This window comes from Chenopodium quinoa, unplaced genomic scaffold (assembly GCF_001683475.1).
Source record: "Chenopodium quinoa cultivar QQ74 unplaced genomic scaffold, ASM168347v1, whole genome shotgun sequence".
NCBI classification, from domain to species: domain Eukaryota; kingdom Viridiplantae; phylum Streptophyta; class Magnoliopsida; order Caryophyllales; family Amaranthaceae; genus Chenopodium; species Chenopodium quinoa.
This window is the reverse complement of record NW_018744304.1, coordinates 5,324,033-5,396,121: the sequence shown is the minus strand read 5'-3', so window position 1 is coordinate 5,396,121 and position 72,089 is coordinate 5,324,033. Positions and strand designations below refer to the sequence as shown.

At 35.4% G+C, this 72,089-nt stretch overlaps 6 protein-coding genes and 1 pseudogene across 6 annotated transcripts in view; 3 read left to right on the top strand and 4 right to left on the bottom strand.

Moving 5' to 3' along the window:
- Positions 1–649, bottom strand: part of LOC110695842 — a 3,249-nt gene extending 2,600 nt beyond the window's left edge. Inside the window, exon 1 of the mRNA XM_021873068.1 lies at positions 1–649. This exon is cut by the window's left edge and continues 2,600 nt beyond it. Within this exon, the coding sequence (XP_021728760.1) occupies positions 1–649 (649 nt within the window).
- Positions 1–3,368, bottom strand: part of LOC110695702 — an 8,521-nt gene extending 5,153 nt beyond the window's left edge. The window contains exon 1 of the mRNA XM_021872930.1: positions 2,884–3,368. The gene's annotated coding sequence lies outside the window, so the exon portion shown is untranslated. The remainder of the gene's footprint in view (positions 1–2,883) is intronic.
- A 34,072-nt stretch (positions 3,369–37,440) lies between these two features.
- On the top strand, positions 37,441–39,106 carry LOC110695841. Its single transcript, XM_021873067.1, has 3 exons — positions 37,441–38,461; positions 38,712–38,932; positions 39,026–39,106. The coding sequence occupies exons 1-3, from the start codon at positions 37,441–37,443 to the stop codon at positions 39,104–39,106; spliced, it is 1,323 nt and encodes a 440-aa protein (XP_021728759.1).
- A 580-nt stretch (positions 39,107–39,686) lies between these two features.
- LOC110695840 (zinc finger MYM-type protein 1-like) lies at positions 39,687–40,769 on the bottom strand. Its single transcript, XM_021873066.1, has one exon. It carries the CDS (start codon positions 40,767–40,769, stop codon positions 39,687–39,689), a length of 1,083 nt encoding a protein of 360 aa, XP_021728758.1.
- Positions 40,770–46,328: 5,559 nt separating this feature from the next.
- On the top strand, positions 46,329–52,018 carry LOC110695701 (annotated as a pseudogene).
- Positions 52,019–53,751: 1,733 nt separating this feature from the next.
- Positions 53,752–58,329, top strand: LOC110695699 (IAA-amino acid hydrolase ILR1-like). The gene is made up of 5 exons (XM_021872929.1): positions 53,752–54,285; positions 56,260–56,385; positions 56,466–56,780; positions 57,571–57,699; positions 57,781–58,329. The coding sequence occupies exons 1-5, from the start codon at positions 53,785–53,787 to the stop codon at positions 58,162–58,164; spliced, it is 1,455 nt and encodes a 484-aa protein (XP_021728621.1). The 5' UTR covers positions 53,752–53,784; the 3' UTR covers positions 58,165–58,329.
- Positions 58,330–60,696: 2,367 nt separating this feature from the next.
- Positions 60,697–64,554, bottom strand: LOC110695698. The gene is made up of 3 exons (XM_021872928.1): positions 63,444–64,554; positions 62,770–62,877; positions 60,697–62,339 (listed from the first exon to the last, which is right to left on the bottom strand). Exons 1-3 carry the CDS (start codon positions 63,963–63,965, stop codon positions 60,984–60,986), a joined length of 1,986 nt encoding a protein of 661 aa, XP_021728620.1. The 5' UTR covers positions 63,966–64,554; the 3' UTR covers positions 60,697–60,983.
- Positions 64,555–72,089: the final 7,535 nt, after the last annotated feature.

Below are 72,089 nucleotides of genomic sequence, written 5' to 3'. Positions count from 1 at the left end.
TTCGATATAAAATGCAATCATTAGGGCAGGCATGAATTTTTTCATACCCCATGCCCATAGAGCACAACATCTTCTTTGCCTCGTAAATACGACACGGAAGCACATTATCAATAGGAAGCATCTCTTTCACTAATTCAAGTAAGCTCGAAAAACTTGTATCAGTCCATCCACTACGAGCTTTGAGATGGTATAATTTCAGCACAGCAGATAGTTTGCTAAATGTAGAACAACCAGGGTACAAAGGGGTCTTTGCACCACTACATAATGTGTCAAACATTTCAGAACTATCTTCAATGTTTTCCTCTAAAATACGCGTCATTTCTTCTAGATGATCATTGCCTAGATGGAAATTATCTTCTATTTCATCATCATTCATTTCATCATACATCTCAGTATCTACATAAGAAGGTATGTCCCCTAATGTCTCACCGTGTTTTATCCAACACTTGTACTGTTGGATAATTCCATTAACCACCAAATGGATTCTTACATCCTCGACATTGTGTCGGATCATGTTGTTACAATTGACACATGGACACAAAATGCGAGATGGATCTTCAGCATGCTCGATAGAAAATGCAATAAACTCATCTACCCCTTGTTCATATTCGTCACTAGTACGCCTTGCAAGCATCCATTTCCGATCCATTTTTATATTGCTACACCATAAAAGTAAAACTACGATAACTAACAAAAGGATCGGAATAATTAATGATAATTATACTAATTTAGGTTAATATAGTTTGTGTATATATACAAGATAACCTTTTCCATGAAATTTCTTAAAGAATTTTAAAAAAGTCATTGATGGACTTTTTAACCTTATAAAATTAGATAATAGAGTGAGGTACTAATCACAATTAACAACAAATAAATAATAATGAAATCAATTAATTTCATACATATATGTAATATTCAAATTTAATCCGATACAAGTAATTTGTAGCATATCTTAACAATTCCCTCCTTGTGGTCGCCTCTTTAACACACTACTAATTTTTTTAAACTATTTTTTTCCCTCTCACGTCCTTTACTTTTCAATAAATACTACCCCAGCTAAATTTTCTTACAATAATACCCCACTAACCCACTTATAACCTTTTATATTAAAGTCAATTGATTTTCATGAAACTATGTGTTGGTTAGGTTGTAACACTTAAAAATTGTAGGAGTATAGAAGCGCTTTTATATTCCACTATACAATAAAGTATGATTTAATAATTATTAATAATTGAGGTATAGCAAGCTATTCAAGATAGTAGTACATGGAGTAGATTTCAATTAGACTAAAAGAGTTCCAAGTTCAATTCGTGCATTAGTGTATTATGTGGCCATACTTTTCACTTGTTTTGCCCTGCTAATTCTAAATGCACTTACCTTTAAGATTATAATGAAAACCAAGTTAGTGTAAGGCATATGTGTTGGTCCTTTTTACAATAACTAAGCCTCTTTTCTTTTCAAGTTTATTTGTATATACTCAATTAATACTACTTTTCTTTATTAAACTATATGGATTAGAAATAATTCAAGTAGGGACACAAAACATTATCTATGATAACTCCTAAATTAGCTGGCAGTTGTAGCAAAGTGACTATAATACAAGTGATTTTTATCAGGTCACTAAAGATACTATGATACAAGAACCATAGATGTTCATTAAAGGTTGGTATTTCCATGAGTTAAATCATTAATAAGTGATTGTGCCTAACACTTAGACGTGTACTTTAAGACTAACTATGCTAGAGAGTATCCAAATGTTCTTCTTTGCTTACATTGACTAAATCGTTTGTTAATTTCACAAGTAATTGTGGACCATGCCTATCTTTAGTGTTTATTAGGAAACTATTTAACAAAAATACTCCTCTACTAAGCAAACAATGAATTTGATATCTTGATGATTGATTACAACATCTGTGGGTCCGGGTTTCTCTTCCCCTTATTTTACTCAGTTTTTCAGAGCAAGCTAGAAAATTAGAAAGTGTACAAAGTAGAAACTTCATGTTTGTGATGTATCTTGTTATTGTTTTAGTAGTTGTGCAAGTATTTTTGGTGCCCAATTAAATTAGTTATTGCAAATGATCATAGATACTTTGGTCCAATCCTACACTTAGTACTCTTTTAGTCAATCCATGGTATAGACATGACCAGATAAATTCATGAAAAAAATTGTACTCTTTTCTTTATTAAACAGACTCATGATTTTTGACTCAATAAGTATGCATGTTGGCTGTTGTATTTTTCTCCATTTATTGCAATTAATTTGATTATTAACCATATCTACCTACATGCATACTTTCTACTTACATAGATATGTATGATCCACAGCTAATGATTGTTGAACGACCCAAATGACTAAACTTGTCTATTGAATGACTATGTATCATAATATACAACAGAGACACGCACCCTAAACATCTAAACTAAGATTTTTTTTTTTTGAAACATCTAAACTAAGATTCTGTTGTATTCACTTATGATTATGTGAAAGTTTGAATTTTTAATCCTACCTAATTTTTTCAGTTACTGCAGCAAATCTACTCTGCTCAAACGAACGGAACCTTGTGTGATTCAGATCCTCTCCATTTTAAGAACAAAATATAACACTAGAACACATGTTAGCCTTCTACCTTAATTAAATAGGCAATGGGGGTCATACAAGCCTAATGAAATATCAAACAACCAGAATAAAATGGAACAAAACACAATTTATTAACATGCAAATTAGCAAATTCAGATTAAACCTCAAAAAACCTTAATCAAAATTGCAAATTTCATAACTAAAAGTCCTATAAACAGCATAACCCAAAAACATTGAATATTGACCCATGAAGAACAGCAAATTCAAACTTAAAAAATGCAATTACATAAGAAAAAAATACTCACAATTGATAATTTCAATCAACGAAGCCCGCAAACACCATTTGAGAGGACAATGAAGTGCTCAATTTGCAGAAATAGAAGAATTGCTCAACTGCCCACAATTTGCCGGAGAAGAGGAATTGCTCAACAATTTATTGGACTGAAGGGAACTCTTTAATTAATTTAGGGAAACTGGGATTTGGATTTGGATTGAAGGGAACTCAATTTGGGGAAATTGGGATTGAGGGCTGTAGTTTCTAGCGGCAAAACAAAAAATAAAATAAAAAAAATTGTGAAGTGGAAGGAGCAGTGAAGTCGTGGGTAATTGTGAGTAGTAGACTAGTATTCTAATACTAGTAGTTTGGTGGGAAATTAGGCTAAGAAATAGGAATACTTTTTTTATTATTTATTTATTATATATAACCACTTTAATTGATAGCACTTAATTAACAGCGTTTAGGAATAAACGCTATATAAAACTATGATGAAAACTAAGGTGATTTTAATAGCATCTTTCTAACAGCACATAAAAATAATGTGCTATCATTTGATAACAATAATAACATTTTATCATTAGTGCTATTAATTTGGTGCTACTAATTAACCCTTTTGTTGTAGTGTATGTTTGTGCTATATGGAGCATCTTATCTATGGCTTTGATATTATTATGCTTTGGTTGGTTTGCTTGTTGGTTGGTATATGTAGGGAATAAATTCAAGCCTTAATCCCACTAGCTTGAACCCCACTGTGATCATACACTAAAGTACGGTGGCGTCCAAAAGGGAAGAAGATAAAGCAAAAGAGTCGCCAACAAGTTTTAGGAACTTGTAAACCGTTCACGAGGTGAAGGTTACACCCCTTAACGATCCATGAGATCGTCAACTCCATAAGGTCTAGAACCAAATAAGGGTTCGGGGATGAAGGTACAAATCCAACCTAAAAGAGATTGAACCTGTCCTAATAATAGGCCTCTACTTTATTCTGATCGTATCATGTGCGCTTTCTGATTAACATGCAATCAATAGGATTAACCCTAAACCTGTTTATCTATGTTGGTTGAATATAATGCACAAATAAATCTATTATTGGCGATCACTAGAATTATAATCACAATTAACCCTAAACAAGATTATTAAATATCTTATTAAGCGTGATTACAAGTACAATTTCCCTTTCACATGCAATAAAGGATGTGATCAAGCAATAAAATAATCAAGCAACATAATAAATAATCAATATCATGACAATAAAATTATAATCATCAAAATAATAATAAATAATAATAACAATAATCATAATAATAACAATCATAATCATAATCATGTTCATGTTAATATTAAAGCATAATAAAAATAGAAAGATCCTAGGCATGATACCAACAAGATTAATAACAAACCCTAGCATGTCACTAAGCAATAAGAATCAAATCTTTAACCCTAACATGATACTAAAAATCATAAATATTAGGAAGAACGTAGGAAGCATCGCAAGAATCATATTTAATATTAAAGTTACCCTAGACATGATACTAGGAGTATCATAACAACAATATAAACATGATGTCTACATCATAACATCAATTAATCAATTAAAGTACTTAATTTGATGCCTCGTACCTCTTTCTAATAGCAAAATACACACGTTAGTAACTTCAAGGAAAATAATGAATCAAACAATTAAATTAAATAATTGAAAGAGAGATTTGGGACCAAATCCTCAGAAATTAAAACCTTTCACGTTTAGGGCGAAGGCAACTTCGAATATGGCTAGGTGTTTCTAGATCTTGTGAATGCGAAATTTTGTATGAGAAAACAAAGTAAGAAAGAATTGAATGTTTGTTTTAAGAGAGATGAATGATTATTGGTGAGAATTGGTGAATGATTAAGAGAGAATTAGAGAATGATTGCGAATGAAAACTGATTGTAGGTGAGAATTCGTGAATATTCGTCTATGAAAACGGAGTTTTAATACGTTATTTATAGAGAAATCAGCCAAAAAGATAAAATATCAAAACAGAGCACTTGGCGCACGCAAAACGAGATTGGCGCCAGCAAAACAGAGCTTGTTCCAGCACCAGCTCATTGGCGCCAGGCGCTAGTGGCTAGCACCAGGCGCCAGACCTGATTCCAGGCGCCAATGCCTGGAGTCAGGCGCCAAGCCTGTTTTTAACGCGTTTTCGAAAATCAGATAAGTTTGCCGTACTGGAGGATAAAATCGTATCTTTTCCTCGAAAATGCTATTTGATTTTAATTAAAACTCTGAAAAGTCAACAAAAGTCAATTTACCAATGCTAATTGCATTAGGAATGATAAATCATATTAGGCCCTCCCCTAGATCATTGGGCCGTATATAAAGCTCAAACCGGGCCCAGTTTAGTAAATTGGCCATAACTTCCTCAGTATTCATCGGAATTGGGCTTATAATATATCGTTGGAAAGGTCTTTGCAAGCCCCATCCAACTATACTACTATTGGACCCATATCATGGACCAACCAAACTGGATTGGCTGTTTTCTTAAAATAAGTTTTCAAAAACAGAGAGAAGAGAAAAGAAAATAAAACTTTTCGCAACACTAGACTTTCCACACTTTCGTTTCATTCGATTATGATTCGACATGAAAGGTACTCATCACTGGGTTTGGTTTTGGGGAGACACAAATGGGTGTCTACAGAAGCCCCCACTTTGACTGAGTTTGGAGAAACGCAAGTTTCGAAAACAAAAGTCAAAGTAGCGATAGGGACGGAGAATAATTCAGAACGTTCTGCGATCCTAAATCAATCTTGTCACGCCGATACTTGCAAAACTAGATTAGTTAAACAGATAAAAGAGTTAAGAAACGCGTATCTTGCACCGTCGAGCACACATCTCTGAAAGTAACCGATTGTTTTGATGACCTTCTACAAGCTAGAGAATGTCATCCCGCTTGAAAACCGCTACGCCTGTAACTGATTCCAAATTAGAAGATTGCTTCGCCTGCAACTATCCTCTCCGCAATGATAATATTCCACATCCTAGGGAATACCATCGAAGATTATTTCTCTTGAAACAATCCTCATCCGCATTGATAATATTCCACATCCTAGGGAACACTATCGAAGATTATTTCTCTTGAAATAATCTCCATCCGCATTGCTAATATTCCACATCCTAGGGAACACTATCGAAGATTATTTCTCTTGAAACAATCTCCAGTTGTTCGTGACAACTCTCCGCAAGCTAGGGAATGCCACCTTGCTGCTTTGACGTTCTGAACAAAGAGCTTCTTTTTCCTGCTGTGATAGTCTTCGAAAAGATCACTGCTTTTTAATATTTGCTATGCCAGTACGTCGGCGTTTTGCTGCTTGTGAACTAGTATGTCGGTGCTTTTGCTGTGATGACAATCCTCTTTTCTTTGGGAATAGTTGCCAACACAACTCTTGTATGACGTATGGCAATCCGATTTAGGGAAAGTTGTCAATGCTTCGTAACAATCCATCCTTGGAAATATTGCCACGATGAAGCGACAATCCGTATCTCGGAAAATTTGCCAAAATCCAATCTTTGGAAAAGTTTCCAATGCTTCGTAACAATCTTTTATAAGAACTTTGCTACGATCGACAATCCACATCTTGGAATATAACTCTTGAAAGCAATCCACCTTGGAAATTTGCCAACGCTATGCGAAAATCCTGTTAGGAAAATATTTCCACACTTGACAATCCGCGTCTTGGAACATTTGCAAAAAAGAGTCGACCGACAATCTACTTCGGGAAAATTTTCCACTTACTGAAATGAATGACAATCCACATTGAGGAACCTTTGCCAAAATTTATGATGAATAGAGACCTACAACAATCCTTTGGGAAATTTTGCCATAGGGAACTGGGTGTATGACAATCCAATCTCGGAAAACTTGCCAAATATCTATGAATGTATGACAATCCGAACTTGGAAAAACTTGCCAAACAAAGAAGGAGCACGACAATCCACGCTTGGAAACTTTGCCAGAGATGACAATCCAATCTTGGAAAAATTATCGTTGAAGAAGATGCACGATAATCCATTTTTGGAAATATTGTCAGTTGGGGATGACAATCCAATTTTTGGAAAAATTTTCATTTAATAAGAATGCGCGACAATCCATATTTGGAAATATTGTCGTTTGAGTGCTTGCTTTTGAACCGATGCTTTGGTGCTTGTAATGAGCCAATACTTAGGCGCTTAAGCTAAGTGAGACGATCTTTCATCAGGTCAATCACTTATTGCGATTGTAATCAAACTGACTACTTAATCATGTCAAATTGCTTATAGGGGCTAACTGGCGTACCAAGGAACCCGAAATCGCTGTATGAGGTCGAAATCACCTTTCTGAGAGGCTTCGAGCTCTGTCGTTGCTGAAATATCTCTGGAGTCGAGAATTGGAGTAGGGTCTTCCCTATTCTGCTGCACCTGTATTTATTTTTGACTATAGAACTTTGCCAATCTTTTTAATTATCTTAGGGTTGACCTAAGGTTTAGCATTGCTTGACTCGTCGACTTGACACGACTCAAGGTATAAACTTGACTCTCTGTGATTGACTGACTCGAGGTTGACTCGACTCAAAGTGAAATGACACGTGTGACTCATGACCCATGTGTGCATAGTGTTGATTATGTGACTCAAAAATGCAAAAAAAAAGCAAAAAATTTCCGTCATTTTTGTGGAGGGTACCGACTTTCTCCCGAAAAAGAAAGACGCGAAAAAAGAATCGAAGTTTTCGAATTCATGTTGAATGAGCTTAGACAAATGTTGTTTGATACTATCTCTCAAGGTGCAAGGATTAATCCATCCTAGGCTATCTCAATGGTTGACTCCATGATGAAAGTATTTGGGTAACTTAGGCACGGAGGCTAAGCACTTCATACTTCGTGATGCAATGATGAGTGATGAGCGATGTTGATATGTCAAGGCATGCTTCAGCGTTGTGTTAAGATTCCATGACAAAGGGTTCCTAAGGGAAGTATATTTGGTCATGTACTTGTGCAACGTGTGAAAGTGACACTAAAGTTAGGCCGCAAGAGCTAAGTGTGTGGGAAAATATTATTTTTAGAAGAGTCAAATGATGGTGACTCTTAGGCTAGGTAAGCTAATGATATAGGGATCAAGCCCCCAAGTCTAGATCTAAATGAATAGGGATGAGCATAGGGAATCCCTTGATATGATCATGGTGTGAGTGTGTGAATGTGAATATGAATGCATGTTTATTACGGCCGCACCTCGATGTGAGGTTGCCTACGTATCCGTTAGGAATCAGGCCGAATGTAGCTCTAGCCGAACCTCGCACAAGTGTGTATACCTCAAAAAGGTCTTTTTTAAGGGTTGTAACGTGGTTAGGCTAAAGGTTTGAAGAAGAAGGGGATAAAGGCTCAAGACCCTAGATAAGCCCCAAAGGTGTGCAACCTTGCTTTTGAATCTTTATATTTTTATGCTTGAGTTTCTACTCTTTTTTAGCTCACTTTTATCTTTTGCTTTAGCATCTATTTTATTTTTATAAGCGTGGGAAATCTCGATCATGCGGTCTATCACTCACTTGGCATTCATGTTTCTCAGGCACGGTACTGAGCACTCGATAAGAGACGCAATCTGAGACGTGTTCTTAACGAAGATATTTTCATATCAAAGACATTGGAACACTTTCCCTTTTGTACACTTTTATTTATTTTTTGCTTTTGCTTATTTTTGCTATTTTAATCTTCTGAATTCACGCAAGCTCTTTTTTTAGAATTGCATAAGTTACACACCATCCCATCCCAAGGTTAGGTAGATGTAGGTTGAAAAAAATAAGGGTCTATCGTTAGACGAGGTTCAAAGTAGTTTATGAAGAAAAGATTGTAAATTTGGAAGGTGAAAGGAGATATGATGTGGCTACAAGGGGTGCCTCAAATCATTGGTATACCTTGTGCTTAATTCGACATTGGATTTTTTTTTTATGCAATATAATGAAATGATCATATATAAGGAAATAAATGCTCATTTTATTAAAAAGGGGAAAAGGAAAAAACTATAAAATTAATCTAAAGGAAAAGAAAAAGGTGCCTATGCTAGACTTAAGAAATAAAAAAAGAGGCCATGAAATCTTGTCGTTGCAGCTCGCCTCTTGTCTTGTGTCATTCGCTTCATCATCACCCAGTCTTCTCGCTAGCTAGAGGCATTGGGACCTTGTTTGCTTCTATGAGGTCTTGAATGAGATTTTGAAACCTTTAGCATTCATCAGTGGTATGATCGTTTCCTCAATGGTACTTGCAATAGGAGTTTGGATTCCATCTCGAAGATCTATTTTCTGGTGTTGGATCCTCGGTAGGGCCAATAGGTTTGATTAATCCTCGATCATAGAGACGATCGAAGGTAGCATCGTAGGTCATTCCAATGGGTGTGAACTCTCGCCTGGGTTTCCTTTTAGATTCTTGATTGTCCATGGCTAAGATACCATTATAGTCGAAGGTACTAACATTATTACTGGAGTGGGAATTTTTGGAAGAAGAAGGATTGTCGCTCTTCTTTCCTTTCCAGCCACCGTGGTTGCTGTTGTTAGTAGCCTTTTGCTTTGCGAGGTCGTCTTCGATCTCAATACCTATGTCATAGAAGGCCTTGAAAGTATTCAAGTTGTGTTGATATTTTAAGTGCTTTGAATACTTTTCTTGGAGATTCTTGATAAACATCCTCACAGACTCCTTTTCGGTGGGGACCTCAATCATCTTGGCGGAATTTTCCCTCCATTTATTAAAGAAAGAAGTAAAACCTTCATTCTCTTTTTGTCTTAGCATCTCAAGTTGTCTATGGTCGGTTTCAACTTGGATATTGCACTTGTACCTATCAATGAAAGCGTTTACTATCGATTCCCAGGTAGAGGTTTTCTCTTTGTCGAGGGAGAAGTACCATTGTTGGCAAACGGTTTCAAGAGATAGTGAGAACAGAGAAGGGAAGACCTTCTTATCGATGCCCTTAATGTTCATTATAGTTTCGAAAGCTCTTAGATGAAAATAAGGATTATCTGTTGCCTTGAATTTAGGGATGTCAGTGGCGTTGAACTTATGTGGAAGAAGTTTCTTGTCTAGCGAGACCCCTTGTGAACTCATGCCCTGAAATTTATAGTCATTAGATAGCTTCCTCAAACTTTCTTGCATGAGGTTCATTTGTTGTTGCTTCACGGGATCATCAACCTTTAGTGCGAGAAGCTTCAGTGTTTCAGTCACGGTAGCCAGTTGGTTCTTAAGATCATTGACTTCTTCTTGAGTTGCCATTATCTTCTTAGCCTTCCTCTTTTGACGAATCGGTTTATCAAAAAGCGAGACCTGAATAAAGAGGTTGTCCTTGATTAATCGCCCTTCTCTCCTTGACCAAGTACTGTGGAAAAGGAATTTGGGGATACTTATTGTTAATTATTTGACTCAAACTTTATTCAACATGCAATGGATGGAGAAAGTGGAGAAAGATTGGAATAGAATGTGAAGAAGATTTAGATGGAGGGATATGAAGAATTAGGAGTAGAATGTACCCCCAACTCAAATGACGGAAAGACCAACTCATGCATGAACCTAAGACATGGTCAAGGTGACATATACTCAAAGTGTATGCTAAGACTAGTGAGTGTAGGTGACATGTTTAGACTCGTGTCATGACCATGTGGCTAGACTATGTGACTAAGACTCGATTAATGACTCGACAAGGTGTTATTGACAGCGAAAATTAACTGAATTAATTAGCAAACTGGTTAATTGGACACTAGGTGATGACTCGATCAATAATCTGAACTGTCGGCCAAACGACAGGACTGGCATCACACCATGGAGCTTGGCGCCAGACGTCAGAGCTGTCGTCAGGTGCTACACTTCATAGTGTGGCGCTACAGCTCAGACCTTGGCGCCAATATTGGAGCATCGGTCTGAGACTGTTTTCGGTATTATTAGTCAATTGGGGTATGCCTAAAGTCGTGCTAGGTCAATTCTAATGACTCAAATTAATTAATTAATTAATTAGTTAGGCAAAGTTCTTTAAGCCATTAATTTATTTAGTCTCAACACAAGTCAAACAAACGGTTAAGAGAAACATAGAATATATATGCACAACAAATAATGCACACTTAGTCAAGTAGGCACAATATGATGCAATGCGTTTGCAACCTAACCATGGCTCTAGTTCTCTAAAGTTCGGGATATGGTTTAGTCAAAGAGGGTCCATGGTTAATTGTCCAGATGCACCGCGCGGAAGCCTAACCGTGAAGGGTTGGCGCGAGTGGATGGGACACCGCGAGTTTAGAAAAAACTCGCTTCCATGGTTTGGTGAATTCAACATCTCGGATGTACCCTTTGTTGCACGGAGCGTTCAATCAGGTAGATGGAGCATGAATTCCCAGAGGGTTATGTCCATATGTAGAACACATATGGGTTTCAGAAAAGTGAGAAAAAATTCAATCAGGAAGTAGGATCGAGCAAACAATACAAAAAACTGGTCAAAATTAGAACGCATATTTCTGGCTCAGTATTGGGGAAAATTGGCGCCAGCAATCAGAGACTGGCGCCAGATTTTAACTGTAGCGCCTGGCGCCAATACTGGCGTCTGGCGCTACAACTAAAACACTGGCGCCAAGCTCTGGCCCATGACGCTACTTCCCACATGCCTCAGCAGCTTTTTGTGCTCAATAAAATTTTCCAATTTCGCGCGGTGTTATTTCAGTCCTAGTTGTGAAAGATATTTCTCAAATTTCCTACGTGTAAAATCCTGTGTTTTTAACTCATTACGGATGGTCTTTCCAATGAGATCTTTTTTATGCATATGACAATAATGTTAATCAAAATTACGCACATGAAATACTTAGAACGTTTCGAGTCTCATCCACTCATTCTAAATCATTGCCGAAAAAAATTCAAGAATTAAAATAGAAATCCTCCCCAGTGGAGTCGCCAAAAACTGTAGGGAATAAATTCAAGCCTTAATCCCACTAGCTTGAACCCCACTGTGATCATACACTAAAGTACAGTGGCGTCCAAAAGGGAAGAAGATAGAGCAAAAGAGTCACCAACAAGTTTTAGGAACTTGTAAACCGTTCACGAGGTGAAGGTTACACCCCTTAACGACCCATGAGATCGTCAACTCCATAAGGTCTAGAACCAAATAAAGGTTCAGGGATGAAGGTACAAATCCAACCTAAAAGAGATTGAACCTGTCCTAATAATAGGCCTCTACTTTATTCTGATCGTATTCATGTGCGCTTTCTGATTAACATGCAATCAATAGGATTAACCCTAAACCTGTTTATCTATGTTGGTTGAATATAATGCACAAACAAATCTATTATTGGCGATCACTAGAATTATAATCACAATTAACCCTAAACAAGATTATTAAATATCTTATTAAGCGTGATTACAAGTACAATTTCCCTTTCACATGCAATAAAGGATGTGATCAAGCAATAAAATAATCAAGCAACATAATAAATAATCAATATCATGACAATAAAATTATAATCATCAAAATAATAATAAATAATAATAACAATAATCATAATAATAACAATCATAATCATAATCATGTTCATGTTAATATTAAAGCATAATAAAAATAGAAAGATCCTAGGCATGATACCAACAAGATTAATAACAAACCCTAGCATGTCACTAAGCAATAAGAATCAAATCTTTAACCCTAACATGATACTAAAAATCATAAATATTAGGAAGAACGTAGGAAGCATCGCAAGAATCATATTTAATATTAAAGTTACCCTAGACATGATACTAGGAGTATCATAACAACAATATAAACATGATGTCTACATCATAACATCAATTAATCAATTAAAGTACTTAATTTGATGCCTCGTACCTCTTTCTAATAGCAAAATACACACGTTAGTAACTTCAAGGAAAATAATGAATCAAACAATTAAATTAAATAATTGAAAGAGAGATTTGGGACCAAATCCTCAGAAATTAAAACCTTTCACGTTTAGGGCGAAGGCAACTTCGAATATGGCTAGGTGTTTCTAGATCTTGTGAATGCGAAATTTTGTATGAGAAAACAAAGTAAGAAAGAATTGAATGTTTGTTTTAAGAGAGATGAATGATTATTGGTGAGAATTGGTGAATGATTAAGAGAGAATTAGAGAATGATTGCGAATGAAAACTGATTGTAGGTGAGAATTCGTGAATATTCGTCTATGAAAACGGAGTTTTAATACGTTATTTATAGAGAAATCAGCCAAAAAGATAAAATATCAAAACAGAGCACTTGGCGCACGCAAAACGAGATTGGCGCCAGCAAAACAGAGCTTGTTCCAGCACCAGCTCATTGGCGCCAGGCGCTAGTGGCTAGCACCAGGCGCCAGACCTGATTCCAGGCGCCAATGCCTGGAGTCAGGCGCCAAGCCTGTTTTTAACGCGTTTTCGAAAATCAGATAAGTTTGCCGTACTGGAGGATAAAATCGTATCTTTTCCTCGAAAATGCTATTTGATTTTAATTAAAACTCTGAAAAGTCAACAAAAGTCAATTTACCAATGCTAATTGCATTAGGAATGATAAATCATATTAGGCCCTCCCCTAGATCATTGGGCCGTATATAAAGCTCAAACCGGGCCCAGTTTAGTAAATTGGCCATAACTTCCTCAGTATTCATCGGAATTGGGCTTATAATATATCGTTGGAAAGGTCTTTGCAAGCCCCATCCAACTATACTACTATTGGACCCATATCATGGACCAACCAAACTGGATTGGCTGTTTTCTTAAAATAAGTTTTCAAAAACAGAGAGAAGAGAAAAGAAAATAAAACTTTTCGCAACACTAGACTTTCCACACTTTCGTTTCATTCGATTATGATTCGACATGAAAGGTACTCATCACTGGGTTTGGTTTTGGGGAGACACAAATGGGTGTCTACAGAAGCCCCCACTTTGACTGAGTTTGGAGAAACGCAAGTTTCGAAAACAAAAGTCAAAGTAGCGATAGGGACGGAGAATAATTCAGAACGTTCTGCGATCCTAAATCAATCTTGTCACGCCGATACTTGCAAAACTAGATTAGTTAAACAGATAAAAGAGTTAAGAAACGCGTATCTTGCACCGTCGAGCACACATCTCTGAAAGTAACCGATTGTTTTGATGACCTTCTACAAGCTAGAGAATGTCATCCCGCTTGAAAACCGCTACGCCTGTAACTGATTCCAAATTAGAAGATTGCTTCGCCTGCAACTATCCTCTCCGCAATGATAATATTCCACATCCTAGGGAATACCATCGAAGATTATTTCTCTTGAAACAATCCTCATCCGCATTGATAATATTCCACATCCTAGGGAACACTATCGAAGATTATTTCTCTTGAAATAATCTCCATCCGCATTGCTAATATTCCACATCCTAGGGAACACTATCGAAGATTATTTCTCTTGAAACAATCTCCAGTTGTTCGTGACAACTCTCCGCAAGCTAGGGAATGCCACCTTGCTGCTTTGACGTTCTGAACAAAGAGCTTCTTTTTCCTGCTGTGATAGTCTTCGAAAAGATCACTGCTTTTTAATATTTGCTATGCCAGTACGTCGGCGTTTTGCTGCTTGTGAACTAGTATGTCGGTGCTTTTGCTGTGATGACAATCCTCTTTTCTTTGGGAATAGTTGCCAACACAACTCTTGTATGACGTATGGCAATCCGATTTAGGGAAAGTTGTCAATGCTTCGTAACAATCCATCCTTGGAAATATTGCCACGATGAAGCGACAATCCGTATCTCGGAAAATTTGCCAAAATCCAATCTTTGGAAAAGTTTCCAATGCTTCGTAACAATCTTTTATAAGAACTTTGCTACGATCGACAATCCACATCTTGGAATATAACTCTTGAAAGCAATCCACCTTGGAAATTTGCCAACGCTATGCGAAAATCCTGTTAGGAAAATATTTCCACACTTGACAATCCGCGTCTTGGAACATTTGCAAAAAAGAGTCGACCGACAATCTACTTCGGGAAAATTTTCCACTTACTGAAATGAATGACAATCCACATTGAGGAACCTTTGCCAAAATTTATGATGAATAGAGACCTACAACAATCCTTTGGGAAATTTTGCCATAGGGAACTGGGTGTATGACAATCCAATCTCGGAAAACTTGCCAAATATCTATGAATGTATGACAATCCGAACTTGGAAAAACTTGCCAAACAAAGAAGGAGCACGACAATCCACGCTTGGAAACTTTGCCAGAGATGACAATCCAATCTTGGAAAAATTATCGTTGAAGAAGATGCACGATAATCCATTTTTGGAAATATTGTCAGTTGGGGATGACAATCCAATTTTTGGAAAAATTTTCATTTAATAAGAATGCGCGACAATCCATATTTGGAAATATTGTCGTTTGAGTGCTTGCTTTTGAACCGATGCTTTGGTGCTTGTAATGAGCCAATACTTAGGCGCTTAAGCTAAGTGAGACGATCTTTCATCAGGTCAATCACTTATTGCGATTGTAATCAAACTGACTACTTAATCATGTCAAATTGCTTATAGGGGCTAACTGGCGTACCAAGGAACCCGAAATCGCTGTATGAGGTCGAAATCACCTTTCTGAGAGGCTTCGAGCTCTGTCGTTGCTGAAATATCTCTGGAGTCGAGAATTGGAGTAGGGTCTTCCCTATTCTGCTGCACCTGTATTTATTTTTGACTATAGAACTTTGCCAATCTTTTTAATTATCTTAGGGTTGACCTAAGGTTTAGCATTGCTTGACTCGTCGACTTGACACGACTCAAGGTATAAACTTGACTCTCTGTGATTGACTGACTCGAGGTTGACTCGACTCAAAGTGAAATGACACGTGTGACTCATGACCCATGTGTGCATAGTGTTGATTATGTGACTCAAAAATGCAAAAAAAAAGCAAAAAATTTCCGTCATTTTTGTGGAGGGTACCGACTTTCTCCCGAAAAAGAAAGACGCGAAAAAAGAATCGAAGTTTTCGAATTCATGTTGAATGAGCTTAGACAAATGTTGTTTGATACTATCTCTCAAGGTGCAAGGATTAATCCATCCTAGGCTATCTCAATGGTTGACTCCATGATGAAAGTATTTGGGTAACTTAGGCACGGAGGCTAAGCACTTCATACTTCGTGATGCAATGATGAGTGATGAGCGATGTTGATATGTCAAGGCATGCTTCAGCGTTGTGTTAAGATTCCATGACAAAGGGTTCCTAAGGGAAGTATATTTGGTCATGTACTTGTGCAACGTGTGAAAGTGACACTAAAGTTAGGCCGCAAGAGCTAAGTGTGTGGGAAAATATTATTTTTAGAAGAGTCAAATGATGGTGACTCTTAGGCTAGGTAAGCTAATGATATAGGGATCAAGCCCCCAAGTCTAGATCTAAATGAATAGGGATGAGCATAGGGAATCCCTTGATATGATCATGGTGTGAGTGTGTGAATGTGAATATGAATGCATGTTTATTACGGCCGCACCTCGATGTGAGGTTGCCTACGTATCCGTTAGGAATCAGGCCGAATGTAGCTCTAGCCGAACCTCGCACAAGTGTGTATACCTCAAAAAGGTCTTTTTTAAGGGTTGTAACGTGGTTAGGCTAAAGGTTTGAAGAAGAAGGGGATAAAGGCTCAAGACCCTAGATAAGCCCCAAAGGTGTGCAACCTTGCTTTTGAATCTTTATATTTTTATGCTTGAGTTTCTACTCTTTTTTAGCTCACTTTTATCTTTTGCTTTAGCATCTATTTTATTTTTATAAGCGTGGGAAATCTCGATCATGCGGTCTATCACTCACTTGGCATTCATGTTTCTCAGGCACGGTACTGAGCACTCGATAAGAGACGCAATCTGAGACGTGTTCTTAACGAAGATATTTTCATATCAAAGACATTGGAACACTTTCCCTTTTGTACACTTTTATTTATTTTTTGCTTTTGCTTATTTTTGCTATTTTAATCTTCTGAATTCACGCAAGCTCTTTTTTTAGAATTGCATAAGTTACACACCATCCCATCCCAAGGTTAGGTAGATGTAGGTTGAAAAAAATAAGGGTCTATCGTTAGACGAGGTTCAAAGTAGTTTATGAAGAAAAGATTGTAAATTTGGAAGGTGAAAGGAGATATGATGTGGCTACAAGGGGTGCCTCAAATCATTGGTATACCTTGTGCTTAATTCGACATTGGATTTTTTTTTTATGCAATATAATGAAATGATCATATATAAGGAAATAAATGCTCATTTTATTAAAAAGGGGAAAAGGAAAAAACTATAAAATTAATCTAAAGGAAAAGAAAAAGGTGCCTATGCTAGACTTAAGAAATAAAAAAAGAGGCCATGAAATCTTGTCGTTGCAGCTCGCCTCTTGTCTTGTGTCATTCGCTTCATCATCACCCAGTCTTCTCGCTAGCTAGAGGCATTGGGACCTTGTTTGCTTCTATGAGGTCTTGAATGAGATTTTGAAACCTTTAGCATTCATCAGTGGTATGATCGTTTCCTCAATGGTACTTGCAATAGGAGTTTGGATTCCATCTCGAAGATCTATTTTCTGGTGTTGGATCCTTGGTGAGAATTGGTGAATGATTAAGAGAGAATTAGAGAATGATTGCGAATGAAAACTGATTGTAGGTGAGAATTCGTGAATATTCGTCTATGAAAACGGAGTTTTTAATAGGTTATTTATAGAGAAATCAGCCAAAAAGATAAAATATCAAAACAGAGCACTTGGTGCACGCAAAACGAGATTGGCGCCAGCAAAACAGAGCTTGTTCCAGCACCAGCTCATTGGCGCCAGGCGCTAGTGGCTAGCACCAGGCGCCAGACCTGATTCCAGGCGCCAATGCCTGGAGTCAGGCGCCAAGCCTGTTTTTAACGCGTTTTCGAAAATCAGATAAGTTTGCCGTACTGGAGGATAAAATCGTATCTTTTCCTCGAAAATGCTATTTAATTTTAATTAAAACTCTGAAAAGTCAACAAAAGTCAATTTATCAATGCTAATTGAATTAGGAATGAAAAGAACCTTCTAGAAGATTCTATAAGACCAAAACCATTCCTAATTGCATTAGGAATGATAAATCATATTAGGCCCTCCCCTAGATCATTGGGCCGTATATAAAGCTCAAACCGGGCCCAGTTTAGTAAATTGGCCATAACTTCCTCAGTATTCATCGGAATTGGGCTTATAATATATCGTTGGAAAGTTCTTTGCAAGCCCCATCCAACTATACTACTATTGGACCCATATCATGGACCAACCAAACTGGATTGGCTGTTTTCTTAAAATAAGTTTTCAAAAACAGAGAGAAGAGAAAAGAAAATAAAACTTTTCGCAACACTAGACTTTCCACACTTTCGTTTCATTCGATTATGATTCGACATGAAAGGTACTCATCACTGGGTTTGGTTTTGGGGAGACACAAATGGGTGTCTACAGTAAGGTGTTTGTTAATAAATGTGTTTGATTGAGTGTGGAATGTGCGATTGTTCTAACGCCCATCAAAAAATTATTTTAAGAAAACAGTCAATCCAGTTTGGATGGTCCATGATATGGGTCCAATAGTAGTGTAGTTGGATTGGGCTTGACTAGAGCTTTCCAACGATATATTATAAGCCCGATTCCGATGAATATTGAGGAAGTTATGGCCAATTTACTAAACTGGGCCCGATTTGAGCCTTTTATGCGGCCCAATGATCTAGAGGAGGGCCTAATATTGATTTATCATTCCTAATGCAATTAGGAATGGTTTTAGTCTTTTAGATTCTTCTATAAGGTTCTTTTCATTCCTAATTCAATTAGCATTGATAAATTGAATTTTTTTTTTTACTTTTCATAGTTTTAATTAGAATCAAAGAGCATTTTTGAGGAAAAATACGATTTTATCCTCCTGTACGGCAATTTTATCTGATTTTAAGAAAACACGTGAATTTCCAGATCAGCGTCAAACGCCAGCTATAGCGCCTGGCGCTACGCTTGGCGCCTAACGCTAGCATTGGCGTCTGGCGCTAACAGCCAGCGTTGGCGTTAATCAGATTTTATCTGTGCCAGAACTCTGTTTTGATATTTTATTTTTTTGGCTGATTTTCTTTATAAATAATGTCGTTAAAATTCCGTTTTCATTCATCCACAATCATCAACAATCATCGGTTTTCACCTACAATCTACCATTTCTTTTTCTCTCTCTCTTTTTTTAAACTAGCTTCTCTCAAATACAAAACTCCGCATTCATTAGATCTAGAAACACCTAGCCATATTCAAAGTTGCCTTCGCCCTAGACGTGAAAGGTTTAATTTCTGAGGGTTTGGTCCCAAATCTCTCTTTTAATTATTTAATTTAATTGTTTTGTTTATTATTTTCCTTGAAGTTACTAATGCGTGTATTTTGTTATTAGAAAGAAGTACAGGGCATCCAAGTAAGTATTTTGATGGTTTTGATTGATGTTATGATGTAGAAATCATGCTTAGGTTGTTATTTTGATTCCTAGTATCATGTTAGGATGCTTTTCTTAATATGATGTTTAGGGTGACAACAATAAGTTCCTAGTATCATGTTTAGGGTAAAAGTTATAATATCAAATATGCTTATTATGAATTCTGTGATGCTTCCTATGTTCTTTCTAATATTTATGATTGTTAGTTTCATGTTAGGGCTAAATATATGATTTTTATTGTTTAGTGACATGTTAGGGTTGTTATTAATCTTGTTAGTATCATGCTTAGGATCTTGCTATTATTATGCTTTAACATGGTTATTATAATTATTATTATTATTGTTTATTTTTATTATTATGTTGCTTGATTTTTATTGTTATTGCTTGATCACGCCTTTTATGCATGTTTAAAGGGAATTTGTACTTGTAATCACGCTTAATAAGATAATTAATAATCTTTTTTAGGGTTAATTTGATTATAGTTCAAGTGATTGCCAATAATAGTTTTATTTGTGCATTAATATTCAACCAACATAGATAAACAGGTTTAGGGTAAACCTATTGATTGCATGTTAGTCAGAAAGCGCACATGAATACGATCTGAATAAAGTAGAGACCTATTATTAGGGCAGGTTCAATCTCTTTTAGGTTGGATTTGTACCTTCATCCCCGAACCCTATTTGGTTCAAGACCTTATGGAGTTGACGATCTCTTGGATCGTTAAGGGGTGTAACCTTCACCTCATGAGCAGTTTACAAGTTCCTAAAAAACTTGTTGGCGACTCTTTTGCTCTATCTTCTTTCCCTTTGGACGCCACCGTACTTTAGTGTATGATCACAGTGGGGTTCAAGCTAGGGGATTAACGCTTGAAATATTCCCTACAGTTACTTACATTTTTTATAAATTTTTTTTTACCTCATTTAAACTTTATTTAAAAGAAGATTAAAAGAAATAAAATAAAAAATATACGTAGTATATTTTTTAGGTCACACCAGGCGATGACACGTGTCATTGCTGGTGTGTCTTTTAGTATATACTAGATGTAAGCCCGTGCGATGCACGGTTTTTTAAATATTTCATTTTGTATATTTTTTTGTAATTTCTTAATATTTTTTTTTTATTTTCTATTATATTATTTTAACATTAATTTAAGGTAAAATATTTTGTTAAGTTTTATATTATTCTTATTCAAATTTTACGTATATAGAACTTGAATATATAAATTGAAATAAATATTATCTCATTCATCGAATAGTTAGATAAAATCATTAAATCAAAATATATTTTTTAATTTCTAATTATTTTAAAATAATATAAATCCTAATGTAAAAGATAATATAAAAGATAATTTTTGTTTTTTTTTCATAATTTAAATATTAAATTACTATTTTTTGTTTTCAATTCTCAAATTTCATTTGTTAAATTTTTCTTAAATGGCGATTGAATATTAAAATTCTAAATTAATTATAAATCTAATTTTTCATTGGTCGAAATATTACTTTTGCTTATGTGGCGTGCAATGCACGAATTTTTATATACATTTTGTATATAAATATTTTTGTGGTGATCTCTTAATTTTTTTCTTGCATTATAAGTTTTATAATTTTGTATGAAAGTATCATATCATCAGATATTTACATAAAACCATTAACATCAAATGATAGTTTATATTTTTTAAATATCAAAATATAATTTTTATTTTTTTAAATAATATAAATCCTAATATCTAAAGATAATTTTTAGTTTTGTAACAAATAAAAATGATAAAATTTAGTGTTCTTAAATAATTAAAATCCTAATAAATTACTATTCGTCGTTTTTACCTAAGTGGAAAAAATTTAAAATTTCATTCGTCACTTTTGTTTAGGTGGCGAGTGTTTTTTTTAATTCTAAAATAAAATAAAAATCTAATTTTTGATTGATCGAAAATATACCTTTTCTTATGTGGCGCTCCCAATGCTCTCCAAAAATGCCTACTTTATTTATATATATTAGATTATTGATGATTATTGATTATTGATTCTTCCGTATTGGATTTGGTTTCTTCATGGGGTAAATTTAATAATTCAACCCATACTGATTGTAATATATTTTGTTGTGTACAACTATACATATATACTTTACTAAGGTACATTACTCGTACTCTAGGAATCGGACTTCCAGACTCGATAAATTTGTGAAGTTTGTTAATTACTGTACAATTCAATTAAGTATTGTTTGCATAATTATTTTTAACAATTCCTCTGTATTGTTTTAAAGTAAGATTATCGAGAATGATTTAATTAGTGAGATTGCTTATACATGGATGATGTCGTAACCTTATTGAATGTTTATTCTTGACGAGCCCAAATTATGTTAGAATTTGTTTCAAAATGAATTTGAGAAAAATCATCTTTTTTTTTTTAATAATTAGATGTGAAAGAAATTGGTGAATTATTATTGGTGAATACATATAGTTTCCTTTGAAATAGGGAAGACAAGTACTACTAGTAATTTGCAAGACTATACTCTATAATTGCATATTCTTCTCCACTTCTGAGCTAGTTTCTGATGATATATATCATGTACACACCGTCTAATTGACCTAAACTTGTTACCATGATCATATATATTAGTTAAATTTATATTATTATGAAGCATACTATCTTGATTTTTATATTAAAATTAGATTGTGTGATTTCATTCAATTATATGTGACCTTATACATACTCCTACATGAAGATAGATTATTAATGATGTGTAAATTGAATAATAGAAGTTTCGTAAATATAGACCTGAAGTTTCTTAAATTTATAATGGGCTGAAAACCTTCCAGAATAATTTAGAAGTGTCTAATAGTTTTGAAAGTATGTGTTCCTATATATATGTCATGAGAGACTTATTAGCTCATTCTCGTAAATGAATGAGAAATCGCATGATTATTGAAGAACTATGAAGTATATTGGCATGTTGTTCTCTTGATTATATATAATTTATGAAAAATTCATAAAAGTATCTATTTGAGAAAAGAATAGTGTTATGAGTTCAAGATATTAAACATGCTATTTTGAGAAAATTACTTGAAGAATGTATTATGCCCATAGTTTATAGAATTTTCAACATAAAGATTAATATAATTGGGCAAGAGGAACAAGTAAGAGTTTTATAAGAACATTTTTCTTTGCTTGATACATGACATTACCAAAAGAATTTATGGTTTAAGTGCAAGGGATTTCAAGCTTGTTGGATAACTTAATTTATTTCATATCCCCACATTCAAGAATTAAGGGGAGATATTGTTATTATATATAATCCTTGCACATGAATTGTATGATATATTGATGGTTAGTAGTGCATACATTAGCATTAATATCAATGTCAATAATTTATTTAATAAAAGCGACCAAATAATTTACATATTTACAAATGACACCATCCTGAAGATGGATGTAAATAAATGAATGTCATTGATCATTACTAGTTGTAAATGCTTCAATTAAAATTATTGTCCCAGAAGGACAACATCGGTTACTAATGAAACATAAAGCACGGCTGAAGCATTGTATTCCAATAGATTAAAAATAAAAATAAAAATAAAAACCTTCGGAAAAAGGAATGGAGCAACTATTGACAATGACAAATTTGAGGAAATGATAAATCCCATTACATTTCTAGAATAAAATCATTTTAGTGATATCATTATGTCTCATGATTATATAAAAGACTCTAAAAGAGTATAAAATATCCAACAAGATTAACATGTATCAAGATTATAGTCAAAACTCCAGCAGAGTATATATAAGTGATTATTGGATAAAATATTAGTTGATTGTCTTGCCAATTGTATAAAAAAACACATGTTGATGTTCTAATATCACATCACATTCATGGTCATGCATAAAGTAAGTTTAATAAAGTGATCACTAGTGTTGGAAAACTGACCAAAGTTCAAATTTAGAGAAGTGATTGGATGTGATAACTAAATTAGGCCATCCGGCCATCCGGGTTTAATAATTACCCGTTATGGAAATCTGAAGTTTCATTTGATAATGTGCTGACGCTCTCTTAATGTTAAATATATGAAATGAATTGAATGACAAGACATAACATTGAGATTGAACCATATTTGGACTGTGATTCATAATAATTTGTATATATGAAAATTTCAAGGGTTAATAAGTTTTGATTTCTTATATAAAAAAAAAAAAAAAAAAAAGTAATGGGTGACCAGAAGTTCACCAAAATAACTTATATATTATTGTCAACTATCAAGTGACTAGAAGCTCACCAAATACACTATTTAAGTCTTTAAAGAACTAGAAGATCACCAACTAGTAAAATTACAAGCAAGTGATTTATGCTTGTATAACAATTCTTTTGATTGGGGCTATAATATGTCGTCGCATAAGAAAAAAGGAAAAGAAGGAAATTCAACTGCACAATATATGTCTCCCCATTGATGTTAAATTATTGAACTCATGAAGAGAACAAATTGTGAAAGATTTAATAATAAATACATATGTGTTATGCAATGTATAGTTAATGAAGAAATAATTTAAAATTGCTCTCTAGAAGAGATAAAATCTTGTTTTAATATAATTATATTATATTGAGAGATAAATTTTTTTGGTTATGATCCTCCCATGAAATGAATTTTATTGCAAAGTACTAAGTTGGTGAAGAACTGTGATGCCCCTATATATGAGATATTTTACCAACTTAGGGGGAGAATTGGATTAAGTTGGCAAAAATTAATTAAACTGATGATCCCTATATAAATAATGGTAATTTGAAATGTTTTCTAGCCAACTTTTGTCCATATGCTATCAAGATATGTTGCACATTGAGATAAAGCTTGCCAATTGTATATACTTAAATCACTACACCTGAAGTGTAGCTTGTATAATCGGTTCCAAAATAAAGATGTGATATATGGAAAGATAGTGCAGTTGACACTTTTAATAGTGTAATAGTATATTAATACCAGGTGTATGAAATACCTTTGAAGTTGTGTAGATATCTGAATTATTACAATAGATGGCCTATGATGTAAGAAAAATTATGTTGGTAACAATGAAAAATGTATTCAGATATCATTGTCAAAATAGCATGCAAATTAAAATTGTGCCTTGAGGAATTATATGATGATACCAGTATATGATGGAACTGATAAATAATACATATGCATGATATAATGGACTAGTGAATAAGGGATCTGGAATATATGTCCATTTTAATAATGATAATAATTAAAGTTTATCGTGGACCAGAAGTCCAATGAAATATGAATTTTAAAATCCACACTGTACAGTGTCTTACATTATTTAGAGTCTTATGTATGTTCATATACATGTGTGAGTCATAGGTTAATGGATTATTCATTGCATATATTGAAAGTTGTTAGATGCATTACTCATTATATATTTTGTTTTCTATATCTCATATTGATGCATTAGTTCTATACAATAATTGTGGTATATGTGAATGTCTGCTCAAAATATATATAGTATGGCGTATTTGTAACTTTGAAGGAAAATTACAAAGAAATATTTATATTCCAATGGGCTTATAGCTGTGATGAAATTATTGAAAACGTCGATTTAATAATAATATGTTATGAATCATGTAAGAAGAGTTCCTGAAAAACTTATATACGACGTATTTAAATAACCAGCCCTACAAATTTTTTAATATTACAATTATCAAACTCTTGAAAATTTTATGTGACTAAATCATTGACATCTCAACCTGAAGTTTGAGTATATAAGAGTTAGTGAGATTTACTATTTGTATTCAATTCGTAGAAAAATTATCGTGTAGTTAATTATGAAACTTCTAAAGAAACGGGATACTTATGCGTCATACTGTTTCTTATGGTCCAGAAGAACCATGATTAATGTATATAATTGCATATGTTATATTATAATTCATATAAAATTGAAGAACGACATTAATAATGTCAAGTTTTGTCATCAAATGATTATTAATGAATGTTTGATCGAATAATGATTATCAATTTCTATTATTAACGACTTCCAGAAGAAGTCATAGCCGCATAAGTTTAATTTTTAAATCAACTATTAAACAGAGATTTGATATAATGATATTAGAGATAAACACATGTATGGTGAAATGAAGACACTTCACATGTTCACGTGAACACTTGAAGAATTGAAGATGCAACTTCAGCTTAGGAGAGTCGAAGATCAACGAATGATACTTTACTTACTACATATGAGAAGATATCCAAACATATTGGATTCATCGTTGCGGCACTAGAAGATCTCAAGTTATGTATTCATCAGGGGGAGAAAATACTCGCTGCACTCTTTTTCCCTTGACCATGGTTTTGTCCCAAATTGGGTTTTCCTGGTAAGGTTTTTAACGAGGCAGCATCTCGAGCATATTACGAAGAATGATGTACTCTTTTTCCTTCACTATGTTTTAATCCCATAGGGTTTTTCGTAGTAAGGTTTTAATGAGGCACAGTCTTCGATAATGGACATCCAAGGGGGAGTGTTATGAAATATTTGTGGATATCCATTATCCTCCTTTGTATCATTCCGGAACAATCAAGATCTAGGGTTTATATTCTTGTCCAATCAAACCCTAATATATTGTATGTATATATACACCTTATCATATGGAATAATATACACAGATTTATTCTCTTTCAATCTCTCATCGATCTTTCCCCTTGTTTTACAACAAAATCACTATTATTTACTTTACACTTTTTGAAAATAAGAACCAATTAAGGTCTTGTGCTGATTTACTGAGAATAATTGAATTGAAATGATTGGATCTGAATTAAATTGAACTGACTGGGGTTGAACATATTGGGGCTGAACTGAAATAAACTAAATAAAATATATTACTATATATTAATGATTTTTAACTGTGGATTAGTAATGATATTAATCCACTAATAATTATGAAAAATAAAATAAAGTTCACAATTAATCCACTAATAATTATTACTATTATTATTATTAGGAAAAATTGACAGGAATTTAATAACCTTTGCTCCATCCAGCAAATATTAAAACCACCTTTTGATAATCCCCCAATAAAACGTACTCACTACAAGAAAATAACCTTTTCATAGCGATTATTTTAACCTTTAGTATCGATTGTAATTGCAACAAAAAGCTTTCCCAACGAATGGTCATTCGGTACAATATCCCCCGTTGCCTTAGCCTTTAGTAGTGGTTTTCAATATCGCTGGGTTCGGTCTCAATAATCGATATGAAAAACTACATCCATTTAGTAGTGGTTTTCAATATCGTTGGGTTTGGCCTCAATAATCGATATAAAAACTACATCCAATCGTGGTGATTATTGTAGCTATTATAATAGTTATAAATATTTAACTCATTTTCTTTAAAACAAAAATCATGCGTATGATCTTTACAAGATTCGAACATGCAACCTCAAACTCTTATATTAAATGTTTCACCAATAAGTTATGACATATTTTATGTATTCTTTGTCAAACAATATTTATATATCTAGTGTTGAAAATGTTTTTCGTATCGATTTTTAGGATTTAGTGGCGATCGTAAATGATACGATTTCTCAAAATATATAAATGTGTAAAAATAGAGTGGAAATGTATTATTATGTTTTCCGTATCGATTTTATATGGGAAAACCATGGCGATTGTAAAGTGATACGACTTCCTTAATTATTTCACAAACATACTTGCATATTGTAGCGAATGTACAATCGCTACAAAATAATCGCTACGAAAAGACATTTTTCTTGTAGTGACTTTGACATGCATTTTCCAAAAATAGGACAAAACCAGTTGGTAACCTGTTTAATAGGTTATGTGTGACATGTGTTGTTTTGTAATTGATAGATTAGTTTTTTTCATACTTTTTTTAAATTAATAAAATTATTTTAATATTTTGAAAAAGAAATACCCCTCACCAATCAGCAATTACTACCCAACCCTAGTCATAATATTCCTGTCAATTTTTCATTATTATTATTATTATTATTATTATTATTATTATTATTATTATTATTATTATTATTATTATTATTATTATTATTATTATTATTATTATTTTTGTCGTTGTTATTGTAATATACACTAAAAAGTATGAAATTTGGACTGAATTTATTAGAGATGAACTGAACTGGTTGGAGTTGAACTGAACTGAACTAAACTGAACTTAATAAGCTGAAAAGAACAAACCCTAAATTTAGCTACATTTGAAAACTACAACCATTAATTATAAAAAAAAAGATACAAATTCAATGCTCCGTACAAATTTAGCTACATTTGAAAAATATAGCATTAATTATTAAAAAAATACAAATTTAATACTCCGTACAAATATAATACTCTGTAAAACTATGAAATTCGATTTTTTTCACTTATTTAATACTCCGTACAACTATGAAATTCAATATTTTTTTGGTTTGAAACTTTTTTAAACAAATACATATGTAACACATTATTCACTATCATGACAAACCAAAATTTACTTAAATTCTCTTTCCTCTCTTTCAACAATTTATCAATTTATGTAAATTATGTTTGTCTCTACACAATTATGATTTTTGCATTTTTCACATAAAATACATTTGTATGTTTAAACTAAACCTAATCCACTAATGATCAACCTAAATAATTATTATATAATTTACCTTTTCTAATTGTTGACCTTCTCCAATTCCATCATTTTTAAACTTTGCTATTTTGGTGTTACAATGGCCCAATGGACTATGCAGGACCACAACATGCAATAAGGTCCCAACAATCAAATATGAATTCTTCTTATAATATGAATAGCATTGGTCATTCCAAGTTAAGTTGCACATCAGGATCCAATAATACAAATGCGTTACATATATATAATATGATATTTTTTATTTATAAATAATACAAAATGTTATAATTATAGATTATAATTTTTTTTATATCTCGTGTAATGTAATTTCTTGCGAATGACAAAGCTACATAATACATATTTGCACTTTCAACCTAAGGTACCATTAACTTTTGGAATTACGAATGGAGAAAACATGAGTCTTGTTCAGGCTTATCATTTGTGACTTATTTTTAAAATAGTATAAACTTAACTCAAACTATTAAAATTGGGTATATATAAAGCTTTAGTTTGATCAAAATTTGTTACCCAGTGTTGTCACTTGTTAGGCCACTTGTAGCAAAATCATATGAACAACATTTATACTAGTGTGACAAAATCAAACCACTACTACAATTAATTAGGAAGTTGTTTGTTGTAGATCTTTTATTTTATTTTTTTTTTTTTTTATTTTCTTGCATAGGTTTATCTAATTAATTAAGAAAATGATCACACCAAACTCCAGCCACACCCCTACAACATGCAAAAGTGCTCCAATGGTCGGTAAGAGATTCTATTTGCATGGGGTTGGACTATGAATCGAATACTCAAATTTGAAATGCGCCTCAAAACCTTATGATGCAATCATGCAAATGCAGCATGCATTATTATACGTAATAATAAAATGATATTTCCTAAATTATTTCTAAGTAATACAATTAGTTTCTTGCAAATTAAATAAACGACATGGTCACATGCATATTGGCAAAACTATCCCAAAGAAACATTGATTTTTGGAGATACAAATGGAAAAACATGAGTATTGTTCAAGTCTATCTATCACTTGTGACTTATTTTCAATATAACATAAAATTGACAAGAACTTACCCGCCCACACTCAGGGCGGAACCGGAATTTTATTATTAGGGGGCCAAACTTATATATATATATATATATATATATGTATATATATATATATATAACATGTTGATATGTGAAAAAACAATAAGTTCAAGTATTATCAAAAAAATAGAAAGCGAATTTAATGCCTAGAGTTTTGCGCTTATGCTAAAACCTTACTATACAAAAAAAGGAAACTTAGTACACTTAAGTTTTGCAAAATAAAAAAAATCTAAAAACAATGTTGGGGACAAGTTTTGAACATAAGACTGAAAGACCTCCAAAATAAATTCCCTACTCTATTACCAACTCAACCATTGTACATTTAACATAAAATACTGCTACATATAACAAATAAACAAAACCAAGGGGGAGGCCATGGCCCACGCCAGCCCCCCTTGGTTCAGCCACTGTCCACACTTCTATAGTGTCATAGCTTAGAATGGAAGGTGGTAATGAATTTTATAAACTACTCCTTAATATTTACTTAAATTAATAAAAGTTTTTTAATTGCTAATTGATAAATTGAATAAACGTAAAGGCTTGATATCCATCGACTACTCTCATCAATTATATAATACAAGTTATTCCCTAATTTGATAGAATTAGGAAACTACCTAAAATATATTCACAAGATATTTTAGGCATAAAATAGGGAACAAAATATATCCTATGATACTCTCAAAATATATCCCACAATACCCCCCTCAAGTTGGAGCATGGGGATCGTAAATGCCCAACTTGGAAAGAAGATGATCAAACTGAGTCTTCCTAAGTGCCTTAGTAAAAATATATGCCAATTTCTCCTTAGTGGAAACATAAAAAGGAGCAAAAAAAGCCATTTGTAATGGCATCACGAACAATGTGACAATCAATCTCAATGTGCTTTGTACGTACGTTCATGAAAAACTGGATTTTGAGCTATATGTAAAGCAGATTGACTATCACAAAACAACTTGATCGCCTTAGGGTGTTGGACACCCAAACTCAAAAGCAAGGCCTTCAACCACTTCGACTCATGTGTGATTGAAGCCATGGAATGATACTCAGCCTCAGAAGAAGATGTGGAAACTCTAGGTTGTTTCTTGGTCTTCCAAGAAATAGGGAATTTACCAAGAAATACAAGCTAACCTGTCAACAAACGACGAGTAAGAGGACACGCCGCCCAATCTGAATCACACCAACCCTGCAAACTCAGGTCACTATCTGCACTCAACAAAATACCCTGTCCCGGGGTACCCTTTAAATAACGAACCACCCTGAGAGTTGCTTCCCAGTGCTCAATTCGAGGTACGTGCATAAACTATGAAAGAATATGAACCGAATATACCAAATGTAGTCTAGTCATCGAGAGATAAATTAAATCAACCGCCCTACCAGTCTGCGATAAGACTCAGGATTCGCATGTAACTCACCACTAGCAAAGATAATTTTGTGGTTTTGCTCAATCGGAAAACCACTTGGTTTCGCACCTAATAACCTTGCTCTAGAAATAATATCCAAGGTGTATTTTCGTTCACATAAAAACAAACCTGATTTACTACGAGCAACTTTAATGCCCAAAAAATATTTCAAAGGACCAAGGTCCTTTATCTTAAAACAATCACCAAGATAAGCCTTGAATACAGTCAATGCATCGGAATCATTCCCAAAAATAATAAGATCATCAACATAGACCAAGACATTAATTTGAACATTGACTTTAGTGTATGTAAAAAGAGAGTAATCATAGTAAAATTGTAGAAAACCATACCCTTTTAGAGTCGCAGTCAGTTTTGCAAACCAACACCTTGGAGCTTGTTTCAACCCATACAAAGACTTTCTCAAACGACAAACCAAGCTCGAATCCGAGCTCTCAAAACCAGGAGGTAATTTCATGTATACCTCATCATCAAAATCACCATGTAAAAAGGCAATATGGACTTCCATTTGCTGAAGTTCACAATTCTTAGAAATAGCAATAGCAAGAAAGGCACGCACTGTAGTCATTTTCGCAACCGAAGCAAAAGTCTCACCGTAATCAATAACCTCTTGCTGACGATTACCAAAGACAACCAACCAAGACTTGAGACGTTCAATATCACAATTAGACAAAAACTTTATCTTGTACACCCATTGACTACCTAGAGCCTTCTTCCCGAGAGGAAGATGCTCTAATGTCCAAGTCTCATTGTCTTCCAATGCCCGTATTTCCTCTATCATATAACAACGCCAACTTTTAGATTTCATGGCCTCTTTAAAGGATTTTGGTTCCTTTTCTTGAACAACCGCTGCAAGGAATTTACGATAATTCACAGAAAACATGTCACAGTTTATATAGTGTGCCAAAGGATAAGGAGTACCTAAAAGAGTGTAGGATGACAGAGAGGACGAAGACGGATTATTAGAAAAAATTGAATGAGTCACATAATCCCGAAGCTTGACCGACGAAATTTTATCACGAAGACCATGACCCAAGGGCGGTTGGACCGTGGCTTGCTGCTGCTGTGCCGGACTGCTAGCCTTGGCAGTCCCAGCCAACTGCTGTTGGACTGCTAATCTCGGCAGTCCCAGCCAACTGTTGCTGGGCTGCTATTTTCGGCAGACCCAGCTAGCTACTCCTGCTGGGCTGCTAGGCACGACAGCGCCCATTGGTTTTCCATCGGGCTGACCAGTGGCGTGGCTGTGCTGCTGCCTTGCAGGGCCAGCGCCCGCAGGGTCCCAACTGGTGGGCTGTTGAGCAGGGGCCTGATGCGGGGGCTCTGTGTGAGTAGGGATGGCTTGCACATTTTCATTATTTTCCCCCGTATTATTGCCCAACAAAGAATCATCATTGTCGTCACTATTATCCCACAAATCATACTAAAAAAAAATCATCATGAATATAATAAGGTTACTGGTGACCCAATATTAACATCTTTCGGAGTATCAAACGAAAACACATCTTCCACAAACTTAACATCCCTTGACACAAAGAAAGCCTTAGAATCAAGATCATACAATCTCCACCCTTTCTTACCAAGCGGATAACCCACAAAAACACACTTTCGACTCCCACTTGCAAATTTGTCTCAATTTGTTTTCTGATTATGAGCAAAACATACACCCAAAAGTGCAAATAGCATCAAATAAAGGTGGTTTATCAAAAAGTATTTCAAAGGGGGTTTTGTTGTAAAGCAAAGGAGTAGGGGTTCAGCTAATTGAATGAGCTGCAGCAAGAACATACTCACCACAAAAATAAATCGACAGCTTAGCTTGAAATCTCAAAGCTCTCCCTACTTCCAAAATGCGTTTATATTTTCTCTCAACCCTCCCGTTTTGTTGCGGTGTATCCACACAAGAGGTTTGAAAAATAATCCCAGTTGCAGCAAAAATATCAAGTAAACAATTAAACTTGGCACCATTGTCACTTTGCACGACTTTAATTGTTTGGGAAAATTGTATTTCTACCATAGAAACAAACATAAAAAACATACATAACACCTCACTTTTATCAATCAACAAGTATGTCCACACTTCTCTAGAATAGTTATCAACAATAGTTAAAAAAATAACGAGCTCCACACGACGAAACATAACGATATAGACCCCATAAATCACAATGAACCTTCTCAAATATTCTAGATGCCTTATTATAACTCAAAGGAAAACTATGTCTAGGATGTTTAGCACACATACATACTTTACACCCCTTATTTAGACTATCTTTGCAATAAACAGTAGGAAGTAACTTAACTACTTTCTCGGAAGGATGACCCATACGACGATGCCATAGCTCCAAATTAGACCTTGCGTCGATAACACCCATATGATGCACCGAATCTGATTTGCTAAAACAGTACAATCTGTCTCTCCTAAAACCCGTTCTAATCAACTCCTTCGTTTGATCCTGTATAGCACACATATAAGAGTTACATTGGACAATACAATTAAGCTCATCATTAAGATGTGAAACAGAAAGTAAATTACAGCACATATTAGGAACATAAAGCACTCCAATTAGACTAATTTTTTCCGACAAACGAACGGAACCAACAAGAGAAGTCAACACTATTTCACCGTTTGGTAACCTTACTGGACATTTAAGACTCTTTGTGTAAAAAAGACAAGATTTTTCTCTTGTAACGTGGTGTGTAGCTCCGGTGTCAATAATCCAAGATGTATCATCAAATTTGTAATTCACACGATTCTCGACAATTGTGGTATAGCCCACCAAACCTTTAATATCTTTTGATTTATCATGTATAAATAACTGACAATTAGAACTCAAACCAAGACCTTGATTGGTCAATGTAACCGCAGCCCCACAACTACTATTGCACTCTAATTGATGCTGGTGGAGTATTTGATTCGTCCACCATGTTTATTGAAAAAAATTATTTAAAATTAAAATAACCTATGCTCAAATACCATGATAAATTGAATAAACGTAAAGGCTTGATATCCATTGATTACTCTCATAAACTATATAATACAAGATATTCCCTAATTTGATAGAATTAGGAAATCACCTAAAATATACTCACAAGATATTTTAGGCATAAAATATGTGAAATTGCTATTTGCCACAATGAAATTACTCAAACTATAGTATTAAAAGACTTTCATGCCCCTTATAATTTTGAAAATTACATATCAATCCAACCATTATTAACTACTAACTTTGTCCTACCTTGACCATAGTCAAGCCTTAGCTCCACCTTGACCATTAGCTCCACCACCATACCAGGCCACCAACTCACCTTCACTGGTCCACCATCACGTCTCCACCTTGGCTGGTCCACCACGACTCCAACTTGACCATCATACACCACGTCTCCACCTTGACAAAATTAAATTCAAATTCGAATTTAAAAAAAAAAAATTACCATAATTCAAATTACATTACTAATTTAATCACGGATTCAAAACTAATTTACTGATGCTAATTCGAAATTTAAAAAAAACAAATTACAACCATAATTCGAAATTTAAATTCAAATTCAAAATTCAATAAACAAAAACCATAGTCGCGTGCTATATGCGACTCCACCACGGCATAGTCGGTTGTCAAATGCGACTACACCGTGGTAGAGTCGCGTGCTATATGCGACTGTACCGTGGCATAGTCGCACGCTATGTGCGACTCCACCACGGTGTAATCGCATGATATATGCGACTATGCTGTGGTGGAGTGGCATATATCACGCGACTATGTGAATCTATGCGAAAAAAAACTTACCGACGAATTGGCCGGCGTTTTCCCCACGTTTTCCGGCAAACGAACCCCCTTCCCACGCCGCGATTCCATTGTCGTCAGCCTCTTCCTTTTTTCGGTTGATTTGGTATGATAAATGGCTGATTTGGTGTGATAGATAGTGAGAAAATTGGATGATTCCGGCGACCTTAGGGTGGTGGTGGTGATGGTGTTTAGGGTGATGGTGATTCCGGCGACCTTAGGGTGGTGGTGGTGATGGTGTTTAAGGTGATGATGGTGGAAGGAGTATGGTTGGTGAGAAAAATTGAATGATGTCAAACATGGAATTTATAAGGGTAGATGAGTCATTTAATACCGCGCCCTAAGTAATTCTATTGTGGCATTTAGTAACCCCCCAAAATATATCCTAATAATCCTATGATACTCTCAAAATATATCCCAATATACTAATTATGTCCTTGAATTTGGTTACATATATTAGTCCTTCTCGCACACGATATTTTTAATGCTATTTTAGAGAGGGATAACCAATTGTATCCGCTTGAACAATCAATCAATCAATAACTATATACTAAAAGACACACCAGCAATGACACGTGTCATCTCCTAGTGTGTCATCAGATTTTTTTGTTTTTATTTTTTTCTAAATAAATTTTATTAAAGAAACAAATGTTATTCAAAAATAATTCCCTAATCTTATATGATATTATTACTTAAAATAAAAAATTGACATATTTTTAACACAGATATTTAAATAGCTATTTAAAAAAAACATTCTTAACATAACTTTGTCATTTTCTACTTTATTTTATATGTAACATATCTTTCGTAATACTTTTTTTATATCAAAATTTTTCAACTAAATTTTTAGATTTTTTTGTTTATAAAAAATCTCATATAATGATAGTTTAATAATGATTATTGAAGATTACCTTGCATGGCACGGGAAGTAACCTAGTATATTTCAAATTTAATGCATACAACCTCATTCACATTTGGGTAGACTAGCAGCTACACTATATTATTCATTGCACCGTAAAGGCCAACATTAGAATTTCGGTTATGGAAATAATATACCTAATAAAATTATTTTATATTTTCAAAAAAAAAAAAAAAGAATTATATCATGCTTGTTAAAAAAAGAAGGAAATTTTGCCAACAACTACCTTTTAAATGACCACTTTTGAGAACAACTACCATTTAAAATTTTCTTTTAAAAAAACTACCACAGTCACAAAAACTTTGAGTAGCAATACCACGTTTTATTTTCCAGGAAGAATTTCCGGTTGAGAAAGCCTAGTTTATAAAATTTCAATCAATTGTGGTATAGAAAACAAGAGATTTCGATAGTAAAACACAATTATAGGTCAATTATCTTTCATTTTGCATTATAGTTTATTTAATTTCTCAATTAAATCTTAAAATTAGGGTTTATGGTAAAAAATTGAATTAATGGCTTACGAAATTGGGGGATTTGGGACAATTGAAGTGTATAATCCAATTAAGGGTTAATGTAGTGCAATATTACCATTTAATTTGGGTTTTTTGAGGGAAATTTTGTAAAATATTCCCCAAAAACGGAGATTCTTGCCGGAAACAATAAATGTGGTAGTGCTACTCAACCTTTTTGTGTTTTTGCTGTAGTTTTTTCAAAAGAAAATTTTAAATGGTAGTTGTTCTCAAAAGTGGTCATTTAAATGGTAGTTATTTGCAAAATTTCCAAAAAAGAACGACTTTTCTTTTAAAAAAAAAAGAACGACTTTTGAATATAAATTAGAATTAGAATTATATAATATTAGATTAGTACCCGTGAAAAAAAAAAAACATAAAACTCCCTCGAAAGAAAGGGCTTTCTCTCTAGAGCGTAGGGTTTGGCTGCTGTACTTCGACGGCTGTTTTTCTTGTGTTTTCCTTTGTTGTGATTGATTTCCTGGCGGTGAATCCGGTTTTCCTATGGCTGACGACATAGTTGAGCGTTATGCTAACCTAAAACTGGACGATGAGGACGGAGGAGTGGTGGTTTTAGGGGTAGTTGACTCTGCCCTAATGCCTGAAAAATTCCATCTAATGCTTATTGGTAGACTGGTGACGGAGAGACCTTATAATGTTTAGGCTTTCAAAAGCACCATGACCAAGGTATGGAGTCTATCGAACAAATTGCTAATTCGTGCTCTTGGACCAAACCTTTACGCGTTTCAGTTTTTCCATTGGAGAGACCGTGAACGAGTTCTTGAGGGGAGACCTTGGTGTTTTGACAATAAATTGATTGTGATAAAAGAAATAGAGGGAGGTGAACAACCTGATAAAATCTCCTTGTACCATTCACCCTTCTGGGTGAGAATTAAAAATTTGCCCTTTAATTGTCGATCAGACGCTGATGTGAAGGAGTTAATTGCAAATTGGGGTGAGTTGCTGGAATTAGAGGAAGATGTCCTTAGGATTGATCGGTTCAGACGAGCGAAGGTTCTAATCAATATCACGAAACCCCTTCGTAGATTTCAGCGAATTTTGGACAAAGCAGGTAACATTGTTTATGTGGAATTTGTGTATGAACGATTGCCTTTTTTCTACTTTGCGTGTGGGGTAATTGGCCATGCCGAGAAGGATTTTTGTATGGTGTCGGAGGAGAGTAAAACTCTTAAGCTAGGGTGGGGACGTTGGCTGCGGGCTTCACCTAGAAAAGGAAGGTTAAGGGAGGTAGAGGAGATTGAATTAGTTCTTGCTGCTCGTAAACAATTATTTGTTACCAAAGACTCTGAGAGGGAGGCACAAAAGGAAAGAGAAATAGGGGAAGATGAGTGTAGTAGGGGTACTTTAGCTGTGAAGGATTGGAATGGGCAGGGTGGGGTTATAGTCGGCAATGAAAGTCAGGAGGAGGGAGAAAGTGTGATGCTAGAGAGTGGAATTACTTCTACTCCTAAGGTGGGGGATGAATGTCTTTTTAGTTTTGGGGCAGAGAAGGATGTTCAAAAAAGGGAAGGAAGAAGTACATGAGGTTTGACAAAAGTGTTTATGCCTTTGACAGTCATATGGAGGCTGATGGAGAACAGGTTCTAGGGAAGAGGGAGAGGGAAATTGACAAGAGCTCTTTGACCAAAGACGGGATGAGTAAGAAACTAATTATTGGAGATGAATTAACTGGATTGCGAGTGGCGGAGGCTGTCAAAGAGCAACCCCGCCGAGCTTCATGAATATTCTGTGTTGGAACTGTCGGGGTATGGGCAACCCCGATTCAGTTCGGCAACTCCGGAAATGGAGTAGACTTCATGCCCCCGATATTGTCTTTGTGTCGGAAACCATGGCCAATAAGATCATCATTGAGAACCTTAAAGAGCGATTGAGTTTTGCAAGTGCTTTTGGTGTGTCGAGCAGGGGGAAGAGTGGTGGCCTATGTTTGTATTGGAGAGAAGGAGTAGACTGCAATATTGTCTCTTATTCACAAAATCATATATGTGTTGATATCAAGAAAAATGATTTAGTATGGAGATTTGTTGGTTTGTATGGCTGGCCAAAGGAGGAGGAAAGATATAAGACGTGGAACTTGATCAAATTCTTGTGTGAGGAAACCACTGTGCCTATTATTTTCGGGGGAGATTTTAACGAAATCTTAAGCTGTGGGGAGAAGGAGGGGGGTGTGGAACGAGTGAGGAAGGAGATGGAGGGGTTCCAAAATGTTGTGAATGATTGTGAGTTAAGGGATTTGGGATTCAATGGTTCATGGTACACTTGGGAGAGGGGTAAGACGATGGACACTAGAGTAAGGGAAAGGCTTGATCAATTCCTAGCTTCTCTGTCTTGGACATACCTCTTTTCGAACTTTGGGGTTGAGCACTTGGTGAGGTACAATTCGGACCATGCAACAATTCTATTGAAATCGAAAAGCCAAATAAAAAAGAAGAAAAAGAAAAAGAGCTTCAAGTTTGAGACTAGTTGGCTGCTTGATGAATCTTGTGAACTTGCAGTTAAAGCCGCACGGAGCTTTTCTATGGGGCTGCCAACAGTTGCTAGAGTAGTTGTGGTTGGTCGGGGACTCTTAGCTTGGAGTGAGGATAAGTTCAATGACTTGGGGAAACAAGTAGAAGACACTGAGAAAGAGCTTCGTATTGCACAGCAGCGACCCACTTCAATGGATAGTTGCTGGGAGTGTTCGAGGCTAGAGCAAAAACTTGATGATCTGAATGCTAAGCATGAGTCTTATTGGCACATTAGATCTCGGGTGGCTAAAATTAAGGATGGAGATAAAAATACGAAATATTTTCATCATAAGGCCTCTCAAAGAAGGAAGAAGAACTCTATAGTTGGACTTTATGATGACTCGGGTTAGTGGCAAACCGGTGAAGCAAATTTTGAGCAGGTGGTATGTAATTTTTATAATAATGTGTTCACCTCAACACAACCCTCTAAGGATGAATTCGACGAGTTCTTGATAATGTGACTTCCATTATTACCCCGGAGGACAATGCAGAGCTAATGTGCCCTTTCACAAAGGAGGAAATTTATGACGCTTTATCTCAAATGCAACCTTGTAAGGCTCCAGGTCCTGATAGGATGCATTCAATTTTTTATCAGCGTTTCTGGACATTGTCGGTGATGAAGTGACTAAGTTTGTTAGTAATATTTTACATGGTGATTGTTCCCCCAAACCTGTTAATAATACGAACATTGTTTTGATCCCGAAAGTTGATTCCCCTACGTCTACCGCTGAGTTTAGACCTATTACTTTGTGTAATATGCTCTATAAAATAATGTCTAAAGCTATTGTGATGAGATTGAAAAATATTCTTCCAAAGGTAATTTCATAAAATCAGAGTGCTTTTGTCCCTAGGAGAATGATCACTGATAATGCTCTGGTTACTCTGGAAATTTTTCATTCAATTAAAAAGAGAAGCAAGGGCCGGAAAGGGTGGATAGGTATGAAGCTCGACATGAGAAAGGCATATGACAGGTTGAATGGGGTTTTTTGAGAGGGCTTCTTCTCAGTGGCGTAACCAAAAAAATTTCGAAGGGGTGGCTGACCTAATCGATAATCTAAAATACATACATCAACAAGTCATAAATGCATATGTAATTGGGTAAAAAAATCAACATAAACCATTAAAATAAAAAGGTCTATAAAAATTTGAAGTATTAAAAAAATACTAATCACTTAACACGAGCTCTCCTAGGTTTCATAGAATAAAAGTCATCTATAATTGACTTTATTTCAAATTTTACAGCAATCTCCTTCTCAATATACACTAGCAAGTAATCGGAAAGAAATTCATCTTCCATCTTATTTCGAAGGCTAGTTTTCACAATTTTCATTGCCGAGAAAGCTCTTTCTGTTGTTGCTGTGCTAACCAGAAGGGTCAAAATAAGCCGAATCAATCTATCAACTAATGGATAAGTAACTGATTTCCTAGTCTTAACCAAACTTCTACACAAATCAGTAATAGTACTCAAATCCTTCATATCCGGGTGCTTAGGAACATCACTATAAAATTGTTGAAGTTGATACTTCAAATGTGATTTTTCATACTCTGTAAAGTCCTCGGGATAGTATTTCTATGCAAGGAGACAAATATTTTCCACATTAAAGTGTTTATATTCATCAATAGGACTCAAAGATGCACTTAAAGTCAGTAGCTCTGTTGTTCGTTCACTAAAGTGACTATTTAGCTCTTCCAATTGCTGATCTACAGCTGCATTAAACACATCCACCCGATAATGATGCTCCACTGTTATGTTGTCTTTGTTGCGTCGAGATCGAATTATATTAGAATAAGCAACTTGCATATCCAGTATCTGAGTATCATGTTTAAGGCAGAATGATTGTACTTTTTGTAAAAGGGATTCCCAACCGTTATCTCTAAAATTTTGAATCAAGGATTTTGTACCAGCAACTAAATGCATAGCATTTAAAATGTCTTGTGATTTATGCTGCAAAGCTCGACAAAGACCATCTGTATATCCCATAAGATCTTCCATAAGGTGTAAGATAAATACGAAATCAAATGATACCAACTTTTTTAGAACATATTTAGCATCCCCATGTTGAGAATATGATACCCGACGATCAATGACAATTTTTTCAAGGACTAAGCGAGTAGCATTGTACATTTTTAATAGACTATAAATCAACTTATAATGAGAGCTCCATCTAGTATCCCCAGGACGTTGCAACGTGCTAATTTGATTCAATCCTTTCCCTGTTTCAACCTCCTCAATCTCAATTAAATTCTCCAATTCAGCTATTTGGCTAGCTTGTAACTCATCATAACGCTTAGAAGAGGAGCTAACAGTGTTAACAATAAAAATTAAATCTTTGAAAAAATCGTGAACCTCAGCTACTTCCCTTGCTGCAGCAATAAGAGCTAATTGTAATTGATGTGCTAGACAATGTACATAATAAGCATAGCGACATTCTTCCATGAACAAAGCCTTTAAACCATTCCATTCTCCTCTCATATTACTAGCACCATCATATCCTTTCCCTCTAAGGTTTTGAATGCTCAACTCATGGTTAGATAAAACCACAGAAATTTCTTCTTTAAGAGTCTTGGAGATTGTATCTTTGACATGTACTAGCTCAAAAAACCGCTCTCGTAAATAACCATATCTATCAACAAACCTTAAAACAATAGCCATTTGTTCTCTTTTAGATATGTCTCAAGATTCGTCAACAATAATACAAAACTTTGAATCACCAATTTCCTCACGGATTTCTTTTTGCACTTTGTTTGCAAATACTTGTAGAATCTCTTTCTGAATTGCAGGAGATGTATATTTAGCATTTTTTGGGGCATTGTCCATCACAACATTACATACATCTTTATTATATGATGCTAAGAGTTTTAACATCTCAAGAAAGTTACTTTGATTTTTCGACTTTGCACTTTCATCATGTCCTCTGAATGCACAATTTTGAAATGTAAGCCATCGCACTACTTCAATTGAAGTTTTTATTCTTAAACGATTATCTTCAATCAATTGTGGATTAGGCTTTTCAAATGCCTGATTAATGTGACCTTCGGTTTTCTTCAAATTTTCCCAACATATTGCTGAATATCCATGAGCTGAATTGGTATCTTTCCCCATATGAGATAACAAAGAACAATCTTTACCCCCAACCATTTTCCAATTTCTGAATCCTTGTACTGTAAAAACATTTGATCCGGATTTTCCTAATGGGTCCTTTGGAAAAAGGAAACATGGAAAACAATAAGCTGCATCCGTTGTAGGGGAATATTCTAGCCATGGAAATTTCTTAAATCAATTAGATTGGAATCGACGCGGGTGATCTGTCGGACCTGAAGAAGGGTATTGATCTAAGTGAAATTGATAAGGCCCGTAATGTATATATGCATTGACAATATCTTCCTGCTCCTTTGAAGGGTAACTATCAATTGACTTACGCAAAGTCGGATCACGCATCAAAACTGTATTTCCAATATTAAATGTAGGTAGAGCTGTAAATGCATTTGTTGATTGTTCATTATGGGTAAAATTCTCGGGATTTACATCAACATTCGTTTCAACAGTCACATTAGGGGATGGGTCTTCAATGTTCAATTCAAAAGGAGATTTTGCTTTCGAAAAATAAGAGTCAATTGTTTTTCTCTTCATATTTCAAGTTTTCAACCTAGAAAAAAATAATATTATTTTGATCAATTACACGCTAAATAATTCATAATATCGTTGAGTTATAATAGTAATTTATGACAAAACTATGCGATTATATTCGTCTAATTAAATTACATATATAAAGTAATACAATTTATAATCTAATTTAACTCACTTAATTTGGTTATATAACCCTAATACATATATATTAAAAAAAAATAATAAAATTACAACAAAGAATAAAAAAAGTCAGAAAAGACGAACCTGAAGGTACCGAAGTAGGCTACTGTTGAAGCTTGAAGGTACTCTGTAGTTGTTATTTTATTAGGTTGGTAAAAGGGTAAAAAAAAATATATATACTTTAGAAATTGTCAAAGAGACAAAGACTCAAAAGTAACCTAGCCCCTAAGCCTATATATATAGAAGTACTTTTTGTTTCCTATATTTTATAGGAAAAAGAATTCAAAGATTCTTTCCTAATTTTGTGTCAGCCGCCTGACATGTATGCATGGGCTATTTTTCTTTCTTTTATTTTATTTTATAACTTGGACTTCAACACTATTTTTTTTTGGGCCAAGGGGGTGGCCATGGCCCACTCAGGCCTCCCTAATTCCGCCCCTGCTTCTTCTGACTATGGGGTTTGACGGGCGATGGGTTAATTTGATTATGGAGTGTGTTTCCTCGATGTCATACTCTTTTATTCTCAATGGAGGAGTGTATGGATCGGTTCTACCTTCTAGAGGGCTCCGTCAAGGAGACCCCTTGTCACCGTATCTTTTTATTCTGATTGCTGATGTTTTCTCTAGAATGTTACAGAATAAAGTACGGGATAACAAGCTCCATGGAGTGAAGGCGAGCAGGAATGGACCGGAGATCTCTCATCTCTTATTTGCTGATGATAGTCTTCTTTTTGCAAGGGCAAACCGACAGGAATGTGAAGAAATCGTTGATATTCTCAACCAATATGAAGTAGCATCCAGACAGAAAATTAATTATGATAAATCGGAAGTGTCCTTTAGCAAAGGGGTAAGTGACGAGCGCAGATTTGAGTTGTTGAGTCTTCTTAATATGAAACTGGTGGACAAACATGAGAAATATCTTGGCATTCCCACAATTGTTGATAGATCGAAAAGAGCGGTATTTGGAGCTCTTCTTGACAGAATCTGGAAGAAATTACAGGGGTGGAAGGAGAAATTTTTATCAAGAGCAGGGAAGGAAGTTCTTCTTAAATCTGTGATTCAGGCAATACCCACATACCTGATGGGGGTGTATAAAATTCCAGAGTATGTCATTCAGAGTATTAAATCGGCCATGGCAAGATTTTGGTGGGGGTAGAGTGGGACTCGCAGAAAAGTACATTGGATGAGTTGGGATAAAATGTGTACTCCGAAATGTTTGGGTGGCTTGGGTTTTAAGGACCTAAGCCTCTTCAATGATGCTTTACTTGGGCGTCAGGCATGGAGATTGATTCGCAGACCTGAATCATTATTGGGGAAGTGATGCGTGTGAAATATTATCCTCACTCTACTTTTCTTGAGGCAAGGCTTGGCTACTCTAATAGCTATTCATGGAGGAGTGTGTGGAGCTCTAAAGCTCTAGTGAAGGAGGGATATATTTGGCGTGTGGGGGTTGGTTCAAATATAAATATATGGAGGGATCCATGGATTGCAGATGGAGAGGGTCATTTTGTGACCACTCCGCAAAGAGGTGAAGTGGAGAATAATGTTATGGAGATCATTGACACTGATAGAATGGAATGGAGAGTGGACTTGATTGAGGATATATTTGAGGAGAGGGATGTGCGGTGCTCTTGTCTATTCCTCTAAGTTGGCGTAGGCAGAGTGATGAAATTACTTGGGCGTTTTCCTTCGACGGGGAATACTCTGTGAAAACTTCGTATACGCTGGGAAAGGGTTGTAATTTTGACGAGTTTCACAAAGCCTTTGTGGATATTTGGAAGATCAATGTGTTCCCAAAGGCTCGTCACTTTCTATGGAGAGTTTGTACTGAAACTCTCCCTGTTAGGAAGTTGCTGCTCAAGCGTCATATGGCTGATAATGCGTGCTGCCCTTGGTGCTAGGAGGATGAGTTGCTGGGTCATGCGCTCTTTGATTGCATTAGAGTAAGAGAACTTTGGGGGGAGCTTGGTTGTATGGCAATGGTACGATGGGAAGACAAGGAGAGCATGTGCGATATGGTGGAATCATGGGGTAAGCTAGACTCGAAAATGGTGCAAAGGGGAGTGTTGCTAGAATGGTGTATTTGGCATGAAAGGAATTTGAAGATATTTGAGAATAAAATAACTCCTAATTTTGTGCTGCTGGAGAGAATAGCTCGGTGTGTGGAAGAATTTTAGAAGTATACTTCTCAAATTCGCAAATCAGCAGGGGTGCATTTGGCCTCTAGCTCTAAGAGATGGATTGCTCCTCCTAAGGGGGTCCTCAAATTAATTGCCGATGCATCCTTGGAAGAGGAGGGGTGGGTTGGATTGGGGGTTGTGGTGAGGGTCTGCACAGGCAGAGTAGTATTTGCGGGGACGAGGAGAATTAGAGCTAACTAGCCAGCTGAAGTTGCCGAGGCCAAAGCGCTCGATATGGCCCTCAAATTAGGAAGACAGCGTGGCTTGGAGAACATTATCTTGGAGTCAGATTGTCAACTCCTAATTCGAAGACTCTCAAGAGGTGCCTTATTTTACACAGATCTGGACTCAATCCTTGGGGATATTTTGCATGCTTGCAAATCTTTTGTATCGATTAGTTGGGCTCATGTCAAGAGGGAGGGTAATAACGTTGCCCATCACCTTGCTAGGCTTATTCCGTTTGGTACTGAACAAGTGTGGGATAATCATTGTCCACATGAAGTTTCATCTTATGTAACTATGGATGCTTGTATCCTTAGATTGATTTTAATACGAGTACCGTTTTCCTAAAAAAAAAATAAAAATAAATAAAGATTAGTACCCGTGCGTTGCACGGTGGTTTTAGTAATTTTTCTACGGAGTATATTTTTTTATCTTTTGTTGTTGATAACTTTCTAATATGATTTGGCTCGTTATTTTTTTAAAAAAATTTATTAAATAAATATTAAAAAAAAAACATGTACATAAAAATGGTTATTATTTAATATTGTATCATAATGTAATATTTACGATGTTATTAAAAATATATTAAAATGATGGTTAGATTAAATATATTAATGTTGTATAAATGTATAATTTATTAAGCTTATACGTTTAGAGTGGAAGCTAAATAAATGTGTGTTTACTATTAATTTTTTTTTAAAAAAATGTGTATTATTGATTTGTTAAAAAAATGTATAATTAGCTACCAATATCTATGTCTATTTAATATTGTTGTATTATGAATATCCAAAAGTAGTGTGGAGTATATACAGCAATATTGATGTCAAATTCAAGTTTCACACCTAATTGGTCCTAGTTTCTAGCAAAAAAAAATAAAATAAAATGATGACATCATATGTAAAATTTGGAAGGAAAATTTTTTATGAGAGTTTGACACGTAAGTACTTTAAAAAATTGATGACATCATCAATATTTTATTTTAGTAATAGTTAATAGATACTACTTATATATTTTCTCTTTTTTTAAGTAAGAGTTGAGGGAGAAGTAAAAATTCGGGTACACTATACTATTTTCATAATTTGTCGCCAGTGTTAACTTTTATACCAATGTGTCACAAGGGTGTTAATTTTTGGTCAATTGGCCAAATATAATACATTAAAACTATAATACAATAATAACATTAAAAGTATTGATCCGTATTCTGGGGTATCACAAACACTAATTATCGACTAAAAGAGTTGGTTTAGGTCATGTTAGCTTGGATAAATTAAAATTTCTCGCCAATTATTACTCTTGTCTTCAATAACAATAATAAGCTTATAGATTCGGTGGTGCCCTGGGTAAATAGTTGTTAAAACGGTCTCAATGTGTACTTTTTAAGTTTTTTAAAGCATAAAAAAAAAACCCAATAAATAGTTAAAACTAAGGGCATGTTCTGATGAGAGAAGGAAATTAAGATAAGAACTGAACTGAACTGAAATGATTGGAGCTGAACTGAACTAAACCAAACTAAACTGAACTTATTAGAGCTGAACTCAACTGAAAATAAGCCGAAGAGAACAGACCCTAAAAACTGTTAAAATGGTGTGTTAAATAATATGAATTCGTCCTAATAATTCGCTAATGTAATAGCCATGTTTTAAATCAACTACATACTACTCCGTACATTACTAGTAATGCAAATGCATCACAACTACAGATGGCAATGGATCGGATTTGGATCGGGTGGAGCTTCACCCGCATCCATCCATTATCCTAATTGCTCCATCCACATCCATCCGTCATCCGCTTCACCCATCATCCATATCCGTTCGTCCATCATCCGCGGATGAAACGGGTGGAGCGGATGATAAATGGATGAGTACTAAAATGAAAAAAAAAACTCAGATAAACTTTAATTTTTGGTTATTTATATAATAATTTTTTTAATTTATTAATAAAAAAGAAACAATAACAACATATTGTTTGAAAAATTAATTTGCAACAAAAAAAAAGACAAGTAATTTTCTTGCACATTCTATATTTTATTAGTAAAAATCTTTGATTAAAAATTTAATATATGTTAAACGGATGGGTGGATGGTTAGCGGGTGAAAAAAATATCATCCACATCCGATCCGATCCATCATCCGCTTCATCCGTCACCCGCTTCTCATCCATTTAATTCGGGTTTTCGTCCATTTATTTTAAGCAGATGGAGCGGATTAGCGGATATCCACCTAATATTGCCATCTCTAATCACAACTCACAAATACAACTACTGGCGAAGACGTTACGCTAGTGTTATTTTTGTTTCCTTAAAAACGGAATGAATGAAAATCACAAAATTACACTCACCTACATAATTGACAAGTGTCCTTTAATTTTGCACTATCAAACCATTCAAAGTAAACGGTGCTTACAAATCCTCAAATAATGGTGAAAATGTTACTGAAACTGCTTCTGACGGCTGTTCTTGTAATCTCGACCCACACCAAATGGGCGAACTCTGACTTGCAATCGCTGAGTCGGGAGCTCTTGGAAGCGGCGAGACAACCGGAATTGGTCCAATGGATGAACCGGATTCGGAGGACGATTCATCAGAACCCAGAATTGGGATTCGAAGAGTATGAAACGAGTCGAATCATTCGCTCCGAGCTTGACTCGCTGGGAATTCAGTATGCATGGCCTGTTGCCAACACTGGGGTCATCGCTTCAATCGGGTCGGGTCAAAAGCCCGTTTTTGCTCTCAGGGCTGATATGGATGCTCTTGCTTTGCAGGTTTTCTTCCTTTCTTTCTATTTTTGGCCAATTTTATGGAATTAGCAACTTCATCAGAAAATACAACATAATCAGGGGTTGTTTTTCAAGTTTGCGGTAAAGCCGCTAATAATTGTTTATCAAGGTGATAAACTTGGCTCGCACTACTTATAAAAATATTATTGGCATATTGGTATAATTTTTCTTAAGGAGTACAAAAATGCTAAAAATTTAATAAGCACGTTGTATACATAAAAGCTACGGAAATTTCATCAAATGTCCATGAGTTAATTTTTTATTCACCAAATACCTATAAAAACTTTTAAATTCACTAAATAATCCTGAGTTTAAGAAAAATGTCACCAAATGCCCTTACCGTTAGTCATTAATGATTAATATGCCACGTGGCAGCCTCAAATTAGTTGTTGTAATATTTCTTAATTAACTATTAAAAAAAACTTTAAAAAAAAAAAAAAAAAACTTTAAAAAAAAATTAAAAAAAACCCCACCCCACCACCAGCCACCACCCAGATCCCACCCTGCGCCGGTGGTCCCTTTTCGCCGGCGAGGGCAGCCCCCCCACCCTCTGACACCCCCTCCCCTACCCCCAGCCTCTTCTCCCTCCGTTTCCCCTCCCCTTAAACCCCGAAAACACCCCCCTTCCTTCGCTGTCAGCGCCCAAACCTCCTCCCCGGCGCCGGCGAACCACTTTCGCCCCACCCCCTTTCCCCCTAAACCACCACCCTAAAAATCGAAAAACCCCAAATCGAAACTCTAGATTTCGATTTGGGGTTTTTTCGATTAAAGGGTTTTTCGATTTTTTGGGTGGTGGTTTAGGGGGGGAAAGGGGTGGGGATGGCGGCGCCGGGGAGGAGGTTTGGGCGCCGGTCGCGAAGGAAGGGGGGTGTTTTCGAGGTTGGGTAGGGGGTTTAAGGGGAGGGGAAACGGAGGGAGATGGGGCTGGGGGGTAGGGGAGGGGGTGTCGGAGGGTGGGTGGGGCTGCCCTCGTCAGCGAAAAGGGACCACCGGCGCAGGGGGAGGGGTGGGATCTGCGGTCGGCCGTTTGGGGTGGGGGTGGGGGTGGGTTTGGGTATTTTTAAATTTTTTTTTTTTTAAAGTTTTTTTTAATAAGTAATCAACTAATATTACTACAACCATTTCGAGTCTGCCATGTGTTAACCGCCATTAGTCATTAAGGGCATTTGGTGACATTTTTCAAACTCAGGAGTATTTAGTGAATTTGAAAGTTTTGATGGGTATTTGGTGAATAAAAAATAACTCATGGGTATTTGGTGAAATTTCTGTAAAAGCTAATTTGATATTTTTATTGCACACTAAAAGTTTAAAAATCTTTAAATGGACAAATAATAAAATCAAATGAGCTACATAGTAAAAACAAATGTCTCTAGTGCACCTGCTTAGCGGCCTCTTGTGTGTACTCGGGTATATATGTAAGATATTTTCTTAAAATGAAGTTAAAACTTTATTTTTAAACATTATGAACATTTGGTGTCTAGGTGAGGAAACCAAAAGGAATTTGAACTTAATTCATGACAAAATAGATATTATTAAGATTTAAAATACTGGGTGTGCTATGATCCTCAAAGCCAAAAAAAAAAAAAACTTTTTTTTTTTTTTTTTTTTTTTTTTTTTTTTTTTTGTGTGCGCGCACGCAATGTGTTGCACTAAACCTTCATTTATGATACCCTTGTAAGAAACTATTTACAAAATGATTAAAAAGTCATACTTGTAGCAATTTACAAATCAGCAAAATGTCTGTTATGGAGTTTCAGATATTAACTTAGTTTATTCTACTACACCTTAGAGAGAGAGATCAGTTGCATAGTGAACTATTTAAATTGCGACAGTTATGACTTTTAGGCTATGTTTGGATAACAAAAAATGGAAGAAAAGGAAGGGAAGGGAAGGGAAAGCGAGGGAGACAAACTTCCTTGTTTGGATAATATGTTGGGGAAGGGAAGGGAAGGGGAGGGGGATGGAGGGATCCATTTTCCCTCCTCCTTTAATAAAGACCATCCCTTCAAAATTGGAGAGATTTGGAGGGAAAATGGAGCTCATCATTTCCTCCACTTTCCCTTCCTTTCCCTCCCTTCCATTTCCCTCCCTTCCATTTCCCTTCTAATTTGTTATCCAAACATAGCATTAGATAGTGCTTTCATCTAGTAGACTTCATTTTGCCAAGGTTAAAACTACCAATTCACTTGCTGCCTAGTACAGAGAACTTTCCATATTCCCTCATTGAAAATGAGCAGGCTAAGAAAGAAGCAGAAAGATTCAGGAGTCATTGGCCCGAGCAACGAAAAGAAACAAGCAAGCCTGAATTCCCCTAATTCTTGTAAGGCAATCCTTAATACAAGTAGAGCCAGACAATAAATGATGACTAGCAATAAATATAAGCTTTTACGGGATCAACCTTTTTTAAAAATAGATTAAAAAAAAAAAAAGAAATATATAATCCCAACTGTTAGCATGTAGGGGTTGCAGCCACTTTCTGTAGCACAATAGGTTGCAAAAAACTGTCATGCACCACCAATCCAAGTGCTGGAATATTGTGCATCCAGTCTTGAGGATTTTTTGGGGATAGGATTACATTTTTTTTAATGAATAAGTTCTAATTACTTAAAGACTTTTGATGTTTCTGAATTCAAAATTGGTATTTGAAATTTAACTTGGAATTTGAAGGAACTGGTTAATTGGGAGTTTAAAAAGCAAAAAAGATGGGAAGATGCATGCTTGCGGTCATGATACTCATGTGGCAATGCTACTTGGGGCAGCCAAGTTACTCCAGGGCAGGAAAGATCAGCTAAAGGTCAATTGTGAAATTTTAACTAAATTTACACAATATTTATTAGCTGATTATGCTTCCGTAGGCTGATTTTTTTCATTGCAAATACAAAAAAGGGCACAGTCAAGTTGGTTTTTCAACCCGGTGAAGAAGGTTATGCTGGTGCACACCATATGATCAAAGAGGGTGCTGTAGATGATGTCGATGCCATAATCAGCCTACATGTCCTGCCAACAATGCCCACTGGTAGTATTGGTTCCAAGGCAGGCCCAGTTCTTGCTGGTACCGGGCTGTTTACAGCAACAATTAGAGGAGAAGGTGCACATGGAGCACAGCCCCATCTGAGTAGAGACCCATCGTTGCAGCTTCATCAGCTATTGTAGCACTCCAGCATATCATTTCTAGAGAAACAGATCCTATTGAGTCAGGGGTAAGTCTCATTTTTACTTCTGTGCATGTTAACTTTCAGAATAAGCACAATGAGAGTCATTGCATGCTCATTTTCTCTGTCCTGGTCTATCAATCATTATTGCTACTCTATCCTTCTAAATATCGTTTCTAATGAGCTGAAGAAAGTGGGAAGTCCTCAATCAGACCTTTAAGATGTATAAGTCAAGCCTCAAGGTCATGGCCTCATGTTTTTTAGATCATATGGAATTTCTGCATCTACAGTAATATTAAATTACTGATTTTTCAACACTGAATAGGACTGTTTACCTGCAGAGGAGCTATATATTGATAGATTAGTAGCCCTAATTTGAGGATGTCTTGATCCAAAAAAAGCTATGACATAGTTTGATTATTACCATTACATGATAATAATTGAAACCTGCATAGTTCTTTACAGCTCACAATTAATCAATCAATCAATCAAAGCCTTAATCCATAAGTGGGTCGGCTACATGAACCAAAAATGATTATTCCATATGGTCATCCATAAAAATCTTCCTCTTCCACCCCTTACGATCAAATGCCTCATTCCAACCAAGTCATTTTTTGTCTCTCTTTCCCTCGATTAACCCCTCCATGGTCTCACTCTTCCACTTTTCGTACCAGTGCACCATCGGGTCTCCGTTTAACCGCTCATAGGGAGACATATATAATATTGTGTCCCTAAACCAAAGGCCACATTTCTATTTAGACTGTCCGAAAATAATAAGTTACAACTCTCCAATATTAACTAGATTGAATATATTTCTATAAAAGTAGGGAGGTAATAGTCATAGAGATGCATATTAAATTCTTCTAATCTAGAAATTGCTTCTTGTTTCAGAAAATACATGCTGATTTTGCCTAATTTGTCTGCTTCATGGATCATACAGGTGGTGACTGTTGGGTACTTAAAAGGAGGCCAGGCAAGAAATGTGATCCCTGAGCAGGTAGAATTCGGAGGAACATTTAGAAGCTTGACTTCTGAAGGTCTCACCTACTTAAGAGACAGGATTAAGGAGGTAACGGTTTGTGCGTCCAGTACTCCAGTATGTCCTAATATTGTCAACAAGATAGAATTAGAAATAAAATTAATATAACATAATTGCAGATTGTGGAGATGCAATCTTCAGTGCATCAGTGCCATGGTGAGGTAGACTTCTTTGAAGACATGCCTATGCCGTGTCCTGTGATGATTAACGATCAGGCCCTCCATGACCATGGGACACAGGTTGTGGAGGCGCTGATTGGCAGGTCCAAGTTGGAAGTCTTTCACTTGACCATGGGATCAGAGGACTTCAGTTTCTTTTCTTCAAAAATGCCAGCTGCTATATTTGTTCTCGGAATAAAGAATGAGACCCTGAAATCGGATAAGCCATTGCACTCCCCATACTTCTTCGTTGACGAGGAAGCTTTTCCAGTTGGGGCTGCTTTCCATGCTGCACTTGCTATTTCTTACTTAGAGAAGCTTGAAGGTTCTATCGAGAGTGTGTAAGAGCAAGCACGATGAGATCATGTAGACTGTAGTTGTGAAATGTCCTTGATGTGTGCATGTTGGCTCTCAGAGAATGTCCTTGCAAGTGTTTGATGTTGTACAGCAAATCTGATACTTGTATAGTTGTATGAATAACAAACAAATGTGAAATGTGTACTGATTAACTGCACAATTAACTCGGGTAATATAAATTAAATCTACTGCATATAGTTCAATAAAACTAAACCCAATCAAAGTATAATTGCTGTATCGCCCAGTCCTTTATCGGATCTATTCTCTTGTCGGCTCTCACTTCCTCTCAGCCGAGTTTGCTGACTGGGTTTACTGTTCTCATGTAGGATGTTATCAGACTGACTTACTTCTATTGGCGCCACTCTGTTGCTCGTTTTTTAGAGTTCCTCACCCTTAATATACTCGTGAGCTTTGCCGACACAGCCTCCAGGTTTGGGAAACTCTTCCTGAGGTAAATATCTTTTGAATCTAGTCATTCAATCCATTCATTAGTGCCATAAGGACTATTTCTTGCTGAACTTTCGAATAGTATTTTCTTCATTGTTAAATCTATTGACGTAGTCCCTTAGAGTCTTGGAGACTCATCTTTCCTTTGCACCACTGCCATCAATTCTCCTAAACGTTCACTGCATGCATAGCACTATTGCTTACATACTGGCACTGATAGATAATAGGTTTATATTATCTTGTTAATATTCTGTAAAGATATATCTTGTGTAATTAGGTTTCTCATAATTAGGTTTGTAAACAACTATATATATTGTTAAATGAGAATACTCCAACCAAGGAGAATTACACTATCTTACAGGCACTATTGTTTATATACTGGCCAGCAAACACCTGCACCAGTTTCTCAAAACTATCAATAGAACCATGTTCCAAATTTGAAAACCAGTCCGATCCGATGGTGCTTCAGAAGGGTTGTTGGGAAGGCCTTACACCAAACGACATCTGAATTGGTGTATAACATGTGCCCTTCGAATGATGCTACATATCTCTTCGGGCCGTCTTTTCCATCATATTTGCATGACGGCATTTTAATTTTTTCCATTGGTTACTCCAAAATTTCTTGGGTGAATGGTGATGCTTTAGGCTTAACAACGATTTGAGCCATACGCCTTATCATACCGACGATTGTTCCCTGCCTCGTGAACCCGAGTTTAAATAAAGGTCATAAGAGGCTATTTTTTTTTTAGTTAAAGTTTTAATATACTAGTCAGTAAGAATAATAAAGGTATGTTAAATTTTGATACTATATCCAACCTAATGTCATATGACATGTATATGATTTAGGTATATAGTAATATATTAAAGACCGCATAAGTTTTGACAAAGGTAGCTAGTTTGATATCAATTACGCACATATGGATTTTCAGGGCTACAATAATATTATTGCATCACCAATTCACCATCACTATTGTCGGATTAAGCTGTATCCCTCATGAAAAAAAGGAACTATAATAACACCACATGTATATAATATCCAGTATCTTAGGTACTGTTATGTACTTCTTCTGTTTATTTTAGTTGACATGTTTTTTTAGTCACGTTTACCGATATACAAATTAAATTATTAATATCTTTAATTATGGATAAGCAAAAATTATTTTGAAAATATACATTGTGACGAATCTAATAAGATTCCACTTAACTATATTTTTTGTTACGTATAAATCACAAAACATGACTGAAGGGAGGTGCATGAATAGTAAATAATCAAACGTGTTAACTAATAAAAAACAGAGGTAGTAGTTTGCAAACATAACAAATTAGCCCGCCTTTTTGTTAATTTTATATTAAATTCAAAGAGGCCGCCTATTTTAAAAGTTGCAGATTAGTACTTTTGTTCAAAGAGATCATTATACAAATAACAGGTCTCTTATACTCCACATCGACCACATGTATTTTTATACAACTTTTTAATAAAGTTATTTTGGATGCGCCACTTAGTGAGAGTGTAAGACCATCACCATCCCATAATGCAACTAGCCAACTACTGCCGAAGACGTAACGCTATTTTATTTCCTTATAAACGGAATGAACGAAAATCACAAAAATACACCCACCTATTTAACTGTCCTTTTGCACTATCAAGTATCAAACGATTCAAAAAGCTGCTTACAAATCCTCAAATTGTGGTGAAAATGTTACTGAAACTGCTACTGACGGCTGTTCTTGTAATCTCAACCCACACCAAATGGGCGAACTCGGACATGGAATCGCTGAGTCGGGAGCTCTTGGAAGCGGCGAGACAACCGGAATTGTTCGAATGGATGAACCGGATTCGGAGGACGATTCATCAGAACCCAGAATTGGGGTTCGAAGAGTACGAGACGAGTCGACTCATTCGGTCCGAGCTTGACTCGCTGGGAATTCAGTATGCATGGCCTATAGCCAAGACTGGTATCATCGCTTCTATCGGGTCGGGTCAGAAACCCGTTTTTGCTCTCAGGGCTGACATGGATGCTCTTGCTATGCAGGTTTTTTTTTTTTTTTTTTTTTTTCAATTTGAGGCGTTTGGTTTGCAAAATGATACGATTTTGGAATCAATTCATTCTAAACCCATATGTAATATCTATATTCCGCAAACCAAACTCCAGCTAGTAACTGACAAATTAGGGAGAAGAGAATAGAATAGCTTTTGTATTGCTTGATTATTATTAATCAATAGGTTGAGTATTTATACAAAACCTAAGCTCATAAGATAGGAAATAATCTTCCTAAAAGATATATGTCTAATCATAAACCCTAAAGATATATTTTCAAAATAATATCTTAACATAAATATCCTAATTAAATATATTATTCTCTTAAATGATATCTACGTGAAATATATCACACATATATTTTCCGATATCTCTAACAATAACTTATCATGTCGTTAAAGTTTGTTATATATACCCTGATATACCATATACCTATAAATATTTCGTTTTTATTTTGATGATTGTTTTTTATTTAATAGCAAATCAAAAGAAAAAAGTACACCGAAGAGTATATAAGATGTCCTTGATAACACACAATCACATGTTTTTCAAGAAACCCGGACTCCCACGCCACTAATTAACATATAATTGCCACAATCCCTTTGTCTATATTCTAGTACAAAAATCTGCTATCCTCCTTTAGCTTTAGCTTAGCAGCCTTCGCCCCTAAATAATACTACTCGTACAGTCGTACTGTAGAAAACCTTATACGCGCCTGAATGGCTGGGTGTGTACATAGAAGCTAATTTGATATTTTTATTGCTCAACATAAAATCTTAAATGGAAAATTTAATTAAAATTTAATGAGCATAACAAATTGCATTCAGTGCTCTGTCTCTATATGTACTTGAGTGCAAACATAGTCCAACTTTTATTTTTACAAAGTTTGACATGATATGATGTTTCAGATATCTTACTACTTCAGTTTATTCTACTCCACCTTGTTAGAATTTTCGTCTATTACACCTAGGAAATCAGTTTCACTGTGAAATATTTTCCATAAGTCTTCTAGCAATTTAATTGTGTTTTTGTTTTGCTGCTATTGTTTACGACAGTTCCTTGTGATGATTATGCTTGTGTGCAGTGCTAGACGCTTTCGTTTCTCTTTTCTCGGACAAATAAGGTTTCATTTTGCCAATTCTGATTATGTACAAAGTATAACAGAAGAATACTTTTCTTACATTCATAAAAATGACTTTCCCTTGGAAGTTTTAGGCACAAACTGGTACCCAGCTTAGACTACGGGCCTATTCATCTCCAATCAGTTCAGTTTCATTCCTAATTTTCTTCTCTCATAAAAAATCATTTCAGCTCCAGTTAGTTCAATTCAGCTCAGTTTAGTAAATCAGAATAGACCCTACATCAAAGTACACCGGTAGTTGGTAGTATAGTGATAGTTACAAGTTACAACTACTAAAGAGACTTTTTATAAATTTGCTGATTCCTGGGGTGAAACTAACTGAATACTGTATATAACATCCCAAAAATTAGCCGATTGAGGCTTGGGCTTAGTTTAAAGTATTGCCTTAGCTTTTGGATAGTGCTTTCATCTGATAGGGGGATACAGCAGTTGTTTATTTCTATTTCATGGGCTAATGAGGCAATGACTTCTTAATCTTTCTGCACCTTTCCTAGCCTGCTCATTCTCATGAGAATATGGCGATTGAAATGTTCTTGTGTATAGATGGGCAATCCTTAACACATGCAGAGCCAGACACATATAAAAGCTATACGGAATCAAACTATTTTTTTATATCTAATCCCGACTGCAAGCATGTAGGGGCTGCAGCCACTTTCAGTAGCACAATAGCTTGCAAAAGAACTTTCATGCACCACCAATCCAAGTGCTGGAATTTTGTGCATCCCGTTTTGAGGTTTTTGGGGGTTGTAGTTCTAACTACTTAATAACTCTTTGTTTGTGATTTCTGAATTTGAAATTGACATTTGTATTTAACTTGGAATTTGAAGGAACTGGTTGATTGGGAGTTTAAAAGCAAAAATGATGGGAAGATGCACGCTTGTGGTCATGATACTCATGTGGCAATGCTACTCGGGGCAGCCAAGCTACTCCAAGGCAGGAAAGCTCAGCTAAAGGTCAGTTGTAAATTTTAGCTAAATTTTCACAATAGTAGCTGATTAGCTTCCACAGGCTGATTTTTTTCGTTACAAAAAAGGGCACAGTCAAGTTAGTTTTCCAACCCGGTGAAGAAGGTCATGCGGGTGCATACCATATGATCAAAGAAGGTGCTCTAGATGATGTTGATGCCATCATCAGCCTACATGTCCTGCCAACAATGCCCACAGGTAGTATTGGTTCCAAGGCAGGCCCAGTTCTTGCTGGTATTGGGCTGTTTAAGGCAACGATTACAGGAAAAGGTGGACATGGAGCACATCCCCATCTCAGTAAATACCCCATCGTTGCAGCTTCATCAACTATTATTGCCCTCCAGCATATCATTTCTAGAGAAACAAATCCTGTCGAGTCAGGGGTAAGTCTCATTTTTACTTCTGTGCATATTAACTTTCAGAATAAGCACAATGGGAGTCATTGCATGCTCATTTCCTCTGTCCTAATTTGTCAAATCATCATTGTTACTCTATCCTTCTAGAAATATTTTTTACTGAGCTGAAGAAAGGGTGAAATTTTTGGACCATGGAGGGGTTAAACGAGGGAGAGGGAGACTGAAAATGTCTTGGTTGGTTGGAAGGAGTTAGGAAGGATATGAAGTTTTGGGATTTTCATGAGGATGAGGTATTGTATCGTAAGGGATGGAGGATGAGGATCTTTGTCGATGATTACACGAAATAATCAAATTTGGTTCATGTAGCCGACCCCACTTATGGGATTAAGGCTTTGATTGATTGATTGAAGAAAGAGTGAAGTCCTTGATTAGACCTTCAAAATGCATAACTCAGGGTTTGATTGTCTTGATAGATTAGTAGCCCTAATTTGAGGATGTCTTGATCCAGAAAACAGCTCTTTATGAAATAGTTTGATGATTACCATTACCTGACAATTAATTGCAACCTCAGGGAGACATATATAATACTGTGTCTTTAAACCAAAGGCCACATTTCTATTTTGATTGTCTGAAAATAATAATTAAAACTTTCCAATATTAACTAGAGGATAAATTTCAACAAAAGTTGGGAGGTAATAGTCATAGAGATTAGAGATGCATATTAAATTCCTTTAATCTGAACATTGTGGCATTTGCTTCTTGTTTCAGAAGATACGTGCTGATTTTGCCTAATTTGTTTGTTTCATGGATCATACAGGTGGTGACTGTTGGTTACTTTAAAGGAGGCCAAGCAGGAAATGTGATCCCTGAGAAGGTAGAATTTGGAGGAACATTTAGAAGCTTGACCTCTCAAGGTCTCACCTACTTGAGAGACAGGATCAAGGAGGTAACACTCGGTGCATCCAGTATTTCCTAATATTGACAACAAGATAGAATTAGAAATAAAATCAATAATACATAATTGCAGATTGTGGAGATGCAATCTTCTGTACATCAGTGCCATGGTGAGGTAGACTTCTTGGAAGACACTCCTATGCCTTGGCCTGTGATGGTTAACGATCAAGCACTCCATGACCACGGGACACAGGTTGTGGAGGCGCTGATTGGCAGGTCCAAGTTGGAAGTCTTTCACTTGACCATGGGATCAGAGGATTTCAGCTTCTTTTCCTCAAAAATGCCAGCTGCTATATTTGTTCTCGGAATAAAGAATGAGACCCTGAAATCGGATAAGCCAGTGCACTCGCCATACTTCTTTGTTGATGAGGAAGCTTTTCCTGTTGGGGCTGCTTTCCATGCTGCATTCGCGATTTCTTACTTGGAGAAGCATGGTGGTTCTAGTGAGTGTGTCTAAGAGTAAGCACAATGAGAGCCTGTAGACTGTGTAGTTGAGAAATGTCCTTGATCTGTGTTGTACAGCAAATTAAATCTGATTTTTGTATGATTAATGAACAAATGAGCGTGTAATGATTAATTTGCGGCACAATTAAATCCAATAATATAAAATTAATCTACTGCATATGTCCAACTTCATACTGACAGTTCAATAACACTAAACCAAACTACAAAAATTTACCAAAAAAATAACAAGATTTTAATGTTTATTGGTGTGTATTACTCTTTCAATGTTATGTTCATTGGTGATTTGGTGTGTACTGCACTTTCCTACTTATTTCCTAAAGTTTTCAAATAAAATTAGCTTAATTTCGTGAAAATTTGTTTTGAAATAAAAATTAATGCGAAAACTAAGCTACTTAATCTAAATTCATAACTATAAAAGCTTTATGCATATAAGTTAAAAGTAATTTCAATTAAATGAAAGTCCAAAGAAAATAAGTTTGAATGAGTAAAAAGCACATGAAGAGGATATACTCTTATGACATTCCTAATGTGAATTAGTGATTCTAATTAAAAGAGAGAGTATACAGATTTTTTCTCCCTTAAGATTTCTTACTTGTATATAACTTAATTAAGGTTGCATTCTTAAAAAAAAAAGTTACATTCTATTCAATTGATTTTTTTTTCTGAACTTGTTAGACATTATTAGAACTTGGGGTTAGATATTATTAGAACATACATAGTATTTTAATTGTTAAAATAAACTTTGGTAACCTTTATCAGCTAACTCATTAAACGGCATTTGGGCAGCTTAGTAGATCGAGCATATAATTATCGAAGAGTTAACTCAATACAAGGCTTTTGGGCAGTACTTTAGCATATCGAGCATATAATCGAAGACACTTGTTCTCTCCTTTTTCGCTTTGGCAATTAGAGTATGTCTACCGAAAGACAAATCGCGCAACAAATTAAATAGCTAATGTGGGCTATTTAGTATCTAATAATATGGATATTGATGTTTGTATAACTAATGTCTATTCTTTCTTCTGATGCATTAGGAATTACCCTCAGGAAGAGAACTTCTTAATGTTTATTTTTCTTACCTTTAATAAAATAAAATAAAAATTAAAATAAAAACATTAATTAAATAGCCATTTTAATAATTTAGTGTTTATTGCAAATGAGATTAGCCAAAATTGAACCAATTGGACTTGGGTTTTAGTACGACCCACTAATCCACCCACTATATCAATTGTGCCATGACCCAACTTAGCTCAATAGACAATAATAAGGTTTTAAAAAAAATTAAAAATCGGAGAAAATAGAAAAAAAGAAGGGCAAATGTTGTGGGCGTATCCTCTTACACGGCGGCAGATGGCGGCGACAGCGGCGGGAGTTGGCATCGGAGTTACTATGATTGCAGTCGGAGCTTATCTCTCCTTCGCCAACATCGCCCCTCAACAAGCCCGCACTCAAGCTCGTAGCGAATTCGTCAGACAACGTCTTCGCAAATTCTTAGACGATTGATTATTAATTCTACACCATCTATCTTTTTATTCTATGCTTTTTTATTTTATTTAATCAAGGCAGTGTTATTGTATGATTAATCACTTTATGTTTTTCAATTTATCTAGCTGAGTTGTGTAATAACTTAATGGTGAGTTTCTTTCTGAATTTGGTAATGTTATGAGAAAATTATATTTATTTAGGCATTGTTGCTGATGATTTTGAGATTAACTTGAGTTCGGCTTGAATTAGGACCTGTTTTCTTCGGCTTATTTTCAGTTCAGCTTCAATCAGTTCAGTTTAGTAAATCAAAACATGCCCTTAGATCATGGATATATATTTGTACGATGCTCAATAGCAAAACGTTTGTAAGAAATATGAACCTGGGATTCCTCATGTTAGCAAGTCGCCTCAAGTGGCAAATTTCAATTGAACACAACAGTAAGCCGGAATAGTAATCAAGCCCTTTAAACTTTCAGCTCAAAACTCATCATTTCAATCAGGAACTCTTAATCATTTTAGTCTCACTTTTAGGGAGAAAAATAATTCATCAAAACTTTATTTATAGAGAGATTATAGAGTAACAACTCCCACATGGCAAAATTCTTGAATGTCTAACTACTGCTGCTATCATGGCATTCGGCTTCACTTTAGATGAGTGCCTTCGTTGATTGGCTGGGAAGAACCAGATGTATCGTAGCCTCATAGGGGCGTTGCCCCTACGTATTAACCAAGAAGTCACTTTTATCTTCCACAACCAACAAACAGAAATTTCAATTGCATTATTGCAGTTAAGGCATACTTAGAAGTGCACTAGTATGACAGGCTTCTGGTGTAGAAACCTGATTACATAAACGCTCATTGTTATAAGTTGTCTGTAACAGTTGAGCATTATATTTTCTAACAAAATGGAATCTATCAGGCAAACTCTCTAAAGATGGTTACAAATATAGGATTTTAAACAAGCAGCAAGAAAGAAGACAACATCGATTGCTGCCATCTTAGATAATTTAACGCATAAAATGCTGAACACATACCAATCTGAACAGGGAAGGCCATCCTCTTTTATAATGTACATGGGTAAATCTGACAATTTTGGCAAATTTCAAACGCCCCCCTACACTAATCATGTCTTCCTCCGAAAACAGAGGAGATGTTCCAAGAAAAAATACTAAACATGCTTCCTACTTTACAAAAACCCACATTGTCACAAAGGGCTAAGATAAAAATGGTGAAAGTGTGGTAGCATTGGCAACCACGACAAATATATTAATTAAGGTTTACCACCACAGGCAACAAGACAGTTGCCCTAAAATTCAAATCTAAGAATTATCTTCTTGATCTCCTTGAGTTGTGCCCTTCAACTCTGCCTTCTTCAAGCCTTCCCCTAGTTCCACTTCCTTCCATCGTCATTGGTCTCTGCATTGCGACATTGCATGGCTCCCGAGAAGGCCATGGTGGACCTCGTAGGCTGGATGGACTTGCACATTCTCTTTCCAACCCCAGCCTAGAATTAGGCAAACCATGGTCCCGTAAACCTCTTCCTGATTTATGCTTCTGTATCTCATCACCACAACTTTTTCTAGGAGTTTGCTTATCAATTTCATGACTTGAGCCATTACCCCACTCAACAATGTTAGATACACTTCGAAGTAAAGAAGTGCTTCTTCTAGCTACTTGATTAAATATTGATTTCCTTCCTTTGAGTTGCTCATCAACTGAGTGTCTTTTGGAAGTTTTAGGTATCATGGGTGAACTAGTCAACTTGTAGTTATTCTTGTAAGGATCGGCTACATTCAAATCTATGGAATGAAGATCACTTTCACCAGAGTTTTCACCATCGTCATCAGTTGTATTTTCGACTTCCCCCTCATCACTCTCCTTGGCTTCACTTCGACAAAAGGCCAAATCTACATCTCTTCTCTGATACACAGACCCACATCCATTTTCTTTACTATTGGTTCTAAGGAATGATTCAAGCTCAATTCTCAGCTTATCAACCGCTGCATTTTTTTCCTCATACTGAAGTTTAGCATCTGAGAGTTTCATTTGAGCTCTCTCCTCACGCAATGCCTCTGCTATTTGAAGCATTTCTCTTTCCTTTTGAATTTCTTCTTGCATTCTCAATGTTTCTCTTTTAATCTCTGCTACTTGAGCTTTATCTTTGCCGATATTCCCAGCTAGCTCATCACAGACCTGCTCAATAATTCCTCTAGCTCTCTTCTCACTCTGAAGTTCCTTCACTGCCTTCAGCAATGACAACTTAGTCTCAGAAAGCTCTTTACCAAGCTTTTTATTCAGGCTCTCAAGTCGCCTCCTAAGTTTCCGTTCCACCTCAAGCTCTCCTGCTATGGATTCAACTGCAGCCTCAACTGTTTCCTGTTCTTTGTTCTTCCATGCTTCTTTTTCTTCAGCAAAGCGCTTCAGAAGGTAATTGATCTCTTTGCTATCAGACCGATCTTCCTGTATCATCTGATTGACCTGCAAGCGCGCCCTCTCAAGCTCAGCATGTAAGGCAGAGATAAGGGACATACTCGATGAAGGTTGATCTTCATGACCTCTCATGCGACTTGTGATTTTCAGCAGCTCCTTCGAAGTGGTCAAAGCATTACTTACATCCTTCAAACGGGGTCTTCCCCCCGCTGTTGATCCAGAAGGGGTCTGGCATCGAGATCTAGTCTCTATCTACATAGTAAGAGGGGTAGACAAAAAAAGAAGACGAACTTCAGAAAACCTTCCACCTTTTATGACAAACCCTGCTTTGAAATATAAATAATAATTTATCGTGCTCCAATGTGGTGCATCACCATATATCGATACATGACATTTCAGTCTTATAAATGCAATATTTCACTGTCCGACAATCTTGGACTGGATATTTTTACACTAATATTGAGCAGCAATGAACTGCATCATGTACAATAAAACATTTAATCCTGATATCCACAGACTTCCACATGCTGTCAGTTATACATTCAGATAGCTTATCCAATACACATAACAGGCAGACAAGTTATGATTACAGGCAGACAATGTGTTATCTCAAACAGGCATCAGAGATGTGAATTCAAATGAACATCCACATTTGTGAAAATGAAAGGAAACCACATTATACCTCCATAAAGCTGGCGTTACTAACGGAATCAAAATGCTCAATCTTTAGCCTCCTAGTGATAGACGACTCTCTTCTCCGGTGATTACCACTTCCAGGCCGCTCCGTTCTCTATAAGACCAATACAAATGTGTCAGACACAAGCATCACTAAAACTTCTAAAATATCAACTCAAAATGGACTACATTATAGGAACAGCTTCAGGGAAACAATTTACATATATACATAGATTGACAAGAAACATGACTTCTGCCTGAAGAAGCAAACATTTTTATCAAAAACAAATAGCAAAAAACAATTTTAGCAAGCAGACAACATACTACCTAAGAACTCAACAATCAATTTCCTTCTGATTATAAACAAAACCAAACTCCTGAACTCGAACTGAGCTTTGACCAAGCCAAACTCACATTAACAGCCAATCTGACTCAGTATCATTCATAAACAACAGGAAAATTTTGGATAATATTCAATCTATCAATTCAAGAAAAACCCAAACCAAGCTATTCATTGACATAATGCATAACACACAAACTTTGAATATGAATTTCCAAATCAATCTATAACCAATACAAATTTAACCCAAATTCATGTACAATGCATAACAAAGAAAACCAAATCACCAAATTATATATACAAAATAAGAAGAAAAAAAAAAAAAAAAAAAAAGAACCCACCTCAGAAACAGGACTACGAGAAGGATCAGACAAGTGAGGAGGAAGAGAACCTGAATTATTCCAAGACCTCCTCAATTTATCCCTCCTTCCAACTCTCTTTTCTTTACAACTTCCATCCTCCCTCAAACTTGGAGATGGTACCTCATTCATCTCCCACAATGTGGCTGCCAATTTCCGTGCCGATACCGGCGGATGCCCATGACCTTGCCCATGCCCCTGCCCTGACCTTGACCTGCCGGAGAGGCTCGGCGGATACCGCGGCGATGCGGCGGCTACTCTTAAAACAACTGATGGTGACCTTGACCCCACCATTCTCCAACTTGGTACTGGCGTGGTGGATCCCCCTCCGCCACCTCCGCCGCCTCCGCCGCCGCTTCTACCGCCGCCACTACCGCCACTTCCTTTTTTTCTTACCAAAATTGCCCTTTTGAATTTGTAATTCTGGATCACGGATGATGTTGAGGAAGATGGTGAACAACCCCTTTTCCTGATCTTAGTAACATCCCCCATTAACCCATCCATTTTAATGCAACTTACCCAGGAAAATTATGAGCTTAAATTGGTTAATTTAAGCCATTTTTGAACTTAAATTGGAGTAAAGTTTAGTAATTTTACTGGTTTTTGGGAGATTTGGGAAGTGGGTTTTTTGGGAACGTGTTTAGTTAAAAAAGACAGGAATTTTTGGATCAAAATCTGATCTTTTTAATTGGGGGAGGTTGAGGAAATGATGAGAAAAAGATAATGGGTATCACAAAATGAAGATAATAAGGGGGAAAACGTGATTAGAGCTGGCGATTAAGAGGGCGTAATGAAGAAGGAAAGAGAAAAAGAAAGAAAAGAGAGCATATGATGGTGGTGGGAGGTTGAGTGTATAATGTCATGTGAGAAAGATGACATGTAAATTTGTGTATGGCTAGAATGAAAAGTCAAAATTCTCTTTTTTGGACTTAAAGACTTTAACTTTTTTTTCTTTATTTTTGAATTATTTTGGCACATTCCTTGTGTAGCTTGAGAATGAATAGGGCTATGCTAAATTGTGTTTGTTTTTGGTAGTATTGTATTAGTAGAGGTGGTAGTTTGTTTGTTACAACCCCATCCATTGGACTTGTTGTGGACTACCTCAAGACCCACCTAAAAGACAAGCCACCAAGGGTCCCAACTCCCAAGCCCCCCTTTTGGATTTGACCTTAGGTTCAATCATCTTCTATGAACGATTGTTATGAGTTGTAGGTCGGTCATGCTATAGTTAATGTACTGGTATTGTCTAATTACTTTCCGAACTAGGCATTTTTCAGTGTTTTACATTATATATGATTTTAAAGAAACTAGGTCGGAATTTTGAAAAAAATGTGGTGTTTAGTGAAATTTTCTAGGATAATTACTACTAGTTGAGGTTATGTTTTGGAAAAGCCAGAGGAAAAAAAAAAAAAAAGAACTTTGGAAGGGTGTTTTTTTATATAGTTGTTTTAATTAAACTATTTCAACACCTAATTTTATCTTATACTAATGTTTAGACAAATAACATTTACTAGTTAATAAGCTTTTATAACCAATTGCGATCCGGATAGTACATAGATTCATTTTTAATTAGTCAAATGATTTGGGTCAGAAGCGAAATCACATTGAAGATAGGATAATTGTAAGATCGGCCAAGATTGTACATAATTGTGTTTGATCCTATAAAATCATGTATGATCTTACAATTGCGATCTTGATTTTACAGTTGGATCATTGTTACTCCCTCCGTGTTTTTTTAAATGATACACTTCCATTTCTGGCCGTGTATTTTAAGTGTTACACTTCCTTTTTTGGCAAAAAATACGTTAAAATATTATATCTCTCTCCTCTCATGGTCCCCACCCAAACCCACTACTACTTTTTTTATTATATCTTTCCTCTCACATTCATTACTTTTCAATAAACTATTAACCCCACTATCTTTCTTTAATAATTTTTTAATACTCTATTACCCCACTTACCTCTTATTTTATTTAAATCAATTAAATTGCCTAAAACTATATACCGGTCAAAGTGTATCACTTAAAAAAAACACGGAGGGAGTAGAATATTTAGGATCGTATAAATTATTCAAGATTAGATGAGATCGTACGGAATAATGTAGGATCAAATAGGATTGTACAATCAAACTTACTACTCATTAATAAAATGAGCCTGAAAACAACTAATCTTTCCCTAAGCCTAATAAATGACAACTCAACTACATTATTAATTACACATGAAGTTTTGCATTTTTATTGCGTAGATGTGTATCATTTTTATTACTCGTTTCTCAATATTGTAGGATCTTAGGATCCAATTTACCAATTCGATCCTTCTCCTGACCACCAATCGAACGTGATATCGATATCTCGATCATAATAACCTTGATTATTAGACCAGCACGACCTAGCTTAGGTAGAACATATTCAAATAAGACCGCATACAACTACTTAAATTATATTTGTAATCTTGTCATATTTATTGTGAGGAAAATTATATCCTTAAAATGTTTGTTTATATATGCCACTATTGAAATTATGTTAGTTGTATTTAAGGGCATGTTCACATTTACTTAATTTTAGTTCAGTTCAGTTCACTTCAGCTCCAATCAGTTCAATTTAGTTCAGCTCCTAATCTTCCTCTCTCATAAAATATTCATTTCGGCTAGTTCAGTTTAGTCCAGTTCAGCTCTAATCAATTCAGTTCAGTTTAGCTCCAATCAGTCCAGTTCAGCTCAGTTCAATAAATGTGAACATGCCCTAAGTATTTTTTTTTTTTTTTTTTTTTTTTTTTTTTGATTAAACGATTTAACTTTTATGGATATTGTTTGGACAATACAACTTTACCTTATACAGTGTTTATATACTTTTATTTGCCCACATTAATGTAAATTGCCTTTTTTTTTATACTGTTAAGAACAATTTGTAGACATTAAAAAAAAAAAGTGTAGACATGTATACCTCTAAAAATGTTTAAATGATTTAACTTCTACGGATATTATTTAGACAATTTTACCTTCTACGGTGTTTATTTACTTTTATTTTCCCACATTAATGTAAAATGTTTTTTTTTTATTATTAAACTGTTAAAAACAATGTGCAGACATTTTGTTGACCCTTATGAGGTTTTGATGATGATGGTAATGATTGAGCAAACTTCAATCTAATAAGAATTTTCTAGTGTTGTGATGTTTGTAGGATAAGTAAACTCTGGGAATTGAAGTAAGATTTGAAACAAAGGAACCTTAGAAGATCCAGGATGACAAAAGAAGTCAGAACAAGAGTTCAGTTCTCAAAACATTCCTGGATGGAACTTTAAGGTGTTCCTTGATAGAAACATATATATCAACGGGTTATAACGACCTGATTCCGGTGTAATGCTGGAACACAACCTCAACAATCAAGGACTAGTGCAGAGTTTGATATATCAACTGAAAAAGATGAACTTCATAACTTAGGTTGTATTAAAGATAAGTTTGTTTTCTAGGTTGATGTAAATATATAATTGGAAGATATGCATGAGATTTATTAGAAATCGGATAAAGCTTGGCAAGCTAATTTATTCGTAAAAGATATTCTTAAGTTTATGAAAAAGTTTTTTTTTTTTTTTTATTTTATTTTCTAAAATCTGATTTACTTGATTTATCTTTTTCATATAAAATTATATCTTTTGATAAAACGAATTTGACTGAAAAAGGTTTTCCTAAAAACGAAATTAAGTTTGTTTTAGTTTCGGTTTTGAAATGATAAGTCCGAATTTCTATTTGGCTTATCAGTTTAGTAAAAAACCTACTTTGTGAGCTGCGCGCAAAACTTCTATAAATAAAGAAGATTTCCACGATATCATTATGATCAATTAATGGGACTTGGCCAGAAAGTTTTCTTGCCTCAATCATTAGCTCGGGCAGTCGCCGTTTCTGGTGCTTTTGTCACCTTTCAATGGCTCCCTTAATTATGTGCGAGAAATTGGTCTACTGATGAGTAATGGGAAGCGGGCTACGTACTAAAAGAAAATGTCCATGGTTGGTTGGGGATTCATAAGTACTTCGAATCAAAGTGAGAGTTTTAATCGTGAAAACCACTTAGTGCTTAAGAGTAAGTTTGCCAAAGGTTTAAGCTTTATCATTTTGATTTCGAGTTTCATGTGTAGCTTTCCATTTATGTATGAGAGTGAGTCTTTGTGTTGTAATTGGTTTTGGGATGTTTGTGAATTCTTGATAATTCACATTTGAGTTTAGGAGTTTGTATTCTCTAAAATTCGTATAAGTCTAGGAGTTTGAAAGTCTCTAAATTTCGTGTGGTAGCTGTGAGGAAACAGTGAGTAAGCTTCTACTGTGAAGCCGAGTGTAGGCACTCCAGGAGTGCTGAGTGAATCTAAGTGGGACTTAGGTTGGGTAGGATAGGGTCCTATTCGGTAACAAGTAGTCTACTGAGGAACTTGCGAGAAATGTCTGTATTAATAGGTTGTAACTAAGAGTTGCCCTATTATAGTGGAATTTGTGTAGTGAAAATCCCGAGAAGGGTCGAGGTTTTACTTCTAGTTGGGCCCTGAAAGGTTTCCTCGTAAAAACTTGATGTGTTCTTTAGGTTCCTTTTATGTTCTGTTTTTAAATTCCGCAAAAGATTGACCTTATTGGAACCTACTACAATTCACCCCCTCTTGTAGTAGTTCATATAAACAAACACATTTATACCCCTAAAAATATTACCAACAACAAAAAAGGATCTTTAAACATGGCTAGTTGTGGCGCACGCGATGCCACTCTAGTATTATCAAAATATTAAATGGGTGTCTAAATGTTATTGTAAAAAAAGGCAATTAGATAAAGGAAATTTTAGTATTTTTCTTTTTTTTTAATTAAAAAATAAAATAAAATCCTCACCAATAAACGGTGGATTGATGGCAAAACTCAATTGAAACTAAATTCATTCCATTAAAAGCCAACTCCTTTGGACATCACTATAATTTGTTTATTTTGGGTTTTTTTTTTTTGGGAAAACTTCACTATGATTTGTACTCCGTAATAGCCAATAGTTCTCGCATTTTCTCATTTACTGCTTTACGTTCTACTACTCCTAATCTAATGGCAGGCAGTGGAGAAATGTTATGCATTTGTAAATATATAACATTGATTAAAATATTTTAAAAACACATGGTAGAGAGAGAAAACAAGAAAGAGATAGGAAGAGAGAGGTTTGTAGGAGGACCCCACCTATTTTTTGGTCAGATTGTATCACGTGATGGGAGACCACATGCTGGTTGTTCCATTGAAAGTTTATATGGTACCATTGAATCCTCAGTGGTACTATTTATTCATAAATTTTGTACAACTTAATGCATATATAATACCATTATGTGCGTATTTAGTATCACTGTATATTCAGTTGGTACCATTTGATCATCCAATGATACCAGAATATGCATTCGTTTGTACATGTTTATAATTACATGAATACCACTTTTTATGTATTTTTACATGTCTAACATTCCTCCCTTTAAAATCCCTCAATGGTTCGTGTTGTAAAAAAAAAAATTATAATAAAAAAGGGCAGGCTTCCCCCCATGTTAAATACGTATCTAAATAAGTAACATTAGGAACAAGAAGTCAACAAGTGAAAAGAATGTTTTGCACACAAAAAAAAAATAAAAAAAATAAAAAAAAAAATAAAAAAAAAAAAAATGGTGTCGGCAGAAAGTCTTCCACAAAATCTCCAACTCAACATTGACGCCCAATCACAGTCTGCTATTAGACTTATTACAGATGTTAGGACTTTGGTTGTATTTGTTACTCAATTAGAAAATTATGCTTTATCATTTGTAAATTCACCATGATTTTTTTAGTTATAACTTTTTTTTAGTTATTACTTTAGGGCTGTTCATCGGTCCAAGACCGGACCAGATCGAAAATTAGAATTTTATGAACCGAAAAATGGACCGATTAAGTTAGGACTAAACTCGGACCGGACTAAAAGAATCGGTTTAAGACCCGGACCGGACCGCTATGGACTGATTTGAGAATTTTTTTTAAAAAGAATTCTAATTTTTACTAATTTTATGAATAACTCGAAAAAAGTAAAGGAAAATCTACACTTTAACGTTATTTTTTTTTGTATATTTAGTACAAAAAAGCCTATAAATTTAAAGTTTCTAATCTTATTGAGAATAATTTTAACCATTATTTAAGGTTTCACGCATATTTTTAATACAAAAAATCGATCCGGTCCAAGACCGATTTTTATAGGGTTTTAGACCGGACCGGAGACCGAAAAAATAAATTTCTAGACCCAAAGACCAGACCGATTCCGAGGTCGGTCCGAGGTGATTCGGTCCATTTTTTCGGTCCATAATGATTTATGAACACCCCTAATTACTAACCCAAATCCACAAATGTACGTTGTATTGTTAGTTGAAGTGTTGAACATTGACTCTTCTTATTTTAGTTTTAAATGCTCCATATCTCTCCTACTATGATTTTTTTTTTTTAAAAAAAATGCTCCATATCTCTTCTACTATGTTAAAATAGCTTTATTTTTATTTTTTTATTTTATTTTTTACTCAATACTCTTTTGTTTTAAAATTTAAATTATATGTGGTCATCACACATTTTAGGAATTATTATTACTTACCGCGTGTGATTAAAAAGACCATATTATAATTTAGTATAGACTAAAAGAATTTAACTGTTAGTTTACTAGTTCCAATTGTTTTGATAAATGATTGTTTCACTACTAGAAATAGGTTGAATTCCGACGGACACGAAAATCCGTCGCAAATCACAAAATTTCCGACGGAAAAAAATTCTATCAAAAATTTTCGACAGAATTTTATTCCGTCGGAACTTTCCGATGAATTTCAAATAGTTCCGACGGAAATTTCGTAGGAAAGTATGTTTCGACGGATTTAAATCCGTCGGAATTTTCCGTCGGAAAGACATCTGACCATATTTATTTTAAAAGGTAGAAAATTTCGTATAAATAGCTAACCCTAAAACCAACCCCCCCATTTCAGTTCCCCTTTGTCCCTCTCTCTCCTCTTTCCCTAATCGTCGCACTCCCTCTCTATCTTCATTCTTTATCTCTCCTCTCTCGATCTCCTTTGCTACTCTTTCTCTACTCTTTATTTCTCCTCTCTTGGTCTCGTTTAATTTGTTGTTGATTACCGAAGCTAGCCCACGAAGCTTTTCCGACCATATTCCCAACCATATTCCCGGCGTGTTATGGTTTTAAGGTCAAGTTCGACCATGGAAATGCTAGATCTAGCATTTTCATGGTCGAATTTGGCCTTATATAACCAATTTTCAGACCAATTTCAAGACTAACCATGGTTGAATCGTTGTGGTAAGTTTTTTGTTCTGAATTTCAACTTTTTTTGTTCTTTTTTTTTTCGGGTTTCAAGTTAACTAGGTTGAATATATGTGGTTATGGTGGTTGTTGGAGTTCGGGTTTTGGGTGCTGGGATTTTTTTTTTTTTGTTAATTTTTGGGTTGTGATGGTTGTTTCGGCGATGGCGGTGGTGGTTTAAGGTGGCTCGTGGGGTGGTTTGTGTGGGTTTTGTGGTAGATCTAGGCTGGTGGGTTAAGGAAGTGGTGGGGGATGATAGCGGTGTGGTGGTGGTGGCGTTTGTGTGGGTTTTGGTTAGGTGGGTAGAGGTTCTAGCGGTTGTGGGTGGTGGGGTGGTTCGGGACTGTTGATACGGGTTAGAGGGCTGGTGGTGGGGGGTTAGTTAGGGGTTGGTGGGTTAAGGAAGTGGTGGGGGATGATAGTAGTGTGGTGGTGGTGGTGGCGGCGCTTGGTGGCGAAATTGGTGGCTGGGGGATGATAGCAGTTGTGGGTGGTGAGGTGCCTTTTTTTTTTTATTTTTTTGGCAGCGGTTTCCGACTGAATTTCCGTCGTAAAATTCCGTCGAGGAACAAATCTGTCGGAAAAGTGTTTCCGACGGAATTTTTGTCGGAAAATGTCGTTTTTCCTACAACTGCTTTTCCGACGACAGCTTCCAACGGAATTCCGTCGGAAACAAGTTTTCCGACGGAAAACAGGGTGTTTCCGACGAAAAATTTCCGTCGGAAAACGCTCTTTTTCTAGTAGTGTTTATGTGATTCAATTTCTTATGTACAATAAATCAAATCAAATCGGAAAACAGGATGTTTCTGACGAAAAATTTCCGTCGAAAAACGCTCTTTTTCTAGTAGTGTTTATGTGATTCAATTTCTTATGTACAATAAATCAAATCAAATCACTTCATACTATATGAGTAGTTTTATTTAAAACACTTCCTAATGTACGCCCTTTGTAAAATATTTCAAAGGACATGATTGAAGATAATAATAATGCTCAAATCTATGCATGCATTGAAAGTTATAGATGAAAAGAAGAAAATAAAAAGGGATCAAAGTAGTAATTGATACTATAATTAATATCCCATGCATAGTAGGATAGATTTATACCATTGTGAAGCAACATTGACAAACCAATAAGGCCATATCGAACACTTGGTAATATTCAAGGAAAATTTGTTTAGAAGGAACTTATATGTTCACTATTTTGTCTGAAAGGACCTTATATATTCAAAGTGGTCTAAAAAGACCTTATAAGTTTGTTTTTTTGTCTAGAGGGACCTTGACGTCGGACTCCGGCGTTTGACTTTTTT

Bases quoted from the DNA above. Each gene is read 5' to 3' on its own strand.
- LOC110695699 (XM_021872929.1), top strand. From the start codon at position 53,785: ATGCAACTAGCCAACTACTGCCGAAGACGTAACGCTATTTTATTTCCT. The intron at 54,286-56,259 runs GTTTTTTTTTTT...TGGAATTTGAAG, and splicing joins TGGATGCTCTTGCTATGCAG to GAACTGGTTGATTGGGAGTT. The intron at 57,700-57,780 runs GTAACACTCGGT...ACATAATTGCAG, and splicing joins TGAGAGACAGGATCAAGGAG to ATTGTGGAGATGCAATCTTC.
- LOC110695841 (XM_021873067.1), top strand. From the start codon at position 37,441: ATGGCCAATAAGATCATCATTGAGAACCTTAAAGAGCGATTGAGTTTT. The intron at 38,462-38,711 runs GTTAGTGGCAAA...ATTTTTTATCAG, and splicing joins TGGACTTTATGATGACTCGG to CGTTTCTGGACATTGTCGGT. The intron at 38,933-39,025 runs GTAATTTCATAA...TCAATTAAAAAG, and splicing joins TGAAAAATATTCTTCCAAAG to AGAAGCAAGGGCCGGAAAGG.
- LOC110695698 (XM_021872928.1), bottom strand. From the start codon at position 63,965: ATGGATGGGTTAATGGGGGATGTTACTAAGATCAGGAAAAGGGGTTGT. The intron at 62,878-63,443 runs GTGGGTTCTTTT...TTGGTCTTATAG, and splicing joins CTCGTAGTCCTGTTTCTGAG to AGAACGGAGCGGCCTGGAAG. The intron at 62,340-62,769 runs GTATAATGTGGT...CTTACTATGTAG, and splicing joins GTAACGCCAGCTTTATGGAG to ATAGAGACTAGATCTCGATG.
- LOC110695840 (XM_021873066.1), bottom strand. From the start codon at position 40,769: ATGGCTATTGTTTTAAGGTTTGTTGATAGATATGGTTATTTACGAGAG.